This window comes from Equus caballus, chromosome 2, assembly GCF_041296265.1.
Source record: "Equus caballus isolate H_3958 breed thoroughbred chromosome 2, TB-T2T, whole genome shotgun sequence".
Classification (NCBI taxonomy): Eukaryota; Metazoa; Chordata; class Mammalia; order Perissodactyla; family Equidae; genus Equus; species Equus caballus.
In genome coordinates this window covers 28,543,822-28,602,182 of record NC_091685.1, presented here as the reverse complement: position 1 = coordinate 28,602,182, position 58,361 = coordinate 28,543,822, and the positions used below count along the sequence as shown (strand labels likewise).

The window sequence follows — 58,361 nt, the reverse complement described above, 5'->3', positions numbered from 1 at the left end:
CGGAGGCTGACCTTTCCCAAGGCTTCAGCTCTCACCAAGTTCCAGGACCTTCCCTTGCTCCCCAGGTGGTTAAGCTTCCTGCTGCTAGTCCCAGTGCTTCACTAGCCTCTCTCAGCTCCTTTACCTCTGCCCACCACTTTGTAATAGTCCCTTCATCAATCCCTTTTCAAGCACCCCTTTGAGCATGCCCTCTGTTTCCATCCAGGGCCGTGACTGCTACAATTGGTACCAGAATAGCCCTGGGAAACAAATCCTTGGATGGGACCTGGGTTGGGTTTCTCACACATCTTGATTAGTGCGTGGATAGCCTCCTTGATGGGGGTAATGGACAGTGGTAATCTGTGGCATGCAGTGGCATCACAGTTACTTTGTGACAGGTGGTGGCAAGAGATGGACTGGTAAGATGCTGGGAGATCAAGTAGCTATGACACTTAGTCACTATGGTGACAGTAGTGATTATAGACTGCAGTGGCCTTCTGACTCTACAAGTGATTGCCCTAGGAAATACACACAAAGAAAAAAATGGATTAAAAGCCTTAAGCTGGGCTATACTGGGATATAATTCTCAGTATGGGCCTGGAGGCAATGAGAGGTGATGAGGGTATGTCCTGAGGAAAATCAGCTTTCCTGTGAGGCAGCTGCCCCAAGAGAGATCACTTGAATGGTTGAGAGATCAACTTGAATGGTTTTTATGTGAGGAAAGGCTAGTTTCCTCAGACAAAGCAGGGGGGTTGCTGCCTTCACCAACAAGGAGGATTCAAGGGGTGTTGGGGTTCAAAGTTCTACCCAAATGTCCCCATTCCATGTCTGGGGGTCCCATTCCTTCTTACCCAGTGCTGCTCCCTTAGCACAAGATACTTGGTGGAGTTGCACATTTCATTGGCTTTGCAACCCTGGAAACCTGACAGTCAGCGCCTGGGCTTGGTTCTCTGGTAGCCCTTTGGCTACCAAAGAGCAGATTCCTTCAGAGCCACCCTAGAGGCTTTCTAAACTTCCACCCTTGCACTGAGTCATGAGTTCAAGGCTTTCAGTCTTTTCTGACCCAGAGCGGATCCAACAGAACCACAGACCCATCCTGTGTCTGTACATGAACTGGCAGAATCCCCCTGCTGATTTCCTGACTCATGGAGTGAGCTCTTATCAGAGAAGGGCCCTGAACTGCAACTTCACCACCGTCAGAATAGCAAACCAAATGCAATACTACATCCCTAAGGAAATTTCAGAAATTAGTGCTACCATCAAAAATCTGAAACATGTAGAGGTTGTCATTCCTATCAAGACTCGGTTTAACTCACCTATTTGGCTGCTACAGAAACCAGTTGGGTCTTGGGAAATGACTATAGATTACTGTAAAGTTAATTAGGTGTGATGTCAATTGCAGCTGTGGTTCTAGACATGAAATTTTTACTGGAACAAATCCATGCATCTCTTGGTCTGGTGTAAATCTTTGACCCCAAATGCTTTCTTTTCTATTCCACTCGGTACAGATAATCAGAAATAGTTTGCCTTTGTGTAGCTGGGACAGTAGATATCTTTACTACCTTGAGGCTTTGCCTACTTTCCTGATTTCTGTCATAATAGAGTGCAAAGGGATACTGATTATCTTGTTAGAGTTCATAACATTATGCTGGCCCATTATATTGATGACATTCTGGTAAGTGGGCCTAATGAGCAGGAAATTGCAAGCACTTTAGATTCTTGGTAGAACCTACGTATGCCACAGGAAGGATGATAAATCCCACACAAATTCAGAGGCATGTCATGTCAGTGAGCTTTCTAGGGTATCCAGTGGTCTGGGGCATGTCAGGATCTCTCTTCTAAAATGAGAGACAAGCTGCTGCCCGCTACAAAGAAAGAGGCAAAATGTTTGATGGGACTCTGGATTTTTGAGGTGACATATGCCACATTTGCCAGTGCTGTTCTACCCATTTCCTGGAAAACGCATAAGACTGCAAGTTTTGAGTGAGGCCTGCAGCAACATAAGACTCTGCAGTGGGTCCAGACTGCAGAGCAAGCTGCCCTGTCACATGAGCTTTATGATTTGGAAGTGACTAGGGCAGAAAAAGATGCTGTATGGACAAGCTCCAATAGGAGAGTCACAGTGCAGTTACAGACCCTTAGGGTTTTGGATTAATTCATACTCTCTTCTGCCAATAACTATTCTCCATTTAAAAACAGCTCCTGGCTCACAACTGAACATGGAAGAGGCTGAATGCCTGACTGTGGGACACCAAGTGACCCATGCAACCAGAACTGGATATTATCTGACCCATCAAATCATAAAATTGGACATGCATGGTAGCATTCTATTATTAAAGAGTGTATATGAGATCAGGTCTGAGCAGTCCAGAAGGCACAAGGAAATTGCATGAGCAGGTGGCTCAAATTCCCATGGTATCTACTCTTTTTTTTTTTTTTTAAAGATTTTTTATTTTTTTCTTTTTCTCCCCAAAGCCCCCCAGTACATAGTTGTATATTCTTTGTTGTGGGTCCTTCTAGTTGTGGCATGTGGGACGCTGCCTCAGCGTGGTTTGATGAGCAGTGCCATGTCCGCGCCCAGGATTCGAACCAACGAAACACTGGGCCGCCTGCAGCGGAGCGCGCGAACTTAACCACTCAGCCACGGGGCCAGCCCCCCATGGTATCTACTCTTATTGCTTCACTGCTTCTCCCTCAACTTACACTTGGGGAAGTTGCTATGACCAGTTATCATGGAGGAAAATGCACAGACATGATTTCCAAATGAGTTTGCGTGGTCTGTTAGCACCAGCTACAAATGGACAACTGCTGTATTAGAGCCACACTTAGGGTGTCTCTAAAAGATGGTGCTGGAGGGATATGCTTTCAGTGAGCAGAACTCCTGGTTATATTGATTGTCCATTTTGCATGGAAGGAGAGATGACCGCAGGTACAGATCTACACTCATTCACGAGCAGTGGCTAACAAGTTCATTGGCTGGTCAGGGACTTGAAAATAATAAGATTGGGAGATTGGAGGTAAGGAGGTCTAAGATATAGATATATGGATGGACTGCTTGAAATGGGCACAGGCAGTGAAGCTCTTCTTAACCCACACAAATGCCCTGAGAGGGCATCCATTGCGAAAGAGGCTTTCAATAATCAGATGGACAAGACGACCCACACTGTAGATGACAACTTCTTTCCCCAGCTACCCTGGTTCTTGCTCATGGCCCATATACAAAGTGGCCATGGTGGCAGGGATAGGGGCTAGTCATAGTGTGGTAGGCAGAATAATGATCTCCCAAAGATATCCATGCCCTAATCCTTGGGACCTGTGAATATGTTATATTTTGTATGACAAATGGTGAATTAAGGTAGCAGATAGAATTAAGGTTGCAAATCAGCTGGCCTTAAAAATAGAGAGATTACCCTGAATTACCTGGGTAGGCCCAATGTAATCACAAGGGTCTTTAAATGCGGAAGCAGGGGGCAGAATCTTTGTCAGAGTGGTGTGATATGAGAAAGAGTTGATCGGCCATGACTGGTGTTGAAAATAGGAGGAGGGCGCAAGCCAAGGAATGCAGGCAGCCCCTAGAAGCTGGAAAAGGCAAGAAAAACAGATTCTCCTTTAGAGACTCCAAAAAGGAATGCAGCCTTGCTGACACCTTGATTTTAACCCAACGAGACTCATTCCAGGCTTCTGACGCCAGAACCGTAAGAGAATAAATTTGAGTGGTTTTAAGCCACTAAGTTTGTGGTAATTTATTACAGCAGCCATGGAAAACTAATACACATAGTCTCAATACATTTCCCTCACCAATCTGATCCAGCATCTGGCACTGCTGAGGGCCCAAGCTGCCAGCAGAAAAGACCAAGCTGAGTTTCCTATATGTTACTATTCCTTGGGGCAATGGTTCTCAAAGGGCAGACGAGGAACCCCTGGGGGTCTCCAAGATTCTTTCAGGGGTTCTATGAGGTCCAATCTATTTTCACACTAAGACATTCTTTGCCTTTTTCACTGTCATTCTTTCATGAGTGTATAGTGGAAGTGCAATTTTCCAGAGGCTACATGCCACGTGTACAACGGACTGAATGCTGAGCAGACTAGAGAACCAAGCTTTCTTCTACTAAGCCAGACTCTAAAGAGATTTGCAAAAATGGCAAATAATGCCATTCTTCTCACAATTTTTGTTTTGAAAAAGTGATTTTTCATTAAAAATATTATATTAACATGTTATGGATTTATTAGTTTTAAATATCTTAAAGCTTTAATTTCTAATCCAGCAAAACAGAGATATAACCCACATTAACAAAAACTCTTTGTAATTTTTAAGAGTGTAATTGTTCAATAATTTTTAAGAGTGTAAAGGACTCCTGAGACCAAAAATTTGAGAATGACTGCTCTAGGCAGAACCAGCTAGCTACTTATTTATTGGCAGGTTAACTACATTGACCCCTTCTTTCATGAAGGAAACAGTAGTTCATTACTTCATGGTAATAAATATGTATTCCTGATATGGACTTGCCTTCCCTGCCAGCACCATCATTTCTGAACTTTTTAGAATGTCTTATTTATCACTATGCTATCCTGCACACTGCCTATCTTCATTTTACGGTAAAGAGCATACAGCAATGGTCTCACCCATGGAATGCACTGGACTTACAATGTGCCCTGTCACTCAGAAGCAGTTGTCTGAATAGAATAGCTCCCAGCTGGGAGGCACCACCCTGCAGGGTTAGGTTATTGACGGCTACTGGATGCAGTACGTGCTTTCAATCAGTGGCCAATATATGGCTCCACCTCTGTCAGCCAGAACACAGAGGCCCAAGGACCAAGAGGTAGAGATGGGAGTGGCTCCTCTATTACTCAAAAAAACCTACTGGAGGCTTTTTTGCTTTCCATCCCCTCAACTTTGTGTTCAGTGGGTCTGGAGTCTTTACTGCCCAAAGGAGGAATACTTCTTCCAGGGAAAACACAGATGTGGTTCCTTTAAATTGGAAGTTGAGCCTTCCCTCTGGTCATTTTGAGCTCTGGGTGTTGCTTAACCAAAAGGCAGAAAGGGAGTCAGCTGTACCAGACAGGCGACCAAAGTGTTGGCAGGTGGTAAGAGGAATATGGAAGGGAGGGGGAGGAGGATGCCGTGATTGCTAATTTAGGCCTTGTGACCCGCCACAGAAGGCGGGGCTGTAGCAGGTTTTTGTTGTTATTCCTCCCTCGCTGTCTTACTGAAAGAGCCCTGGAGCTAACATTTTAAGATGGGATCCAGGTGAGTATGACTGAAGGATGACAAGGATGTGGTGGAGACGACAAGGATGTTGCGGTTGATGAGACTGTGTTTCCCCTGTTGGGGATGAGCGTTTTTTTTCCCTTCCATTTTTAAAAAATTGAGGTGAAATTCACATAACATGAAATGAACCATTTTAAAGTGAAAGATCAGTGGCATTTAGTACTTTCACGAGGTTGTGCAACCATCACTATGATCTATTTCCAAAACTTTGTCATCACCCCGAACAGAAATTCTGTAACTATTAAGCAAGAGGGACATGAGTTTTTCATCTGAAGGACAAAAGTAGATGGTGGGGGGCAAAAGGAATGGCTCTGCTCCGATATCCTGTCTCCCCTCACTCCATTTCCTGGAAGGCTGACTTGTGTGGACTGAACTCAGTGAAGTCACTCAGGGACCTTCCCTTTTGACTTTCAGATGGGTTTGGCCAAGGGGAGGCACCAGCAGGATCAAAGTCAGAATACTTATCCCTGGCTCCCTGCCTGGCAGGAGCTGTGTTCTGCTCCCCGTGGCTGCGGCTCCAGCAGGCAGCCCCCCTCCCACAGTAACCGCTCCCTCCTCTTGCTCTTCACGTCTCGGGGCTGTAATGGCTTCCTGGAGTGTGAGCCCCCAGGGTCCCATCCCTCCTAGGCTCCCTTAACCCTGCCCACACCTGTGTAAAGAATCCTGAAGGCTCTTCAGTATCCCTTTGAGTACCATCTGTTTCTTGTTGGGACACCGATTGATACAGGAATGGATGGTGTGGTCCCTCCCTACCGTCCTTTTGGCACTCACCACTTCAGATTTTCTGAGTCAAGCCAGCTCTGTTCACAGGTACCGGTCTGGGCAAAGGAGATGCTTTCCTGGACAATCCAGGTTCCAAGGGTGCCTGGGGTGTGTGCCAAGGCCCCACTGCCCTCTGGTGGGCAGCTCCTGGAAATGCACCTCAGGGATCCAACATCAGCTGGGCACGCACACTGTACCAGCCCATTACCCACCTGAGCACATTTCATCCAGAGTTTATTGTCCCCACTTAACAGGTGAGAACCTTTCCACGGCCCTTAGTATAAAACAAAATCTTAACTGTGGACTGCAAGGTCCCACCTTTTCTTCCCCTCCTGTCATTCCCTAACCTAGCCATGCCAGCCTTTCCTCACACGTGCAGCTCCCAATTGGAATATTCGGGAACTCCGAAACCTTCCTCACCTGGTTAACCTCAGCTCATTCTCTAGTCCTCTCCTAGGGTATCACTCAGGAAGATCCTCTTCACCACCCATCCCCCCCCCCCCCCACCTTTCATTCACTGTCATTCACAAACACCCTGGGTTTTTCCTGGTCTCTATGAATGTTTGATTAATGCCGCTCTGCCCCCCGCTGAAGGCGCCTGAGGGCAGGGAGCATCTTGCTTCACTCACCACTGTATCTCCGGTGCCTGACACACAGTAATCACCACACCAGCAGCTGACATGGATTAGGCATTTCTCTGTGCCAGCCATTGAGCTAAGTCCTTCAGGCCCCCAGGCCACCCTCCTCCCCAAAGTCCCTGGTCCCCAGGAAGCAGCCCTCAACTCTATCAAAAACTCATACCGATTTATTAGAATATGAAAAAGATTCGGTTTCTGTACAGGCGGCAGAGCGGGAGCAGCTGTGGTGGCTTTGAACATGGTTGTCAACATCATCCTCGCATGGTGACTCCTGCCCAAAACAGCACTTGCATGGAGAGGAGGGGAGACAGATGAGCACCCACTGCCCAGTCCACTGGGAAGAGGGACACTCTGACTATTGCACAATCCTGGGGAAGGGAGTGCCCACCAATAGGCCTGGGCCTGGCCATGGTGGCAGCGGGGTGGGAGTGTGTGCCTGTGAGGAAAGGCCTTTGGGGGCCCAGGACCCTGGCCATCCACCAGCCCCAGCTGGGCAGAGGATGCTCAGGGGAGGCCTTCTACCCCGAGGACTGGGCCCCACAGCAAGCTGGGTGCAGTGTACAGAAGAGGGAGATTCCAGGGGCCAACAGGGGGATGAGGGAAGGGACAGGCGAGCAGGAACTGAGGGTCAGGCCCAAGAGCAAAGAAGGCGCCAAGAGGCCCAGCGTCTGAGAGTTAGAGAGAATTATGACTGGGTTGGGGGTCACTTCTGAAATCAGAGCCTTGGGGCCACAGTTAAGAGCCCAAAAGGCAGAGGACCGATTTAGGGGAGAGTGTTGGGCAGACAGGCACAAATGAAGAGGGGTAACTCTCTGGAGTAGGAGGGCAGGGCCGGAGCTCTGTCAGCCAGGGGTTTTTAAAATGTTTTAAAAACAGGAATGCCCTCTGTGCAAATAGAATCATACATGGAAGTGTGAACAAACAGAACAGATAAAAAGGCAGCACTTTCTGTAGCCCCTGACAGTCCTCCCCTGACAGCACCCCTGAAGGGCCTGCTGGTCCCTTGGAGCACAGTCTGGAAAGCTGAGTCACGTTACTGTCCAAAGCGCCCCAGCTCCAGACAGAGAAGCTCAGAGATGCCCTCAGCCTGCAGCTCTGAGTAAGGACAGGTCAGGGTGGCTGGCCAGGGTGACAGAGCTGGCAGGAGGAGAGGACTACCATGGGTCACCAATCCCTCCCCCAGTCAGATGCCTGGTCCCCTAGTCTTTCCCCTGTTAATGGAGGGCCTGGCCTAGGCCAAGGGAGGCCTTGGCTCCTTCCCTTCCCAGGTGGGACCAAGGCTGAGCCAGAGGCTCTTTGGTTAGAAACTAAGATTGGTTTGAATGAGGAGAGTGATGGAGTGGGAGGGGGACCTCTGAGGTCTGGGAAACTCAGAGGCCCTAGTCGGGGTATGGGAGAGAGCCTGGATCGGGAAGGGGCAGGGGCTGCCTCACGGCCCAGCAGTTCTGCCTAGAGGACTGGGAAGGCAGTTCTGGTGGGAGGGAGGGCGCTTCCCAGGAGGCAGGGGGAAGCCGTGCTGCGATGGGGGCTGTGGGCCCAGCTGCCATGCGGTGGGGAGAGGGGCAGGGCCAATCCAGGTCAGGAAGGACGAGGGAGCCCTCCGTTCCCCCAGCAGCCCCTACTCTGGTGGGAGAGTCTGTGGTAGGATGGGCACTGCCCGCTGGCCGCAGGGCTACTGCCCCTTGGGGATGAAAGGCTCTCCTTCCCCAGGCTCAGGGTGAGGGCCTGGGTCACTGAGGCACCGCTGTATCCTCTGGGAGCTGGGGCTGTCACTTGGCCCAGGTGTGAAGACATCATCGGTGCCTGGGGACGAAGGCTCCTTGGTCCGCATCACAATGCCCCCATCGTCATCATCCTCGTCCTCCTCAGCCAACCTTGGATCCCGGCTCAGCCCCAAGACCTTGCCCTTCAGCTCCTCATTCACCAGGTCCACGGACTCAGGCGACTGCGGGGAGGCTGGGTCGATGGTGATAACAGGCAAGTCGGCCTTTGGCTCATAGGCCAGCGGGTCTGGGGACCAAGAGCAAGGCACAAGCTGGCTTCTGCCCCTGAGCCCTGCCCAGCATGCATCTACCTCAGCCCATGCCAGCGACTCCCATGGAAGCTTCCTGTGAGCACAGCAATCCTGAATCAGTCTACGTGGACCTTTATGAGCCCTCATCAGAGAGCTTCTCTTCCCCTTAGCCTGGGGCTCAAAGGGAGGACTGTGTTCCTCTCCTCAGACCTGGGGCTCTCATAGGTGCCCCTCCTCAGACCAAGAATTAGGCCTGAGGTCCTTCCTGAGTTGCTGTCTGCTCCCGGGGCAGACCTAGGAGAGGCCTGCCCTTGTTTCCCCTAAATCTTGGAGATCCCAATGGTACAGACCCCTCCTGCCTCCCTGCCAGGCACCCAGCTCCCTTCAGGCCTCACCGTGAGCCCCAGGTGGAGCACCTCTGTCCCTGAGGACAGCAGGGCCATTCCTCTGCCCCCTTTGGTGAACTCCCAACTCCACCTGATGCAGGAGGAGCTCACGGCTTGGGAGGAGGTGAGGGAGAAACCTGTACTCCCTGCTGACTCTGAGGCCTGTTCCTGTGGGAGCCTCATCAGGAGACGGTGGCACTGAGGGCCAAGTCTCGAGGCCCCTCTCCAGGCACCCTGCGCCCTGCCTTACCTGAGCCGATGCGGGCCCGTGACATGGTGGGCGAGTCCAGCTTGTGGGCAGGCACCGTCAGGTAGTTGTTGATCTGACAGAGAAAGCAGACAGGGGTGAGTGCAGGCAGCCTCTCCGGATGGCACCGGAAGCTGGTGGCTATGCGCTTCTTTGGCCTGTTCAGAGCGCTCTCTCCCTCTCTGTCAGTTCCACATCAGGCTCTTCATCTGCCTGTGCCTGCGCTGGTGCCGTGCTGGCACTTCAGGGGATCCTGGGGGCTCGTCCTGGGTTCTCATCAAGCCATGTCATCTCCTGGGCTGCCTCCCCATGGTGACACTGCCCCAGCTTCCAGCTCCAGTCCACACCTGTCCCTGAGGTCCAGACCCATAAAGAAAGCTCAGGAGCAGACAGCTGGGCCCTGGATGACCCGCAGGCATCACAGTGCAACATGTCGGAACTGAGCTCATCTCCTTATCTTCCCTCAAAACTTTGCTCCCTCCTCGGCATCCCCTATCACAGCCAGCAGTCCCAACTACCCAGAAGGCTAGATAAGACCCCTGACTCCTTTTCCTCTTCCCTCAGCCCCACCTCAAACGGGTGACCAAGTCTCACTAGGTCCCCCTCCGAGATGCCCTGAATCTACCCACTCCTCTTCATCTCCCCCATCACTGCTCTAATCTGGGCCACCCCCACCCCTTCCCATGTCACTCCTTTGCTTAGAACCCTTCATGGTTCTCTATGTCCCTGGAATAAAGCCCAAACTCTTACACCATTAAGAGAGTTCCTTGAAAGCTGAACCCTGCCAGTGGCTATTTCTAGAATGGGCCACATTCTGTGACTGAGAACTTAGGCACAAGATCTTCCTTCTGCCTGGACCACTGCTCTGCCCACACCCTCTTCTCCCTGGCTCTTGTTCCTAAGCGTAGCCTGACTTCCTTCCCGTTCAAGGTGTCCAGGGCCCCTTGCACTTCCTGCCCTGGATGGGCCACTGCATTAGAAGCTCTGCAAGAGAGGCACTGGGCTGAGTCACCGCCGGATTCACAGGCTACGCTGCTGCTTGGCACTTAGGAAACGCTCAACAAATGTTTCCTGACCAAACGGATGAATGCGTATGTGCCTTGTTTTGTGACCCTGGGCAGGTCCCTTTCCCCAGGGACCTTAGTGAGAAATCACTAGAAAATGGGAGGTTGGAGAGGGCACACGGATAGACTCTTCTAGCTCAGAAGCCTGAGGATACAATGAGGGGCCCTGACCTCTTCACTGCTCTGAGGTGGGAGGGGGTGAGGAGGTAGCAGCTTTCTGGAACCTGCCCTGGAGCTTCGCCTTTGAAACAAGAGGAGGAAGCCAAAAAACCAGGTCAGAGTGGCTCTATCTTCAAAAGGGCTTGGTGGTGGGGGTGCACGAAGAGGAAGGACCCACATTCCCAGAGAAAGGCAGGAGCGAGCTCCCGTCCCAGACGCACCTTCTGCTCTAGTTGCCGGGCCTTCTGTCTCCGGAGCAGCATCTGGTTCCAGGCCTCCTCGTAGGGGTCTGCCACCAGCGTGTGTCTGTTGTAGGACCGCAGCTGTGAGGGGAACAGCTGTCAGGTGGGGCAGGCCCCAGAACCTGGGCCTAGAGAGGTCGAGGTGGCCCTGGGCACATGGGCAGCAGGGCTGGAGCAGAGAGGAGGAAGAGGGGCTCCTCTGCTGGAGAAGGAGCTGGGTGGGAGGGAAGACCCACCCGCTGCCTGGTCTTCTGCAAGTTGTTCCTCAGGATTTTGCGGATCTCCTCCTCCTTGTCCTTGGACAGTGCTGGCAGGATGCGCTCAGCAGGCAGGGACTTGGGGTGGATATTCCTGGGATAACAGGGCACAGGTTAGGTCCCCGAGAAAATTCCTGTGATTCTGGAGCCTGCAGGGCTGGGCCAGAAGGAGGTCACCCCGGGATGGCCCAGGTGGGTGAGCAAAGCCTCAGGTCCTCAGTGTGGCCCTGCAGCTCTCTCACTCGCCCTGACAGGACAACAGAGGGGCCTGGCTCAGTGTCCCCCAAAGGTGGCCTGCTCCCGGATGGTGTCGAGGGGTCAGTGTGTGGGTGCAGAAGCTGCAGGGTTGGCCATTAGCACTCACTGCATGGAGACGGTGGAGACGGCGGAGGGGATCTTGCCCATGCCCCCACTTTCCACCAGCTCAATAGCCTGCTTCATCTCCATCTTGTGGTAGAAGGCGATGAGCTGGGGCTCCTTGGAGCGCTCGCCAGCTATCAGACACTTCTTCACGTACTTCTTATTAAACCGGTTCAGCCTGATGGGAGGAGGGAGGAGATGGTTATAACCAGCTCCTTGGGGTGGGGAGACACCCAGGCCCTGGGAGACCCTTACGACCCTCCCTGCCCACCTGCCCACCAGGCCTGCCACCTACTTGTCCTTCCAGTGGTGGTGGCCGTAGTGGCCACAGATGTCCTCGATGCCTGTCAGAAGGTGGTCCAGGAACTGAAACGGGCCCAGGGCCAGGTCAAGCCTTACTACTGGGCTCCTTCCCTACCAAGACTTCTGAATAGGCTCCCCCACCTTCCACCCTACGGCAGCTCTGCCAGCCCAGCCCTGTAGTTCCAGGGACAGCCAGGAGGTGGCGCCTACACCTCACTCATCCTGAACTCCAGTGGCACCACATCAAGCCCTCTGCCACTGGAGCCCCGCTGAGCCTCCCTCTCTGAACCCACCTGTGCCCAATGCCTGGGATGGGTTCCTACTAGAGACAGATGGCATGATGCCCCTCCTCAGGCTCCAGGCTGCTCATACCACAGCTCCCTATGCTGTGACCTGGTGACCTCAGGAGGCTGAAAAACCACTTCGGCATTTGGATAAGGGAAGAAGGGCTGGCTGAGGGCATGGACACAAGGCCTAGCTGCTCCCCAGCTCCCTGGGCCTTCTCCCACAACCGAGGGCCCAGGCCCAGCTTCCAGTACCTGCGTGTGGATCTCCTCATTGATGGAGCGCTTCGTTTCTTGCTTTTTCTTCACAGCCAACAGGTCTACCAGGGGGCGAATGGTCATACCCTGGGGGGCAGTTGGGTGTCAGGCACTCCAGTTCTGCTACACTGGCAGGGAGGCCACAGAGCCTTCCTCCCTCCCCCCAGGGCCCCTGAGGCAGGGATGCCTTCTCCTCTGAGGTCCCCCATCTTCTAATCTCCGCGCCAGCACTTATGTAAAGGCCGATCCTTAAGGCCTGCTTCTTCCTGAAGACACAGCTAGAGGTGTAACAGCCCACCCAGTCGAATGACTCTCATTGTGAGCATCTAGCCCAGGGCCAGGGGTCAGAGGGCCTGGATTCAAGTGTGGGCTCCACTACAGATGTGTTCTGCAACCCCAGGGAAGTCAGGATGGCTAACAGAGAGAACCACCTCTGCTCTGTCTCCCTCACAGGACTGAGACCACGGAGACCTAGTAACAGCAGCAGCAGTTAATTTAGCCGCATACTTGCCATGTGCCATGTGCCAGAGCCAGTTGTGTTTTACAAGTATTAGCTTTTCAATACCCAGAACGGCCCTAAGAGGTAGGTCCTTTCATTGTCCCCATTTTACAGATGAGGAAACTGAGACTCAGAGAGGTAACTTTCTAAGGTCTCACAGAATTAGTAGAGCTATAATCAAACCCAGGCAGGGAGGTCCCTACCTCAACGCTGCCTTCACTGAAAATGGGCTTGACAAACCATTACATATAACACTGCAAAGTCAAGGTGATAAAATATTTTTGAAGATAGAAGTAGGGCAAGAGGACAAAAGAGGCACTCCCCTCTCCTAAAGGACAGAAAATAAGTACCCTCCCAAGAGGTGTCCTCTACATATTTTTCTCCTGAGAAGGCAATGATGTTTCCCACCTAGGGCTCTGCCAGGATTAGAGCCCAGGAAAGACGGAGGGGATGGCAGAGAAACGGAGGCTCAGACAGAGTGTTTCTCACATGCCCAAGGTCGCAGGTCAGGTAAGGTGGAGTAATTTACACCATCCCAGGCTGGGCTTCCTTGGAGACTCAGGAGGTTGGGGGTGGGCTCTCAGCTAAGCCTGGGTCATTTAAATGCACAGAAATCGCTGACCACTAGACTGGAAGGATTCTTCAGGATCATCTAGTCCAGTCCCCTCACTTCACAGATGGGGAACTGAGAGCCAGGGACAGGAGGAGCGTCTTTCCCAGGGTCACACAGGCAGCAGCAGAGCTTGGACTGACTCCACACCTCCCGCTGCCCAGCTCAGTGACCTTTCCGGTGCCCCTCGTTGTGCTATTGTTCCCATTTTACCGATGCAGAAACTGAGATCGTAAGCTATTAAATCACTTCCCTGAAGTCCTACAATGAGCATCGTGGGCCTGCTGACTGTACTCGCTTCTCTTAATGCTTTCTGGGTTCCTAACTAAGCTAGGCAGCATCCTGTTCACTTTACATTCTGCTTGGTCACTTTGCAATGACTCATTATCACAATTCACCCTTTACAACTGAGGAAACTAAAGCCCAGAAAGGGGGCGTGGCTTGCCCAAGGCTGCACAGCAAGTTATTGGTGGAGTTGGGACTAGAACTCCCTCTTAGGTCACGCACTTCCTCTATCCACTGGCAGTCAGGGTCCCCACACAGGGCTGCTCTGCCCTGTCCAGCACCTGCACAAAGACGGTGAAGAAGATGACGGTGATGATGGCAGTGAGGAACAGCTCACACATTGGGAAGTGCTTCTTGTCCAGGAGGTAGCCCAGGGAGAAGGCGATGGCACCTCGTAGGCCCCCATACGCGATGATGAACTGGTCCTTGGGGGTCAGCTTCACGATGCGGAACTTGTTGATGAACCAGGTCAAGCCCAGCACACCTGCCAGGGAAAGGCAAAAAGAGGGGTCAGGCTGTCCCCAGCCTCTCCTGGCTTCCATACCAGTGACTTCTGTCCGCAGGAGCCTCCACTAGTGAGCTTGCCCAGTTCATTCATTTCCCGGGTCCCTCAGCCCAGCGTGCTCTGAATCCCTGAATCCAAGGGCTGAGTGGATCCTTAAGGGGGGTCTCCCAACCTGGATGTACTTTAGAGACATCACAGAGGCCTCCAGTGGCCAAAGGTCGGGAGCAGAAAGGGAAAAGAGATAAAATAAGACTGGCCACAGGTTGATACCCATTAAATATGATGGGTACATAGGATCTACTTTTCTATGTGTTTGAAATTTCCCATAATAAAGTCATTAAAAAATGCAGAAGTCTGGGTCCAGCCTCAATCCATGGAACAGAATCTCTGGAGGACAAGGCCCAGGATTAAAGGGTTTTAACACTGTGCACCAAGTAACTGTGATGCCCAGACAGGTTCAGCGATCATAGATCTAATCTCAGAGAGGAGGTGAGTGAGATCATGAGTGGGGAAGTGATGCAGTCACTGAGGTGAGGCGTGTCTGGAAAGTGTAAGCAGAACCCAAGGGTCCGAGGCCTGGTCCCCGTGTGCAGGCCCAGGCTGGCAGCATAGATTTGGAGGAGCCACACACAGCTTTGCAAGTGCTCGAGTCATCTGTGCCACGAGACAGCTCAGAGAACACTCACAGACCTGGGCTCTGTGGGCCTTGGTCTCCTCCTTAGAAATTGACAGGCTCAGAATCACAGGGTCCCTGAGGCCCCTCCACTCTGACGCACCACGACTGTCTCCCTACAGATCACAGACTCACCGCCAGCATGGGCTTCTTTCCCCTCATGGGCCCATCATGGCCTCAGTGTGGCAGAGAGAAGAGGTGGGGAAGCCCCTGCCATCCAGCTGTGCTGGCAGCAGCCAGGAGCCAACCTGGGCCCCTCCATACAACACACTACCCATCCACTCAACACCCACCCCCTAACCCCCCACCCACCCCCACTCAGGCCTGGGGCCTCACCCAGTACTCGGGCGATGAGGCAGAAGATTAGGGTGCTGATGACAAAGGTCCAGTTCCAGTGGTGGGAGCCAGCCACAGTGGAGACGCCGAGGAAGATGAAGATGAGGGTCTCGCTGACACTGCTCCACATCTTCAGGAAATATTTGATGGTCGTGTGGGATTTGTGGGAGATGTTGGCCTCCACGTAGGGGCGCATCACCACTCCCGAGGCAATGAGTCTGGGGTTGGGGAGGAGTGGGTTTCAGGGTTCAGATTCGAGCTGTGCCTTCCCGGAGCCCCGCCACTGCCAGGGAGGCTGACAGGTGCCTGTTTACTGAGCTCCTCTTACAGGTCAGATGCCCACTGCGGGCTTTACACACTTGTTCTCACTCAATCCTCACATCAACCCTACAGGCCTGGGCATATTCCTGCATTTTTCAGATGAGGGATCTGAGACTTGGAGAAATAAAGTTGTCTGCCCACTGTCACACTGGCAGCGAGTGGCAGAGCTAAGACGCAAACTACGGTCTGCCCAACTCCAAAGCCTGTGCCCTCTCCCCGAGGCCACACTGCCTCTCTGCTTACAGGGCATCAATTACACACATCCGTGGCCTTGGGTTTATTCCCCAAGTGTGATGCCCCCTAATGCACAGGAGACCCCACAGAGAGCTCTGTTCCATGCAGCAGCCCAAGCTCTCCCAGCCCAGCGCCCACACCTGGACTCCAGTCCTGCTGGCCTGGCTTCCTCGCTGTCACCCTGAATCCCCTAATCCAGGCCTGCCTCTGCACTTACAACGTCTCCCCTACTGGGAACACCTCTGCGCCTCACTGCCTCTCCACACGCCCGCAACTTCAGGACTCAGCTGAGGCCCCAGGACCTCCAAGACTCCTCACTTCAATGGAGGCCTCGAGCCTCCTTGCTGGGGCTGCTGAGGGGCGCAGTGAATGCAAGTGCCTGCATCCAGCTACAACCCAGGGAGTCCCTTTGAGACAAACGAAGGGAAGAAGTGGCAGGACCGAGATTTTCCAGAACTTTAAACTCAGTGCTTCCACGGGCAGTCCCAGGCCCTGGAGCATGGTGCTCGAGTCTCATCCCTGGAGCTGGAGGCTGGGCCCTGGGGAGCTCCCTTGTGACCCTACCAGCCTGGGGAATCCAAGTTGGTGGCCTCCCCCACGCTGCGCCCAGACTCACGCCATGATGCCTGACAGGTGGAAGAGCTCGGCTGACAGGTAGGCCATGTAGCTGTAGAGGAAGACGAAGAGCGGCTCGATGACGCGGATGTGGGAGGTGAATCGGGAGGTGAAGGCTGCGATGACCCCGTAGACCACGCCCACAAACACCCCGCCCAAGGACACCACGAAGAAGCTCAGGAAGCCAAGGACAATGTCCACGATGCCCACATGGTCGTAGTTGGCAAACTCCTCAAAGAGATGATACAGGACCTGGAGAGGGTGTGCAGGCTGGTCGGCGGGAGGGCAGGGCCCTGCCCCACAACTCCCTGGGGTCCACCCAGGGTGATCCTGTCCCCTCCATTGACCATGGCCACAAGAAGAGGCCATGTGGTAGCAGAGGAACCCTGGTGCCAAGCAGGTACTCAAAACCACTGGTCTGGGGGCCAGAGGGTCTTGCTCTGGGGCTCCAGGATGCCATGCTGGTGAAGAGCACAGACTCTGAAGCCAAACTGCCTGGGCTGGAATTCCAGCTCTGCCGCTCCCTAGCTGTATACTGGGGAGAATTACTCCATCTCCTTGTGCTTCAATTTTCCTATCCATAAAATGGGGATAATGGTACCCACATTATAGGACTGTTGTGAGGATTAAATTAGTTAATAAAGGAAAGTGCTTAGAGCCATGCCTGTCACAGCTTCAGCTCCTCCTGGCATAACTACGTTTGCCTCTCGCTGTTTGACCTTGGGCAGATCACGTCCCTGTCTGGACTTCAGTCTCTCCTTCAGCAAAAAGCAGGGAAAGTTCAGAGAGTGAACTAGAACAGGACTTCTTAACCTCTGAAGCTTTCCGACAATACACACGGCCAGGCCGTACCCGAGCTGGACTCTCTGGAGGCGAGGACCAGAAATCTCGCCAGGTGGCTGTGATGAACAACCAAGTTCAGTACTATGGAACTAGAGGCTCTCTAAGGCCTCCCCACCTCCTGGACTGGGAAATAAATGGTCGTCGTAATAAGTGGCACTTCACACACCGTCAAGCCCTTTGACAATGGTTATCCTGCTTGACACACAACAGCCTCATGAGATAGGCTGGCCAAGGATGCCTAAACTGAGGCTCAGAGTGGTGAAGCAACTCGCCAGAGGGCCCCCAGCTTGGGAGCAGCAGAACTGGGCCCAGAACTTGTTCCCTGACAGCAGTGGGTGGGGCTTCCCAGGCAGGTTCAGCTTCGAGGTTCTGTCCCTGCTTAGGGTTGGCTCCCTGGCTGCCTGGCCTACTCCTAGACAGCTCTGCCAGGAAACCAGCTGGGAGTTTCCGTCCTGGGGGGTGCTGAGGGAGAGGAGAAGGGGACCTGAGGATCCCTGAGAAGGAATTCTCCAAAGCCCCCAGTAACTGGGCAGCACCTGGAGGCAGGGGGTGGGGTGGGGGTGCTTGCTGCAGGGCAAAGGCCTGAGACCACACAGCTCAGGGGCAGCCGTTACTTTTACTGTCTGGGAAAACAGGGCACTCAAATCCATATCCAGAGCTCTAGAAAAGGCCCAACTTGGGCCAGGCAGGAAGGGGAGATGTTGAGCACTGGCCAGTCCTTGGTGCTGCCTGGACCAGAGTGGTCTGGGAGACAGGGCAGGGCTCCAGCAGTGGACAGCAGGGGCAGTCTCAGCCCTGGGCTACCTGAATTCACTCCTGGCCTGAGATTCATAAGTCCTCAGGGTGCACCACCTGGGCCAATGGAGTGGGCACAGACAACAAGGTCCTCCTTCCTAGCCTGGTACTATTGTCACTGGGACGAGAGAGGCAGTGTAGCATGCATAGTGGTAAGTGTCCGGGCTCTGGATTCAGACTGTGTAGATTTAAACTCCAGCTACATCACTTATCAGCTAATATGACCTTGGACGAATTCCTTAACCTCTCAGTGCCTCAGTTTCCTCACCTGGAAAATCTGGGGATAATTACAGTGCCAACTTCATGGAGATTAGATGAGGCAATAAACATTCAGACAGGAAGTGTTCAATGAACACCAGTGAATACTGCCACCATCTTGGGGAGGCATGGCTGTGGGCCCAGGGCGGCTGGACTGAGGTATCCACTTGACACAACCGTGCCCCACTGCTCCCCAGTAGTGCCAACCTGTACCCCAACACCCAGATCCACTGGGAGGGCTTCAACTTTGGCACCTACTAGTTTCAGACATTAGTGAGTGTGACTCCTGTAAGAACCGTGGGAGGATGACAGGCTAAGTACTGCAATCCCTGTTACACATGGGGAAACTGAGGCTTGCACGGTAACCCTGGGCAAGAGTTGGTGCTAGAGAAACCAGGACTGTGGCCTGCCTAAGGCCAGGCTACCGCTCTACCAGCCCCACGAGGAGCTGACAAGGGTGTGGGGGAGAGGAACACGAAGAGGAAGCCAAGGCTGCGGGCAGCCGACCACCACTGTCTGTCTCTTCTTTGAGGTGCGGCTTCCTGAGGGGTTGGGGGTGGGGAAAGAGGAGTGCATGTGTAAGTGTGCGCTGGGTGTGCACACGCGTCCTTATGTTTGCCTGTGTATGCAGCTGCTCTCTGAGGGGGCCAGCTAGGAGGAGTATGGAGGTGTTTTCACAACATGATGTGAGTGTGCACATACACGTCTGTTTCCTGAGGAAACTGGCTGGGAGGAAGGACGTGTGCAAGTATATGCAGCACTGCCACGTGCAGACCCTGCGTTGAGGGCATCCGTCCTCACTAGACCCTGGCAGGAAAGCACTAACTATTCTGCCCCTTCGCAGCTGTCAAAGCTGAGGCCCAGAGAGGTAAAGTCACTTACCAGGCCAACTCACTTTACTTATCACTCTCTCGAGGTTTGGGAGGCAAGGTCCCTTTCCACAATTGCTACCCCAAAACTGTGCACAAACCAAACTCTAACTTAAGACACGGCCAACATGAAAGCTGAAATGCCACTCACAGACTAAATGGTCTGTAAAGGGTAAACTGAGGCACAAAGAGGATAAGTAATTTAACCAAGATCACATCACAATCCAAGTCAGGGACAGAGCATATGACCTGGTAGGGCCAAGAGCTCAGGCCCTGGGGTCAGACAGACCTGGCTTCTATCCTGGTTCTATCAGAATCTAGCAAGTTATTTAACTCCTTTGGGCCTGATTCCTCCTCTGTAAAGTGAGAACAAGCCCGTGCTAAGGTTGCCACGAGGATTAAATGAGATACCCATGTCGAGTGCTCAGCATGACAGCTGGCACAGAGTAAGCAGGAATGGACATCTGCCCTTTCATTACTATTATTAGTGGGTGGATGTGGGATTCACTCTGGACCAGGATTCGGATCTGTGGCCTGTGTGCATGTGGGTGTGGTCCCTGCCCCCTCACCACAGTGACGGCGTCATTGAGCAGGGACTCCCCGAAGACGAGGATATGTAGCAGCTCGTTGATGTGAATTTCCTCAAAGACAGCCAGCACGGCCACGGGGTCCACGGCCGAGATGATGCTGCCGAAGAGTAGGTTGTCCAGGAGTTTAATGTTGCTGATCTGCTCGTCACCCACCAGGCACACGGCATACATGAGGCCGCCCAGGAAGAAGGCGTTCCACAGCGTGCCCACCACGGCGAAGATCAGGATGGTGCCCAGGTTCTCTGTGAACTGCCGCAGTGGCAGGAAGTAGCCTGCATCCAGGATGATGGGCGGCAGCAGGAAGAGGAAGAAGACTTCCGACTGCAGGAAGGGGGGCGTCTCCCCCACGCCCTTGATCAGGCCCCCCACCAGCAGCCCCACCACGATCAGCAGGCAGCTCTCTGGGACGATGCTCGAGATGGTGGGGATCACATGGAAACCTGCGGAGGGCAAGAGAATAGGAGGCTGCGGGCTTGCGTGGAGCCAGGAGAACAGAAGGTTGGGGACAGGGCCGAGGACGAGAAGAGGAGCTGGTGAGAGGGGCACAGGCTTGGCTTTAGATGGCTGCTCTCTTAACTGTCTGAGCCTCAGCTTCCTCACTTGTAAAATGGAAGCGATAATACCAGCTTGACAGGGTTGCTGTATAAACTAAGTGATGATGATGTTTTTAAAGTGCTTTTTTCAAAGGATATACAGATGCTCTGTCACTGTCATAAAATAGTAGAAAGAAGCAGCTCTGGAGGCCTCTAGAAGGCCAGAAACTATACACTGATTACTGAGGCTCCAAGTATCTAAGAGCATTACCTACACCTGAACCCAGGTCACCTTTCCAGGTACAAGCTCAGGGAGGCAGATGGGAGCTCAAGACCAGGCATAACGATCTAATAGTTCTGTCTGAGGGAAGACAGCAAGTTCCCCGTCTTGGAAGTGTTCAAGTGGAAGGCAGGCAACTAGCTGGTGGAGAAGTGACACAGGAGATAGAAAGAAGCACAGAAGAATCAAAGACCATCAGTGTAGGAAGGAACTTGGGGCTCATACCACCCCCCACCCGGGGTCTGAAAGCCTGCAGAACACATGCAGCAACCTCCAATCCCGGACCCACAGGTTTTCTTGCTGAGCCCAGAGAGCTGCTCCAGAAGACAACAGCAATCGATCTGTTTTGCATGTGAGACAAAACCTATTTGCCACCCTGTTTCTAGCCCAATCCCACTCACTTTGAAGATGGGGCAACTGAGGCTCAGAAAGGGGAAGGAACGTGCCCAAGGTCATATAGCAAATCCACAGCAGAACCAGGACAGAACCCAGGTCTGACCGTCCCCCCGGCCCACCCCAGCTCCTATCAAACTCCACAGTTAAGTCAACCCCTCCTGTCCAACCTCCCCGTTAAGGCATGAACAGATCCCTCTGCCTAAGACCCAGCAACCATCTCCCCAAGCCCAGTCCTGGCCGGCAGCAACAGCAGTAGGCCACTCTCTGCAGTGGCCTACCTTGGTGCTCCAAACTCAGAGCTGGGAGGCAGCAAAAATTACCTTCAGAGAGGGCCTCTTTCAATGCCAAGTTTGCTCCCCAAGCTCCCTTTGGTTTTTTTGGTTTGTTTTGGGGTAGCAAGGTGGGTAGAGAAGACCTGGGCATCTAGCTGCATCTTGGTACCATGACCCCCGGGGTCAGTTGGGTTAAGAGGGTATGACATTTTGCTCAAGGTGAAAGCTCTCATTCTCCTCCCTCCCTAGCCTGTAAGTTCTGTGCAGGCAGATTCCATATCGGCTTATATTTATATCCCCAGGACTGGGGACATAGTAGGTGCTCAACAAGTATCTACTGACTTGAAAACGCACAGAGCTGGGCATTATGTCCCATGATCCCCAATAACCTATCTGGCCAGGCCTCTGCTCTCATTACCCCTGAGAGCCTGGGGAAGGATAAGGAACATCTGTCTCCATCCTCCAGGCCCTCCTGCTCTCAGGTACCGATCTGAGTGTGCCAGCGTAGCTACAAGTCAAGACTCTCACTCAAAACAGAGCCGTGGCACAGTGCCAACCATCCAGGAGACCCTCAAAACAAATTGGATAAAAATCTTGTTTTATCCTAGGCCAGGAGAGGCCCCCGAAGCCACCACGTACATTCTCCTGACTTCAAAACAGACCTGACCAGAAGTCACCACTTTCGCTGAAAAGCCTTCACCGGGAACCACCAACGTTCAACTGGCTGCTATCCTGGGAAGGGCTAGGTCACGCTGAGTCCAAGTCTCTCTGGCTGTATAAGTTAAAGTCCAAAGTTTTAACACTGCCTCTGTCATCTGATCTTGCTCATGTCCCATACTCCCCACTTACATACTCCCATTCCTACATTTCAGCCTTGCCAAATTCTTTGCAATTCCCCTAACTGAGCCACATCCTCTTCCACCTGCAGACCTTACCTAGTCTAGTTTGTCTCTCCGGAACACCCCTCCTGTACCTCTACCCCCACTGTGTGTGGCTGACACCACATCCTCTTCCTGCTTCCTCGTCCGGGGAGTTTCCTGACCACCCTCGTGTACCCAGGTTAGAGCAGCAGTCCTTCTCTGCTGTCCCCCCCACTTTATAACATCTAATCCACAGTCACCGCCCAGATTCCTCTCTCTCCCTGGCAACGAGCAAGGTCAGACAACCCAGGCAGGAGCAGCGTAGACAGGACAATGGCACCACACCTCAGAGATCTGCACTGTCCTGGAGCATAGACAGGATGGCACAGGGGTTTAGGGGAGCGGAGCTCCTGCAGGCAGGGGCCAGGAAGCAGCTTCTCCAGCTCCAGTCAGCTGACCTCCTCAACACTCTACCCTCGACCTGCCCTGGAGTTGAGCACCAACAGCTGCCTTAGGGGAAGGCAGAGTTTAAAGAGACAGCCCAGGGCAGGTAGATGACAGCTTCCACCTCCACTGAGCATGTTACAATTTAAAAATGCCTTCCCACCCATCTACACCATCAGTCCAGTCCAAAAAGCTTTCCTGGTCTCAGGAAGTGCCAGACAGTACACTTGAGACCCAGAAACAAGTAAACCACAGCCCCTTGGTGGGGGCGAGGCAGCAGGTGTGTGAAACAAGCCAAGAGCAGTAACATGAAGAATGTTCATTACTCCTGAAGGTGCACCACAAGCCAGACACTGTGCTGGGAGCCTGGCACATATCATCTCTTTAGTCATCACAACAGCCCTGTGGGATAGGTGCTACCCCATTTTGCAGAAGAGAAAGCTGGGCTCAGCAAGATTCAGTGGCTTCCCCAGAGTCCAAGGGAGTTCTACTCTAGCTTAGAGCGTCTCAAACCCGCAGCAGAGGGAGCTAACGAATCCTTTACTCCAGCATGAGTATTTTCTCTGAGACAGGCCAGCCACGAAGGTGGCGCAGGGTCAGAACCTGTGAGGAGCTCGTGGGGATGGCCATGCTTTTCCCAACCTTGCAACCTTCAGGCCATCGAGGCTCCATCACTAGGTGAAGAGACAGCTGGCATTCCTATTTGACAGATGAAAACCTGGCGCACAGAGGAAGTAGGACATGTCCAGGCCACCCAGGATGAGGTCCCGGGCCTCGAGACTCAAATGTAATGCAGTTTCTCCCAAATAAGCCAGCTCCCAGAGCACTGGGGCTGGAACATGTGCCAAGCAGGGCTCCTCAGGTCTCCCGTGCTGGCCCTGTCTCTCGGCAAGCCCTGACTGGCATGGGAAGGGGAGGGCTGGGCCCAGGCTGGGAAGAAGGTCTGGGATCCACATTTGGCTCCTTGCCCATGGGTAGGCGGCACGTTACTGGAAAGCAGCTTCCTGGGGGGAGGGGGTGGAGTCCGTCATCAGATGCAGCGGCTCATGGAAGGAGAGGCCTGCAAACCTGTTCTTGGCTTGTCCCTCTCCCAAGACCCTGACCCCACCAGTCGTCCCCACCCTGCATCCCTAAAGAGTCCCCTCAAAGTGCAAGAAGTGGGGCCAGCCAGGTGGCGCAACGGTTAAGTTCACACGTTCCGCTTCAGCGGCCTGGGGTTCCCAGGTTTGGATCCTGGGTGCGGTCATGGCACCACTTGTCAAGTCATGCTGTGGCAGGCGTTCCACATATAAAGTAGAGGAAGATGGGCACGGATGTGAGCTCAGGGCCAGTCTTCCTCAGCAAAAAGAGGAGGATTGGCGGCAGATGTTAGCTCAGGACTAATCTTCCTCAAAAAAAAAAAAATAATAAAATAATTAAAAAATAATAAAAATAAAGTAAAATTAAATTTTAAAAAAAGCACAAGAAACTTGCTGACACCAGATGCAGTGAAACGGGCACAGTCAGTGCCCCTGGTCCCCTGATAAAGACCCAGCATTGAGGTGAGATCCCAAGATGCCAGGAAATTAGGCAAAACTTTCAGGGCCTGAACTTGCAGTGGTAACGTCACCAGGATGGAATCAGGGGTGGGGCAGAGGCAGTTAGAACCAGATCCAGAGCCGTGAGAGCTGGAACAGACCTTGGAGATCATCACACGGTTAGAGAAACTGAGACACAAAGAGAACCAGTGACCTGTCAATGGTCACATGACCAGTTCCACCATGAGAACCCATGAAGCTCCAAGTCCAGTGATCTCGCAAGCCACAAGGGCGAGGGCGTCCAGTCTTCCCAGAGCAAGGACACAAGAAGGTGTGGAATTCAACATCTCTGAGCCACAGATACAGTTCCGGGTGGCTCCCCTTTTAGGTGAAGAGGCTGGGGAAGGGGAGAGCTGTTTCTCATTCCGTCCAGTATAGGTGGCAGGTGGGCAACTGAAGGTACTGAGGGACCATACACATGCTCGCCCATACTCTCTCTCTTACACACACACTCATCCACACTCTCTCTCACACACATATCCACAGTCCCACCCTTACACCCACACACACCCACACTCTTGCTCTTACACACACTCATCCACCCTTGCTCTCTCTGATACACACACACTCTCTTATACACACATGCACACATATATTCACCCACACTCTCACACTCTCTTGACACACATACACATACACAGGCACACTAAACAGACACAACCAAACTTTGAATTAGTCAGTGGTTCCCAGCTCCTCTGCAGCTTCTCTGCTCCTCACCATGAGAACATTTTATTTACATCTCCTCAGACTGTCCCCATCTGCTGAGACTGGTGCAGTGGAGCAGGCAGGCAAGGCTGTTTCACATCACCCTTGGTTGCCAGCGTGACCAGACACCCCTGATCCCACTTCCGGCATCTCTCCCCTGGCCTGGGTAGTCAGAGGCGGGTGCCAGGAAGAGAGGCCCCCATGGCCCTCCAGTGCCAGGTCATCAGCGACCCAGGGCCACACGAGGGGCTCCACCGCCCTAGTTCCAGGCCTGAGGACTGCTCTGGGGCTGCAACTCGGCCAGGTCCCAAGGGATTCCTGGTTGCACAATGATTCCATTTCTTTAACTCCCTCTTCAACTGTCCCAGCAACCAGTCTCAACTACAGCAACGAAAGGTAATGCCTCCCAACGAAAGCCTGGCCCTCCACAGTTTACAGCAGTGTGCTCTGACACTTCTGACTCATTTGCACCTCACTCCGGCTCTGGGAGGTCACAATTACCAGCCCCTCATTTTATAGATGGGGAAACTGAGAAAGGTTAAGCAACTTGCTCAGAGTCAAAGAGCTGGTAACTGATTCAAACCCAGGCAGTCTGGCTCCAGAGTCTGTGCTCTTAGCCACTTACCACATTATCCCTGGTTTTATTCTTATTTTGTTTCTATGGGGAGCATCAGCACCCAGGACTGAAGAGGCCCAAAGTGGTTCCCAGACGGCAAGAGGTGGTGCTTCTTTCCTTGAGCTCTTCTCAAGGGAAGTCTCACCACTGCTCCCCTTCACTCTAGTGGCCTAGTGAAGACCTTGGAAAATCCTTCCTATCTTTTAAGCCTGGCCCCTCCAGGAAGCCCTCCTGAGCTAACTCAGCCAGACGGGGTCAGTCTTCTCCACTAAACTTCTAGGGCAGGAGGTGGGAATTCTCAGACTGCTCAGCCCCTGTCTGCCTGATCTGTACTCAGCTCCGGTCTCCAGTGGGGCTGGAGGGTCCTTTGGGGTAGGAGGAGCTCTGGTTCTTCTTGAGTCTGATTCTTCCCAGTGTTGATTCTTCCCACCATCAACGTCAGCCGTGAGGACCAGGGAGAAAGATAAACCAGACTACAAGAGACTCAGCTGCTGCCTCAGCAGGTTCACAGACAGACCAGCAGAGACAAAATCGCATGGCACCAGCCACCCTGCCCTGGGTTCCAATCAGGGTGCAGCCACTGACTAGCTGGGTAAATTACGTTCTATCTCCTATCCTCAGTTTCCCCATCTGTGTAAAAGCCTATTGCAGAGGGTTTCTGGAGTACGAGAGGAGATGATAAGGATAAAGAATGCCACACAATGCTGGCACTCAATGTCAGCAAAAAGCAGTGACTGCCATTATCATCATAATTTCCTTTAAAACCGAAGTATAACATGAATCACTCTACATTTATCATGACCTGTTGGTGTGTATTTGTCCATCACTGGGCTTTAAGCTCCCTAGGGGTGGGAACTTTTTAGAATCATCTGGGTCTCTAGCTTCCAGCATAGAGTAGACATTAGCTATTTGTAAGAACTGAGATGAAGCTGACTTTTAGATGTGAAGTGTGGGAAAAAGGAAGGAGGTGGGGATGGCTTGGAAATTTCAGAGTATCTGAAATGCTCCCAGAGCAGGGATCCTTTGGATTGGTTTTGAAGGATCAAGAGAAGTTTGCCAGAGAGAGAAGCAGAGGAAAAGCCATTCTAGGGTCTGTATCCTTGAAAGAACCCAGCACAAGTACCCTGCACAAAGCAAAGCGATGTACAGGGGATGAATGAATGAAAACAGGAAAGAAAAAGACAAACAGGAAGGCAGACTCACTTCACCAAGCCTTCGCCAATATCCAAATATGAGCGTTGCGGTGAGGAATAAATGAGATGGTGAACGTAAAACACTTAGCACAAGACCTATTATACGTGTCTTTGAGTCTTGGTCCCTCCTCTGGAACTGGGGAGATGATGCCAGGCTGGCTGCATCACTGAGATATTTTACTTAGAGCTCCTGGACCACAGGAGTCACCCGATGAATGACAATTTTTAAAAACCGCAAACCAACAGCGCCCACTCACTAAGACTGTATTTGAACACGAGTCACTTTAAGATACACTCTCCAGCACAGAGAAGGAGAAAAATACTGAGTGGACTCTTAAAGTGTCTGAAGCAAAGTGCTGTGCTGGGGGCTTTTACATATCTCCTCTCCTTTCACCTCATATCCTGACCCCCATTTGACAGAAGAAGAAACCGAGGCTCAGAGATGTGAAGTGACTTACCCAAGGCTACCTAGTTGGAAGGTGGCAAAGTCAAAATTAGAACCCAGGGCTCCTAATTGCCAGTTCTTTGTGTCATGCTGCGTCAATGAAAACTAAGTCTGTCAGGATCAACAGGAAGAGAATTCAAGTCTGCAATATGCCTCCCCTGCAGAAACAGCCATAAATAAATCTGTTCCAAGTACCTGGGTAGGAACCATTTCCCATGCCGGGGGAGCCAGTCTCTGTGCCCTCCCCCATCATTCTTCCAAATGGCACCTCTATTTCTTGCTTATTTCACTCCATGTCTCAGGGAGACAGGGTCCCACATTCCAGGAACATCAAGTCTGGGTAGGAAATCAGCTAAAAAGCTGGCAGAGAACCCAGCACCACACGCTGGGCCACCTGAGGCGTGGAAAAAAGAAGGCTGGGCCAGGAAGCCAAAACCCCAGTCTGAGGCCCAGCTCTGCCCTTGAGTAACCACGAGGCTTAGGGCAAATCATTACATCACACACAGGCCTCAGTTTCCTTGTGTGTAGACAAGCGAGAATCACGGGACTGGAGAGAAGCACCTTGTATCCTGAGGAGGGGCAGACAAACCCCAGAGATGACTGATGAAGGAGAGGTAAGGACAGAAATGCCACAGAGGCCAGGGAGCCTTGAGAGCAATAAGCAGAGTGATGCAGTGACCTCCCGGGCCCTCTCAGAGACCATAGCAGGACAGGCTGCTCCAGAGCAGGTACTCTCTGCTGTGATGAGGATTCCAGGGTCAGGGAGCTGGCTGAGCTCAGGATTAACCCTTAGCACTTAACTTCCATCCCCATCAACCTCTGAGCTCCAGTCGCCAGAAGTCCTCAAACCCCATGTCTGCACACACAGAGGGGAACTCTTCTTTACCTCGAACTTCTACTCACCTTTCAAAATCCAGCACAGGCGTCACCTCCTCTGAGAAGCCTTCCCCAAACCCCCCAGGCTGAGTCAGGTGCTCCTCCAAACTGAGGAGCCAGGAGCTCTGTAGCTGGTGTTCTAGTTCACTTGACATCCCAGCACATGGCCCCGGGCCCCACAAAGGTGACGCTCAGGAAAAGCAGGTTAAGGGAATGATGGTAGCTTCCTAAAGGACGTGGGATTGAAGTTGGGTCTTGAAGGCAGTGGACTAGTAGGGAAAGAATGTGAACAAATGAATAGAGAATCTTAAAAGCCTTCCCAGGACCCCGAAGCCTTCAGCCAGCCTGGAAATGAGACTGTACAGTGGGGGAGATGCTGGCACACAGCTGGAGCAGGCAGGACATGCAAGGAACTGAGTCAAGGGGCCCAAGCTGAGGCTGCAGGCCTCAGAGGGTCCCCTAACCTTCAGGCCTGGTCCTGAATGCCCCTGACCTGGCCTTGAGCCAGGTTCTACTCCTGCCCTGCCTTTCACTCCCACGAGCCCTCTCCCGGGTTTCAAGACTCATTTCAGTAGCCCCTACCCCACCCTGAGCTGGGGCAGCACCTCTCGGTACCCAGCCCAGCTTCCCCAATCATCTAAGCTCTCCATAAACATTTGTTGAATAAATTTCACTCCGGCAGCTTCTCCCCACCCCCCACAGGAAAGGCGCAGGATTGAGAGTCCCCATGCGTGAGGTGGAGGATGACTCACACAGGGGAAGGGGGTAGGGACAGGGACCAGGAACTGGCAGTAAACAGCCCGTGTGTTGATACGATACAGAGCTCCATCAGGCAACAATAGGGCCTGGCAAGGTGGAGGTCTCCAGGCAGCCCGTAGGGGTGGCAGCTCAGGGGGTGCATAGGACCTGAGGCTCCAAAGCCCCTCCTGGCTGGTCTGGGTCCCTGGCAGGTCACCACATGATATTATACATTAGTTTCTTTTGATTTTTTCAAAATGGAAATATACTGCTTTGGTGATTTTAAATGGAACCCATGGTCATTTATTTTTTTCCAACAGTATACAAGCACATTAAGTAGAAGGAGAATAATCTGCCAGTGATTGTCCCTTGTTCCCTATACCCACTATACAAGCCCCCCAACCCCCAAATCTACACTGTTAACAATTTGATTGCAAACTTCCAAACTTCTATGCATCTATAGTTTTAAAATTTTGTATTAACGGTATATTCTACAGACTGTGCTATAACTGCCTCTATGGGGCAGAGACTGTGCTAAGCACTTCACTGCAGCATCTCATTTAATTCTCTCAACAACCCTAATGCAGTAGGTACTATTATTATCTCCATTTTAAGATACATAAAGAGAAGGTCACTTACATGCCCCAAGGTTACAGGGCTACAGAGCAGCATTTCAGACCCAGGCTGACCCCACTCCCCAACCCGGCCCCCTATGGCGAAACCTCACTGTATATATGGCCTTGTCTGTGCCATAATGTATTGGACAGTCCCTCTACAATGGCATTACACCTAAGGCTGGTTTCTCATACTCAGATCCTCCACTAAGAGCCCCAGGCAGGCCTTGCCTCTGTGGCTGGCAGTGAAACCAGAGGGCCTTGGTTTCCACTTTCTCCTAACCCCATGGTACCAATGGCAGAAAAATCTACATCACATCCCTTGCAAAGAAGGCCCTTCTAGGCTCCCTGAATTTCAACCTTGGAGTGTGGAGGAGATGAAAGCACAAAAGGCTTGAGCTGAAAAGAACCTGGGATTAGTCTGCTCTCAAGCCCCTGTCCCCTTCCTTTCCTGGTGTGCAGCTCCCCAGCTCAGGCTCTCCCCTCCCCATGCCAATCCCCATCCTTGGCCCTGTCTGTGACTCCTGCCAGACGGCTCTCAGGACTCACAGATGCTATCAGGAGCTCCAAGCACCAGTCTGCCCCACACCTGGCATGGGGGAAGAAACAAGAGGCAGGATAAAAGAGGTTCCATTTCCAGAACTTTAGAGCCATGGGAAAGCTGGATTTTTCTTTTCTTTTCCTTTTGGTGGGGGGTAGGGTATAGTTTGCAAAATGCAAATTCCGGAGAAAACTGAAATTGAGTATACCAAATACCAGTTGTTCTTAGTGTCCCTTCCAGTTGAAAGTCACTTAGCCTAGAAGTGTAACAATGAATTAAATCCACCATATATAGCTGGAACTTGCTCACAGTATCATCGAACTTAGATACAGAGAGGCGGCAGGAGGAGAGCAACACAAAGAGAAATTCTACCATTTCCAGGACAACAGCCCTGCAGAAAGCGAGTCACCGCGTCCCATTTTCAGCTGCTACAGGGGAGGGAGGGGGGCTGCAAAGGGAGGACAAGACTCAGGCAGTGCTGGCAGGTTAGGGAGTGAACAGCTTCTACCCTCTCCCAGCTCAATCAGCTATGGAGTCTATTATGTGCTTCAAAGCGTCTGGGGGTGGTGATGAAGCAGGGGTGTCAGGTACCCTCAACCTGAGCATTTTGGTGACCTCTCAGAAGGACCAGAAAGATATTAATGAAAGAAAATGACCCTCAGAGGACAGAGCTTGGAGTGGGCCCGAGAGGATGGGGATGCTTCCTGGAGGAGTGGGCATGGGGTGACCCTTAGGCTGGTGTGTCTGGGTGCAGATGGGGTGGACCTGCAGAGTGACAAGGGCACAGGAGCTGAACTCCTATTTCCCCAGCCCCAGACCTGCTCTTCCTACAATGCCCCCATCTCCCCAGCATCACTCAGGTGCTCAGGCCCCAAACGCTGACCCCTTTCTTTCCCTCACACCCACATCCAATCCAGAGGCAAACCCTGTTGGCTCTGCTCACTCCCCTCTAGCTCTACTGGCCTCCTGGCTTTTCCTTGAGTGTAAATATGATTCCACCCCAGGGCCTTTGCCCCACATAGGTGGACAGCAGATTCCCTCCCTTCTTTCAGGTCTCTGCTCAAATGCCACCCCCTCAGGGAGGTCTCCCCCTACCCTCTCCATCTGCTTACCCTGCTTCATCTTTCTTTATAGCACTTCCCACTTCCTGACAGTCTGTGTGTGCTCACTGATGGTGAACTCCATCAGGGCAGATGGTCACAGTCACTGTAGTATACCTAGCACCTGAACTTGTGCCTGGCACACAGTAGGCTCACAATCAGTATGTGCTCAACGGCTGATCATCTCCTGCCTCAAGGACCTAACAAGGTTGTTGTGAGGATCACATGAGACCACAGACATGAGAGCACTGAGCAAACCGCAAGGCCCTGTCACGGTAGGGTACTGGAGAGCCAGTCCCCCAAGGTACCGCTCACATATCAGCTCCTCTGGCAGCTTTCCCTGAATACACCCCAAGGCAGAAACTAATTTATGGTCCTGCAGAACCTGGGACACACAGCCCTCCATCAAGAACCCTGTCCTATTCATTGTTCACTCTACAGTACTGAGCACAGAGCCTGGCACATGGCAAGGATCAAGACCTGTTTGCTGAGGCTGCATGACTATTCAAGGGCAGAATTCCTGTCTGATTTAACCTAATCTCCAGTGTTTGGCACTAAGCTCATGTGCACTAAATGCTAGCTGAACTGGGCTGACCCTGAAGGAAGGGTGGGGTTAGGGAGGCACAGCAGGGCCTTCTGGCAAAGCACCAGCATATGGAAAGGCAGGTGTGGGGAGCGAGCATGGTATAGATAGAGGGTTTCTACTGGGTACAAATGACAGTGAAAGCTGGAGAGGAAATAATTATTCAGACGGTCAAAAGAAGACTCTCCTCTGGTCCTCACTAAAACTGGGGGCAGTAGACAACAGATGATGAAAAAGAAGTTCAGGGTAGTCCAAACACTCACCCAAGATCACATGGGGTAGCAGAGTCAGGTCACAAACCTGAGACTGCTGACTCCCAGTCCAGTGCTCACCCAGGGCCAGATCATGAAAGGCCTTAAATATCCTGGAGAAGAAATTCTGGGTCAACCTGGTGAGCCAGGCAGAGCCACCAGAGGGCTCTGACCTGGGGCTGGTATGAAAGTCCTGCTTGCAAGCACCTCAGGGAGGAAGACAAAGGAGATGGTGCTGGTCCCCCAGGCTCAGCACTCTGGGCAGGCAGAGCTGTCCAACCATATAGTCATTAAGTCTAGGCTCCAGGAGCAGCTGGCACTGCCTCCTGCAGATTCCAGCAGGACAGGTAAGCTCTCCTCCATCCTACCTCCAAATGCCTCCCGAGACCAGAAAGCTACATTCAGAGAGAGAAAGGACCTGTGCCAAGCCCAGGCTGGGGATCAGGAGACCTGGGTTCCAGTCCAGGCTCTGCCACCAACTCACTAGGTGCTTTGAACAAGCCCTTGCCTTTCTCTGGCCTCAGTTTGCCCATCCTCAGAGGCCTGTTGACAGCCTTTCCACCTGCGACATCTGACCAATGAGCTCTGCTAATGGACAAAGCTGGTGCTCTGTAATACTCACCATCTCTGCCCATGCCAACAAGCATGGCGTCTGAACCCAGAACAGTCTTCATGCGGAGCAAGATCGCACGAGGCAGCACAGGGCAGCATAAAGAGCCCTGGTCAGCCAACAAGGGAGCTGGGTTCTGTCCCAGTTCTAAACCTGAACTTCTCTGTGATCTCTGGCAAATCAGGGTCCTGCCCTGAACCTCATTTCCTTCCCTCCAGCATGGGGATAAGCAATGCCATGGCACAGGATGCTGTGAGAAAAAGGAGAAAATGGAGATAGAAACATACAAAGGAAGATAAAAACAAACACCCAGCGAGCTGCAGTGAACACTGTGAGAACTCCACTTCCAAGGAAGACACAAGGGGCAGAGGACACATCTTGGATGGAGGGGTGGGATGGCAAGAGGCCTCTCTGCTCCTGGGCTCTTTTCCTCCAGGGCTCTGCCTGCTCTTCAGCCAGAGCCCTGGTTGCCACCTGACTTGAGTTCCACAAGAGCACAGCAGGAATGTTGTGACACCAGAGGGGCTGGGCCCTCCACTGGAGCAGAGGTCACTCACTGCCTGGCTCACTCTGGAGCCTTGGCCCAGCCCTGCAGCCAGGCCCCACTGAGAGGAGGACCCACTGGTCAGGAAGCAGTACGCAATAGAAGCAGCTTCTCCAGGGGCTTGGCAGCCAGCACTTTGATCACTGAGGCAGAGGGACTGGGCCTGGGCTAGGAGGGCTGAGCCAAGGGAGGTAGTCCACACGCAGGGTGGAAGGTTCTGAGTGAGACGGCTGGGAGGGGAAACACTGGAAAACAGAGGTATCGCCTTAGGGTTATGTCCAAAGTTTCAACCCAAACTCAGCCACCAGTCAGGAGAGGCAGAGAGCCCTGTGCTTAAGAGAGAGCATGGTCTTGAGAACCCAGCAGCCTGGTTTCCTGGCTCTGCCACCTACTAGTCATGTCTCCTTGGCAGGTACTCAACCTCTGAGTCTCAGTTTCTTCATCTGAAAAGCAGAGTTCATAATCATTTCTATCTCAAAGGGCTGTGCTGAGGATCCAGTGAGATTATGGATCTGGAGCAAAGGGCTGCCAAAGAAAGCACTCAGCAAAAGGGCATGGTTCCATCTCTGTACCCCCATCCCTGGGCCCAGAGAGGGCCTGTTGGCACCAGAGCACAGCTGCCAGGAGACCAGACCACACTCTGAGGCTGCCTCTCAGAAGCAGAGCCTGGTGTCCTGTCCCTGTCATCATTGGTTCCAGGCTGAGCCTGACTAGCGGGAGTCTCCAGAGGTGCTGAGGGGATGCAGAGGGGAGGCTGTGGGATGGCTGGGGGGAGGCTAAGGGGAGGGTGGGGGATCGCTGGGGGGAGGCTAACGGGAAGCTGGGGGGAGGGTGGGAGAAGGCAGGGGGAAGGCTGAGGGAGGCAGAGGAGAGGCTGAGAGGAGGCTGGGGGAGAGAGAAGCCCTCTGAAGCCCCACTGAACCTGCTCCTTTTCCCCTATAAAATCTGTAAAACTTCCTTCCAGGTACCTGAGTACAGGTTTCAAGAGCTGTGGATGTGGGTGGGCCATGCAGATGCAGGGTCCTTGAAACCTCAGCAGCACAGTCCCTAGGCAGGCTGGTGGCGTGGAGGGGCCAGAGCTCCCCCTTAAACAGGTGCCCCAGGCATCCACCTCCAGGGAAGCCCTGAGAGTCTCCCACACGTTTCCCCTGCAGACAGCCCCCCTGGCTGGGCATCGTGAAGGAGGGCACTCAGAGGGCCTCTCCCTGCCCACCGGGGACAGTTTGTTGCCTCAGGCCTCTAGCAGCCAGGAGATGTACTGAATGGATGGGAGAGTTGAGCATGCTCAGAGGAGGCTGCCCTTTAGAGGACACTGCAGAGAAAAGATGAGGACACGGCCGGCTGCAGGCTTTGGTCCTGGTGCCAGAAAGACCCAGGGCTCCAGGAACAGCAAAGGGAGGTCAGGCCTCTATTGGGGGAGAAAAGGGGTGACAAAGAGCCACAGGAGGTTAGAGGAGGCAGGACTTTCCCAGACCATTCCAATCCAACCCCTCCATCTTACAGATGCAAAGAATAAGCCCAGAAAGGGACAAGGACCTGGCTGAGGTCACACAGCAAGGTGGTGGCAGAGCCAAGACTCACACTTCAAAGGTGGCCCTTGCTTTGAACACAGTGCCACCCTCCCATCCTACTCCCGCCTTTTCTTTAAACTACCTTTCATCAAGAGCTTTACTCTGATGCTTTGTACACCTTAACTGCATGATCCTCCTAAAAGTTTTCTGATGTAGGTATCAGCATCCTCATTCCGCAGCTGAGGAAACGGAGGCAGGGAGAGGTTAAGGGACTAACCCATGCCCCAAAGCCTGGTCTTTCTGACTCCAGAGCCATAGCCCAACCATGCTACCTCCAGCTCTGAGCCCTGGTTTTGAGTCCTGTGGTGCTGGGAGCAGGGGCCCCAGTTCACTTCCAGCTCTGTCACTCCCTTGCTGGGTGACCTTGGAGGTGGGCCACCCACCCACTCTAAACCTCTGGTCCCCTCTAGGACCCCCAGCAGTACCTATATGCCCTGGTTCTGTGTGTGCTCAGCCAGCAGGAGAACCAGGAGCTGTCTGGTAACCTAGTGAAGAGGAATGGAACTCTTGTGAAGGCACCTCCCAGGCCGGAGTCTAGCCTGCGGGGCGCCTGCTTCATGCCTGTGTGCACTGCCTTGGGGGCACACAGTGCAGCCCTCTAGCTGCACACCAGCATGGGAAGGGAGAGTTAACACCAAGCCCTGTGCTTTCTCATTTAGCCTCAGCAGCGCCATGAGGAAGGCACTATTTCCATTTTCCAGAGAAGAAACTGAGGCTCAGAGTTTAAAGAACTTGCCTAAATGTCACACGGCCAGTAAGCAACAAAACTGGTATTTGATCCCAGGACTGCCTGACCCAGAGGCCAAGCTCTGCCCTCAAATCAGATAGGAAATGACCTGTAAGTGCTTCCTGGTGTCGCTCTCATCCTCAGGGCACAGGTTCCAGAGGCTGGCTCAGATGTGGCTGTGTAATGACAGCCTGGCCAGAGGCCAGGAGCCCATCAGTGATGAGCAAAGCACAGAGGGGCAAGAGCCCAGACAGGCTGAGAGGCTGCTGGCCTGCCTACTTGCCTGCTGCCAGCCCAGCCCATAGAAGTCACAGCCCCGTGCCCAGGAAGGAGTAAAGAAAGCCTCCATCAGCACCTGCTTCTGCCTGGGCAGGGCCCATCCTATGATTCTGCACATGGCACAAAGGCGGGGACCCCTGTGGTAGCAGAAACTGGGAAAGCAGCCCCCACAGGGCAGGACACAGAGGGCCGGGAGCTCCAGGTGGGGCCCTGGTTCTAATCAGCTCAGGCCAGCTTCCTCATGGGTTGGGGATGTTAATGGTGAGAGCACTCGTGGAGGGCTCCTTAGTCCTCACAACTACCCAGTGAGGGAGGCACTATCATACCCACATATAGAAGAGGAACCTGAGCTTCAGAGAGGCTAGGTATTGCCCAAGCCTCCTAACTGGTAAGTGTCAGGGCCAAACAGGATTCAAACCCAGGAAGCTGACTCCAGACCTGACAGGGGCTCATCCTCCAGGGCATTTCTCAACCGAGTTCCTCATCTGAGCCACAGAGAAAATGATCTGGATAACTATTTTCTCAATTCCCCAAAGGATGGACCTACCAGAACTGTCTCAGAATGTTCACACTGGGGCCTCAGTATGGCAATAACTATTGTTGTTGTCAATGGAATGGGAAGAACACTGGTCCTGAAAGCCAGTCCCCACACTGCCCTAACTCTAGGCCTCAGGTTTGCCCAGCCATATGAGGGGAGAGGACCAGGTAACCTCAAATGGCTCTTTTACTCTGGCTTCCTGGAATTCAAGGTCGCTCAGTTCCACTACTTTCTGGTGCATGTGACCTTGGGTAAGCCAGTTAACCTCTTCAGACCACAGGGTGCTCATTTATAAAATGGGGACACCTCCACTTGCCTCACAGGGTCACATGAGGCACATCTGAGATGAAGACAGAGGACCCAGCATAGTGCTATGCATAGCAAGGCTCGAGCATGAAGTGGTGGTGCCTCCTATCTTCTGTGCAGGACTTCTGTGGCCATCACCATCACTGCCACTAGGACACGTGTCACTCCACAACCTTGCCCTGAAAGCAGATACCAGGGCTCAGAGCCCCTCCCAAAACCTCACCCTGAACCAACAAGGCACTCCCAGGAGGGCCGTGCCCGGCTGCCTGATATCACTGCCAAGGGTCCTTTCATAATGAACTGCGGCCCCGAGAGAGGTGGAAGCCAGAGCACGAGGAGCCATTTCCACCACCGTGTGCCTGGCACTGCGTGCGGTGCCTAAACACCGAGGAACATGGGGCTCACCTGGGCCGGTACTGTGCAAATCTTATCACGCCAAATTCTTCCTGGGGAAGGGCAGGGTAGTGAGGCCGGTCAGGGGTTTGTTTCTGGTTTCTTGACCTCAGCCTAGGCTGTAATCTCACAGGCCTGGGGGACCCCTCTCTATCCTCTTGCAGAAGCTGTGAGGGCAAAGGCACAAGAGATCCGAACACTGAGCTAGAAGACATCTGAGAGACTACTCAGCTCCAGGCCTTCGTCAGGAGCAGGGGTGCTAGCTTGGCTTCTTACGGGGAGGGAGTGAGCTCTGTGGGGCTGGGGGTTTGACAGAGGCCCAGGTTTGGGTACGGTTAGCGCAGGGAAGGCATTATGGCCTAGCTAGACTGGGGCAGTGTCTCCCTCCTCATCCAAGCCCCTGCTTCCCTGCCCTCTTGGACCAGGGGATGGTGGGCACAGATCACAGCCTGGAAGTTCTACTTGCCTCAGTGGCCTCAGCCAGGGACCCGTGGGGAGACTCGGCCTGGGAAATTTTCTAGAGTGCCCTTCCTCCCCAGCAGGGAGTCTCAGCAGATAGGAAGTAGGCGGGTCAGAGCGAGGCTCTGGCCTAAGGGAGAGTGGGAATCCTTGGGGTGAGGTGGGAAGCTGCAGCTCGGACGCCTCCCTCGGTTTGGTGCTGGCTCCATCACTTGCTAGCTCTGGTCTTCCCCAGGCGACAGCCTCCGCATGTAAGACAACAGGCTAGGTTAGCCTCTCACAGGCCTCCTCCTCTAGCTCTGACACCCCATGACTTTACGTAATAACCAGCACATATGCATCACTTTCCATTTCGCTTTGTACTTCCCTACACTTTATCGCACTTAAATCTCATGGCAGCCCTCTGAGGGAGGTATCAGTTCTCCTATATTAAAGATGAGAAAACCAAAGCTCAAGGCATTTAGGCCCAAGAATTCACCAGATAGGGCACTAGAGAGCCAGGACTTCCACCCAGGGTTGCAGAGAGAGGGCAGCCTTGCCAGGCCAGGGGGCAAGGCCCCGAGTGACTGGTTCAGGAGCTCATTCCAGCCTGTTGCTCTCAAAGCTGCTCCTTCAATGCAGACACAGTGACTCTTCAAAGATCAGATTTAATGAAAACAGTTCAGTTGCAAAAGAGTATGGACAGCATGATTATTATTATGAAACCATTTTTATTAAAAAGAACTTCACATAACTGTAGGGAAAAGTCCAGGCAGACACACTGAACTGTGAAGAGTGACAAGCTCTGAGGAGCAGGGGAGTGAAAGAAATTTGACCTGTATGTTTTCTTTATATACTTATGCAGTGTTTGAATTTTTTTCCTTTTTATGAACAAAAAAAATCTGGGAGGAAAATTTTCTGAGCACTTGCTCTAAGTCAAAACTCAGTATTAAACATTTTGCTGTAATAGATTATCTCATTTAATTTTCACAAAAACCCTCTGGAGTACAAGAATGTTCATAGCAGTTTTATTCATAATTGTCAGAAGAGGAAACCAGCCCAAATGCCCGTCAACAGGAGAATGAACCAACTGTGGAGTACTCATACAAGTCAATGCCGCAGAGCAATAAAGGGGACAAACCTCGGGTACATGAGATGACAAAGAGGAAACTCATGGATACGCTGAGCAAAAGAAGCCAGATACAAAGGAGCACGTTTTCTGATTCCAGTTGTGTGAGGTTAAGAACAGGTACAACCAATTGATAATGATGGAAGTCAGAATAGTGGTTACCTCTGAGGAGTGTGGGCGTACACACTGGGAAGGGCAGGCTTTAGCTGCGTACACAGATGTCCGCTATCTTGACCTGGGTGGTTGTTAACATGGACACAAACATTTGTAAATAACCACTGAGCTCTATACTTTAAGATTGGTGCACTCTATTGTATGTATGTACCGTATGTATGTTATTCCTCAATTAAAGAAAGAGAGGGAAAAAAGGGTTAAAAAAAAAAAAAAAAAAACCACATGCGGGGGCTGGCCCCGTGGCCGAGTGGTTAAGTTCGCGCGCTCCGCTGCAGGCGGCCCAGTGTTTCGTTGGTTCGAATCCTGGGCGCGGACATGGCACTGCTCGTCAGACCACGCTGAGGCAGCGTCCCATATGCCACAACTAGAAGAACCCACAACGAAGAATATACAACTATGTACTGGGGGGCTTTGGGGAGAAAAAGGAAAAAATAAAATCTTTAAAAAAAAAAAAAAAAAAACACATGCAAGGGAGAATTACCTCTAGAAAAATGACACTCACAGGTCAGGTACTCAGCCTAAGGTCATACAGTTGGCAGGCAGTGGAGCTGGGATTCAAAGCCAGGTCTGTTGGACTCTGACGACCTTAAGCCACCAGGCTATACTGATCCCTGACTGTCCCAAAGGATGCCTTGAATCTCAACATCCAGGCCCCTGCACCCAGCCTCACCCCTGGGTTCAGACACAGGGACCTGCGTGCTTCTCACTGCTAATCACTGGTCTCTGTGGTTCAGTCATCTGCTCACGCTAAGTGGAGCCTGCCACCCCCCAAAAACCTCAGCACGCTGAGAGCTGCTGTTTAACTGGTGAGACCAAAAGAGAGCAGAGGCCAGGCCCACAATTAAAGTTTTGGGCCTGCTGGGAGCTGGGATGGGAGGAGGAGTGCTCTGTGCCAGGAGAGGGTGCCCTGTGTACACCCACTTGCCATAAGAGGCCCTGGCCCACAATGATGGAATTTCAGACGTGGAAGGATAGTTGAGCGGCAGAGCTGGTCCAGTCCTCTGGCTGCCGGGCCACACTAGCTCACACTTTCCCACCAGGATCCCAGCTCCTGTTAACTCAGAAGAGCCAGACCCTGCTAGTCAACCTCACCCCCTTCCCCACCAGGGACCAGGAGCAGAGGAGCTTTGAGGGACTTGGCTCCCCCAGAGTCACCCACACACTGCTTTAAATTCCCAGCCTCCCTAGGCTCCCCTCACCCCGCTCCAAAGGGAGCCACCTCCTGCTGCTTGGCATGGATCCCCTTCCCTGCTGCATCCTCTCCACTCTCCTCCCAACTCCTACACAATCCTTGTCCCAAATCATTTCCTGCAGTTTCCCATCTGATCAGTTTCTTAGGAAGGATAATTACCCATGGAGGGAGGAGGCAGAAAATTCCAAGAACCAAGAACACTGGGAAAAACTTCATCTAGTCCAGTCTCCTTCTGCCAGGAGAGCCTTCGTCCTCAACACAGGCCAGTCATAGTCACACCTCCCCCCACAACCTCTGCAGTTCCTGCCACTACAGGAAAGAGTCCACGCTCCTCTACAATGAATCAGAGGCCTTCCTGATCTGTCCCAACTTAGGTTCGGCCTTGTTGCCACCACATTCTAGGAAGCAGTGCCAGAACCAAGACCCGTCTGCCACCAGGGCCCACGCTGCATTGTGCTGCCTCCCTGTGTCACTTCAGCCTGCTTTGTATTTTAGCTGTTTACATGTCTATCTCCCACACAAAACTGTCAGCACCGCAAGGGTGGGAACCACCTCCCACATGGCCGTGCCTGACACATAGTAGGTGCTCAGAGGCAAGCTGAAGACAAGGTGGGATGCCCAGGGCAGTCTCCTCACTCTGCAGAAGGAACAGGGGACTGTCCCAGAAGGAATGGTACAGGAAAAAAGGCTCACTTACACCATCACAGAAGAGCTGTGGACTACCGGCTGGGTGACCAGAACTAACCCCAGCTCTACCACTGCCAACTGTGGCCTGTGGGCAAGTCATTTCCGCTCTGGCCTTCTGCTTTCTCCTCTGTGAGACGAGGGGGTTGGGAAAGGCTCCATCACTGTTCACCATTTAGGAGCCCTCACTGCCAGGTGCTCTCCTCAGCATTGTCACTGAACCTCCACGACTCTGCAGTCAGGCTCCACACTGCTGCCAGAGCAAGAGCTGGGATTTAAACCCAGGCCTTCTCATCCCAACACCTTATCTTTTCCACTACATCTTCTGGATCCTCACTCTATCTCTAGGTTCCCTTCCAACCATAAAGTCTGATTCTCTGATTCTAGGCCTGCCCTTTCTGGGTCTGACAACTCCTCAGGCCACGTGGGACCATAGGGTTCAGCCAGGACAGGCATGTCAGGGCCCTAGTGCTCGGCGGTGCCACGCCTCCCACATGACAGGTCTGGTGACCGCCTGCCTGCGGGCACAGGGCTGGGCAGGGGAGAGGGCAGGAGTCCAGCAGAGCCTGGTGCCCCAGTCAGCCCCTCCCCTCCCCACATGCCCTCGTTCCCTCCTGCTCTGCTCCTACTCCCTACTCACCCCTCCCTGGGAACAGCTCTCCCAGGCTAGAGCTTCCATCCCCTTCTGGCCTGGCCAGAGATGCCTGGTAGAAAGCTTCATTCTTGTTGCTCTCACAGACCTGGGCCGAGTAGCTGCAGGCCAGGGACTGGCTTTGCTCAGCTCACTGTGGCCAGCCCTGAGCTAGAGCCAACTCTCCATCTCTGACTCCCAGGCTGCTTTGAACATCCCTCTCCAGGTCAGACCATGTCACCCAGCTCAAAAGCCTCTGATGGCACCACAGAGCACCTAGAATCCAGTGCAATGCCGAACCCAAGGCCCACAGGCCCAACATGATCTGGTCCCTGCCTTCCTCTGCATTCTCACATCACGCCTTCCTCTCTTACTCCACTCCAGGTTCCTCAAACACCCCATCCTTAGAGCCCCTGGTTTTTCAAAGGCGGGCTCCTTCTTATCATTCACTCAGCTCAGAAGCTATCTCCTTAGAGAGGCCTTCGCTGACCGTCCAATGTAGCACATCTCTCTCATATTTATTTTCTTCAGGACACTTATCACTACCTGATATTGTTGTGGTCACTGTCCAACACCGTACACTGGTATGTGAGCCCCCTGATATCAGGAGCCTCCTTGTCTTGCTCCTGGCTGTGTCCTCAGCACCCAGAATAGTGTCTGACATGGGGGGCGGGGGGTGGTGCTGCACATTAGACTGGGTGGCCAAGGAGGCCTCTCTGAAGAGAGGACATTTGATCCAGGGCCTGAATGAGGAAGCTGGCCTGCAGCAGTCTACAGGTAGTCTTCCAGGCTGGGGAGAGCAACTGGGGCTGCCTGTGGAGGAACACGCCTGACAAGGCTCTGCACGTTTGAGGAACTAGGAAGGCTGGTGAGTGGAGGAGGGGAAGGAGCAGCAGGGAGTAAAGTCGAGAGAGGTGTAGGCCACAGCTCTCCCGGATTTTATCCTTTGTTCATCAGAAGGCAACTGAAAGGTTTTTAGCAGGGGAATGCCATATTCTGGTTTACATTTCTAAACAACCCCTCTGAGTGCCCTGTGGAGAGCTAATTACAGGCAGAGGGTAGTGGAGGTGGGAGACCATTCAGGAGGCCACTGGAGTCACCCAGGTTAGAGATGGTCGCGGCTTGGATGCGGAGAGCACAAGTGGAAATAGAGTGAAGGGGCAGCATTCGATCCATGGAGCCATGCTCTCCACCAGCCTGAGAAGCACGGGTCAACTCCACACCCCTCTGGCTGGAGTTCTAGATGCTCGGGAATCCAGCCTGGTGCACCTACTCAACTTGATTTCTCAATGACCCCAGCCCAGACTTTCCCCACATACAGCTGTCTGGGCCTCCTTTCAGGTGCCCACTCACACCTGCTGCTCAGAGCCTCAGCTGGTGCTGCAACCCTTGCCTGATCTGCCACCTCCTCTCCTCTTAGGAGGGTCTCGTGAAGGTACCTACACAAAGTCCTCTGCTCCCTGTTCATCCCAGCCACATCTCTCCCCTCCCTGAAGTCCTCTGGGCTTTGAGGCAATGGCACAGCAATCATCAAGCACTAAATTATTCCGTTTCACTTTCCCAAGGTAGCTGGAAGCTGGACAAAGGTGGATACCACCTTCGGGGTTGTTGTAACGCTCAGACAATGACGCACTATGCAGAGCCTGCAGCAAAAGGCCAGACAAGTGGTAGGTCTCAATCAATGGTGGCTCCCTTCTCACTGCCGGAATGTAGCAACACCCATCATTGGTGTTCACTGCCCCAAGGGGGGCTCAGCTTTTCTGCCCAGCCAGGCACGTGGGTGTAGCACATTTGGGAGTGAGGTGGAGGGGATAAAGACGGCCCCACTGGCTTTCAAAAGCAAAGGTCAAATCTATGGCTCTGCATTATTCACATCTCTGTGCCTTTCTCGAGCTCCTCCCTTTACATGAGCTGAGCAAACTCCTGCTTAACCTTCAAGGCTCAGCTCAAAGCTCTGGGAAGGCGTCCCTGATCCACCTCCCACCCTGCTCCTCCCGTGCACCCACAGCTCTGCGGGCCCCCACTGTGGCACTTCACAGCATATTGCAAGTGCCTATTTACATGTTGGCCTCTCCCATGAGGCTGGGATTATACTTATTCATCTTTCCAGCTTCAGCACAGCATTTATCAGGCACAAATCAGTGTTTGCTGAGTGTGCGTCTCCTTCTCTCCCCACTAAAGACCAAATTCGGCTCACAGTCTCATTTGCAAGCCCACCCTAGTCCTGATGACATTCAGCCCTATCCCAATGCCCTCCAGCCCACATGCCTAAAATCATCCTCCACTACCAGACTCCTCTCCTCTTCTCTTCCTCCAATGCTATAGGAATAGTGGCAACTTCCATTTCTGAGCACTTACGACGTGCTTGGGGCTTCACAGATACCATCTCCTTTTGACTGGGGAAACTGAGGCTCAGACAGGGTGATGCAGTTATGAAGTGGCAGAACCTTCTGCCCTTGACATTGGCACAGTTCACCTGGCACCTCATCACAGTTGGGCCTGTTTTTAAAACCATCATCTGTTCTGCAAAACTTAGTGCTTTTATAGCTACACATCAAGTTGTCATACAAAATCGTGCTTTGCTCATTAAATGCTTCAAGTGATAAGTCTTGCTACTTCAGCTAGGTGGTGAAGTGACTGCTATGTAGGAGAAATAGCATCGGACTTGGAATGGGAAGCCCTGGGTCTGGTTTTAGCTGTACCACAGTCAGGCTATACGACCCCAGACAAATCACCTAAACTCTCTGGGCCTCAGTTTCCTTCTTTGTGGAAAGGAGAATAAGAGCATCTCCCCAAAAGATTTCCTGAAGCATGCTGGAAAGTGCTCTACCCACCTTAGAGGGTGTGCTCATTAAAAGGATAAGTATTATTTATCCATAGCATCCTCACCCCTGCGCTTAGCACAGCACTGGACACACACCAGGGCTTCAGTAAGTCTTGCTGAGTGATTATTCATTCAGCTGCTGGGAGATTCTTCAGGAGTCAGAGAAAACAAGCTCCTATTTCTTTTTTTCCTGATCCTAGAGGGACTCCTAAGTGCCACCATTTACTGTGTGTTCAGAATGTGCCAAACTCTGTGCCACTCATCTTACAAGGGTACTCTCCCTGAATCCTCCCGACAACCCTGCCACGTGCTACCCCATGTTGCATCTGATCAAATTGAGATTCAAAGTGGGGAAATGACTTGCCCAAAGTCACAGTGCTACAAAGTGACAGAGCTGCAATTTAAACCTAGGTCTGTTGAGCTGCAAAGCCTGTGTGTCTAACCACCACGTTTCCAAAGGGAACTGTCCTGGGACACTATTCTGCAATCCAAAGGTCCTGCCCCAAGCAGATGCTTCTAGCTGTGCCCAGTGAGACCTATTTCACTCAAGCATCTTATTTAAATCTTATCCTTCAAGGCCAGGTTCAATGGTCACCTCCACAAAGCCGCCTCTGATTCTCCCAAGTGGGAAGGTCTTTCTGCCTCCTCTAGACCCTCAGAGAATTCCATCTGCACCTCGAATCACACCCACTTTCTAGTGCCTGACAGTTCTGCATCTATATTGCATTTCTCAGACCAGTCCCTGAGCTCCTTAAGAGAGGCAGTTCTCCTGTGTCTTTTTCATTCCACTGGCCAGGCAGATCCGGAAGGGTGGGGTAGGGTGCCTGCTCCTCTCCCCGACTGAGCTGCAACCTGAGTCTTGGGCTGTGCTCAGCTAGGTGAGCTGCCCTCCCCTCATGCTGGTATCCTGCCTACCTGGTACAGCATCCAGATTCCCGTGCACCCTGGCCCAGAACACAGGAGATAAGATCTCATTCCCCGGTTTGATGGCAAAGATGCTATAAAAAGCACAGCACCCAGGCTCAACATTCTCTTGTGATGGAGTACAAAGGCCTGAGGAATTTGATGGGTCAGAGCAGAAGCCTCTGACCTGGCTCAGAAGTCCCGAGCCTTGCACTTGGTTCTCCTGCAAGGACCTGCATGGCCAAGGCCAAATGGCTTCCCTGCCAGGAACAGCTCTCTGATACACTCTCCAGCCCTTAGGCTTAAAGGGCCCACCAGAGAGTAACCAATGCTTAGATACCTGTATCCAGGCCAAAGACCACAGCCCCTTCTCTTGGTCCAGCTCTGACTGCCTAGAAATCCCTGGGTTAGCTAACAGAGCAAGGAAAGTTCTCCGTCTGGAGTTAATTCATATGTGGCTCTGGGCACATCCTCTCTGTGCCTCCAGTGGAAAATGAGAGGACCAGATCAAAACATCTCTGTTTCCCCTTTGGGCCTCAGGGCCACAGGCAATAAGGTTCTTTCTACTTCTAATATTCTAGAGGTAGAATAATATTCTCTACTTTCACTCACAAAAACAGGGTGAGAGCAAGAGATGGAGGTCCTCAGCCCAGGGAACAGCAGAGGCCAATCCGGGCTGCCTAGCAGTAGGCCCTCAAAGCCGGTCCCCTTTAGAGGCAATCTCTTGCTTCTGCTACCTCAAAGTTAGCTGCTTCCCCTAATAGAGCCTCAGAGGTGTGTTTGGGCCCTAGCCACTTTACGAAAAAGTTTGGGAGGCCTGACTTACCTCCTGGAGTATGAGTTGGGATCACCTTGGAAACTCAGCAGACCCAGGGTGCAGAAGGCACCTAGCACCTTCCCTGCCTGCACAGGGCAGAAGGAGCCTGCTGCATCTGCTTTGATCCCCAATCCAAAACAGCTTTTCTCTACTTTACAGTCATTTTCCCTTCTCTTGTTACAGTAAGGACACAGCTTACTCATTCTGACTGGTTCACTCCCCTTGCCTAGAAGGAGTTCTGCAGTCCCCCAGGCAAACCCCATTCATCCCAGAGTTAAGTACCACTTCATCCAAGGAAAGTCCTTTACACTTCTTCAAACTCCCACAGCACGAAGGGCAGAGCTCTCAACATTTGGGGGACCACAGATTCCTCTGAGAATCTGTGGCTACTATCGGCCTTCTCCCTCTGATAAAAACACACATATAGAAATGTCTGCAGACTATTTTGGGTGGGCAGCAGGTCCCCGAACTCCATCACAGACTCAGGAAGAATCTTAGGAACCTAGATCCTAGAAGAATAGCAGGTTATCTAGTTCATTCTCTCACCTAAGCCAGAATTCCTTCCAACAGTAACCCCTCCTAAAGGATGTTCCTTTTCTCCATCTGGCCCACCGCTCAAGATCACCTCTTTCACGAAGCCCTCCCCATCTCTCCTCCTCCTCTCTGATCCCCTCAGAATCCCAACCTGAGCCACACAATTTCCCACCTGTGCTTTCTCCCTTGTGTGTTGTCTTACTTCTCCAGCAAGTGAGCTGGCTCTCCGTGGACCTATTTATTCAACTCCATAACTGTGAGCTGGAGTTGGAGACAACTACAATCCGGTACTTGAGAATTCTGTGCTTTGAAGCCACAACTCATGACAGCATTGGCCCATCCCCCAAAAGATGGAGCTGTGGAGATACCCTTCTGAGGGCCTCACCAAAGCGGGGGCTCCCCTGGGATGACTGCTGTTCCCACAGAAAGTCCCAGAGAGTCTTTCAACAACTGAAATCCACAGATAGGGAAACTAACACCCAGGAAGGCAAAACGACTTATGATAGGTCAATACGCAAGAAACAGGCAGAGCAAGGAAGAGGACTGAGGTCTCTCATTCTCAGCCTAGAGCTCTTTCCTTTCGTACAAATGGCTTTATGAAAACTAAATCTGCCCACACACTCATGTATGCATAAAGAATTTCTGAAAAGATGCACAAGAAAGTTAACAGTGGTAACCTCTGGGTAGGAAGACAATGGGGGTGGACAGAGAAGTGAAGAGGGAAACTTTCACTTTTTAATACCCTTTAGTACCGTTAGGTTTTATTTCTGTTTGTTTTGTTTTCTACCATGAATATGTTTTATTTATTCATATTATAAAAATAAATCTGCCACAGAGGGGAGGTTCTGGCCCCAGCCCACCCCCAACATACACATAAAAACAAAGAGAAGCCATAAGTCAACCTGTCCAGGTACCACTATAAATTAACGAGATTGCCTTCTTGCAGTTTATGGCCACTGGTCTCATTAATTCATAGTCACAGTGCAGTTGATGGCTTGAGGAATCTTCTCAGGAAAAGCTTAATTCAATTAGGGCTCTTGGCAGCTCCCTGAGGAAGCTCTGGTATCTCACTTTTACTTATAAAAATTGAGGGCAGACCAAACAGAACCAGATTTTCCCACAGAGACCCCAACCAGCCCAGAGAGAATGCCCTTGCAGACCCTCCATTAGAGCCAAGCCGAAGGAGGGAGGCAGCTGCAGCAGCACCCCTTACAAACAGGCTGACGCCTAAAGCATCACTCTGTGTCGCTTTCTGAGCTCAGTTAAACTCCCTGGCCTGGCATTCGGTCTGGAGACCAGCCTCTCCAACCCTTGCTCTCCCTCATCTCTGAGCAGTCAAACTGGTTTCTTGTCTGCCCCAAAGGCTTCACACGGACCCTATCTCAGCATGCACTCACTCATTCTCCAAATACTTAGGAGCCCTTACTTGGTGCCAGACACAGATAAGAAAGCAAACAAAGGCCCTGTCTTCAATGGGTTTACATTCTTGTGCAAACTGTGTACAGTCAGGTGTGGCATAATGACGTTCAGGTTAACAGCGGACCCCACATACGATGGTGAATGGGTGGTGGTCCGTAAGATTAGTACCATATAGCCTAGGTGTGTAGGAGGCTATACCATCTAGGTTTGTAAGTACATTCTATGATGTTCACACAGTGACGAAATCGCCTAACGACGCATTTCTCAGAACATACCCCCGTGGTTTGTGATGCATGACTGTACTAAGAATAGCTCTCTCTGTCCTGCCTGCTTATCTAATTCCTCTCCATCATTCAAGACTGGCTCAAGTTCCACCTCCTCTGAGCAGCCTTCCCTAACCACCTCTGCCCCCAGGGATTGCTTGTTCCCTCTGAACTTTGCCTCTGCCAGGAGTCTGCCCAGTCCTCAGCACAGATCAACCATTTTCTCCTAAGCAGACTAGAAGCTCCTAATGAGCAGGCCCTGGGTTTCACTCTCCTTGGTTCCCCATTGGGCCACAAGCTAAATGCTTGATGGCTGATTTCAGCTGACCTGCCTCTTCGACTCCAACTTGAACCGACGAATTAATTAGCTGCTCTCAGTCCTGGCTGGCCAGCACAAAGACACAGCCTTTGTCAGCTTTGCCTGGCACACGGCAAGTTCTATGTAAGTGCTAGCTATTTATTATTTTGGTGAGCTTGTGGGCTCTGCCTGACACACAATCGTGATGTCACCTCTTCACCTTCAGTGGCCTGGCCTCAAACAGGCTGAGCATTGTGGGAGGGCCAGTCCGGGCTTAAGGGGAAGTGTCCCCCAAGGGACCGGAAAGGGGGCTTGGGAAGAAATAGGACTTCTCATCCTGAACCTCACTTAGAGTACTTAAGGACAAAGCTTTTCAGAAAAGAGCTTCCTGGGGTAATCTAGGGAACTCCAGATTCTCAGCAAGTCAGCATAAGAACTCAGGGGTCAGGTCTGGCCTAACAGACCCCAAAACTGGTCCTGCATGTTGGATGAGCTTTAAGGGGGAAGGAAACGAAGTCAGCATGATACCAGGGAAGGGGGGCAGCCCACTGATCCTGGCCCAACCCAAAACTTCGTTCAGTTAAAATTAGATTAGCCCATAAGATTAAAAATACCCACATATAATCACGGGCTGCCTTAAAGCATCAGTTGATGTTTATCGGCATCTAAAGAGAGGGTTTGGCCCAATGCGGTGTGCAGACAACCTTGGGTTGAGACATGTCTGACTCAGACATTTGCCGGGGAGTGAGTGCTACAAAATGAGGCCCACACAGGCAATGGATGACTCAGGAATAACCCAGGTCCTGGGTTTGCTGAGTGAGCCCTCTCTCCCCACCACGGAAGGAAAGGGGGCAGATGAGGGGGAGACCCAAGGAGGGAGGGGAGGAGACAAGCCTGCCCGCTGTGTACAGGCTGGCATTCCCACAGGGAGCCTGGGGCCCCTCGGCTCCAGTCCCCTGCCCTCCGGTGTTTCCGAATGCCTCCACCTCTGAGAAGGGCTATTTGGTTCACAGCGGCACTTGGAGGGGGTCACAGCCTTTTCCCTAAACCCAAGAAATAATCCAGAGAGAGCAGCCAAGACTTGAAATACTAAAACCTTTAAACCCTTCCCTGTTCAAAATGATTACAGGAAAAATAAAACTTCTGAACTGAAAGGGAGGCAGGGCATGATGATGAAAAGAATGTAGGCTCCGAAGTCAGACAGATCCGGGCTTAAACTTCAACGTTTGCTAGCTGTGCAAGTACCTAACACAGGTTCTGAAACAGGAGCTCAGTAAGTGGCAGCTAATATTTACCAAAACTTACAAATTAGGAAACAGAGGCTCAGAGAGGTTGTGCCTTGCCTAAAGTCACACAGCTAAGCAAAGAGCTAAGACCAGCTCTCAAGTCTCCTGACTTCCCCACTCCCACCCATCCAGCATGTCTTCTGTTGTAATTCACTTCTCTGCCCCTCCTTTCTCCTCCTCAAACACCTCAAGGGAAAAGAAAAGGCCTCCATTTCTAAGGTTTGCTGCTCCAGAAAGAAGGGATCTGAGAATGACAGGTCCCAAGGCTGTTCAGCCCTCACACTTCTCATAACAAAACAAATGTCCTCAAGGGGTTGACAACAACTCAGAGCTGAACTGGCCTGGGCTCCAGGCCACCCCAGAAGGCCCTGCTCCTTCAGCCCTTCCCTCCTACAGGAGAAACTGGTATCCGTCCTGACAACCATCCAAGTTACCAGTGTGGATGTGCCTGGTCATTTACTTTCATCAAAGCCCCCAGGGATCTCTGGTCCCCTTTATCTTCACAATGACCCAGCACGTCAGCCAGGCAGCAAAGAGGAAAGGGCCTTTGGTTAGAAGTCCAGGGATTGTGTTCTTTGCCATTTACTTGCCATGTGACCTCAGATTCCTCGGATATAAAATGGGTACATTAATACCATCTGCTATTCTAACTCCAGGACCATTGAGATGATCAGAATTAAATACTGTATACACAAGTGCTTTGGAAACATTTAAATGACACTACTAATGAGAATTACTACTAAACTCTGCCTGCCTTACAGGGCCAAAGAAAATTGTGCCACCTGCTCCCAGCATAGAGGCTGCCTCTCTGGGGATCCTACTGGGCCCTGAGGGTAACCAAAATCAGCTCAGCAGCCTTCCTGCCCAGCAGCAGGGGATTACACTCACAAGGTTAGCCATCCCCTGTTGGCTAAAGGAAACTACCCTTTACCTGGCACTCCCCTGCCCAAGCAGGGAAGAAGCTCCAGTCAGACTATGGAGAGGGCACCAGCAAAGACACGGCAGGCAGGGTCACTACCCCTGGACAAGGACTGCAGGATTCAGTTGCACCCATGCAACGCACAGGAACAGAGGATGGGCCCAAAGCTGGGCACAGAACCCCAACAGCTCTCTCAGGGCACAGAGAAGGCTCCCACTGTTGACATCTGCCCAGCCCCCAGAGGGAGTCCTAAAATTCCCAAGTGCAGGTGCAGTGAGCTGGGGACCTACTCAGTCAGGGCAGCATGCATCTGCTGAGGGGACTGTGGGGGGCAGGAGATGCAGCTGCACCCCTAAAGGGGGCTATGCCAAGACTCAAACAGAAATAAATAGCAATTCACATCACTGAAGATAACCTTTATGAGCTGTTTCCTCATCTGTGAAACAGAGATAGCCTTTATCTCATATGATTTTAGTAGGGATTAAATGAGATTACTTTTATAAAGTTCCTGACACTTCTCTGTAGATACTCAATAATGGTAATTCTTATTAAAACACACACACCCCCAACAGAAGAGATGTCACAGGGCAGGCTAGGCCTTATGCCAAGGTTGTGGATAAACAATAAGGGAAACGGGTTCGGGGGACAAGTGAAAGCGACTGCTGTGGGCTGGAGTGGGCTGGGACGACCGCCCAAAGAATCTGAACAGGCCCTGAAAGCTGCCAGACCGAGCCGGGGACCGTGCTGGGCAGGCCCACATTCCGTCCCTACATCAGTCCTAGAAGTTAGAGATGGTGTCTTCACCTTCCCGATGATGCAAGTCAGGTGCAGAGAAATGAGGTGCCTAGCCCACGGTCACACAGGTACCAAGGGGCAAAGCCCAGGCTTTGTCACCATGTCTTTCCTTTCCACCAAAGCTGGAGGGGTGTGGCTAAACGAGAGGAAAGGCGTGCCTCATGGGTGCTCAGCTGAATGGAGTCCAGGGAATATGACCAGCCGAGGGCCTCTGAGTGTCCTGGCCCTTCTGGAGACATATGTCCTACCTGAAGCCTTCTGCCCAGTTCCCAGGTGACCTCCCCTCCCACCGTCCTACAGTCAGTCAGTTGTTGTCCCAAAGAGAAAAAGGTCACCTCTTTCTTTTTAAAGACTCCCATCTGGGCTTCCTGAGACGTTTCAAGGTGACCTTTAAGTCATTCCTCTCTCCTTCTGAGAAGTGGGAGAGGGAAGCTCTAGTCTTATTTTTACCGGAAACCAGTTGCTGGGTCTGATATCCACGCATGTGTAGTGGGCATAATGACCCCCATCTCCCCAACTCACAGACTTGTTCTAAGGAGGAAATGGCAGGATACGCCTTGCAAGGACCAAAACTAAAAAAAGGTATACGACATAAGGGACAAGGGAAGGCGTTTTTGTCTCTGGTCAGGAGACACGATGAATACCTGCTTTATGGGCTCCCGGGCCTGTGCCAGGAGTTCCAGGGCAGGGATTTGTTTGCGTTGCAAACAAACGCAGGGGGTGCCAATGGCACGCTGGGTTTCAGTGAGGCTCTCCCTTGGAACCAGCACTGAACTGGGAGTCGGGTGAGCTGAAGACAAAGCAGAATTCACGCAGGGTCCAGATCACAAGGTGGGGTAGGAGTGCGGAATGGATCTAACCTAAGGTTTGGGGTCACTCTCACAGTTCTCCCAATAGTCCAAACCTCCTCCATGCCATTAGCCCCTCCCCGTCAAGGAAAAGGCAAGACTCCCTAACTGTCAGTGAGAGCAAAAAGGCCCAGAGAAGGGAAGTGACTTACCTAATGTCATCTACTGAGTCAGCTAGAAGAGAACCCAGAAGCATCTTCCCTAGAACTTCAACTCTAACCCTACCCCTCCCACACCCATCTCCGACAACGTCTACCTGAGGCTCTCAGGATGATTAGGAATGATTAGGAAAAGAATGAGAACTGCACACAGCACTTTCTATTTTTAAAGGAGGGTTACCTTGCAAGGGAAGCAGCTGCCAGAGATGACAGAATGAGGCCTCCAACATAGCTCCAACCCACACTGGGGCACTCAGAGAATAAACAAGACCCCAAACTGAACTCCTAAGTTCTTCAGTATCTGACAGTGCAGAGGGGGCATGGCCTCAGCCCCCCATTCCTGTGCCCTAAGTCAGCTGGTGCCATCTCCCCTCCCCCCAGACCAGCTCTGGAGGCAGCTTAAGTGAGAGGAAGAACAAAGTCAGTAGGACACACCCAAAACTCTGAAACCTTAAGGAAGGACACCCCGTGGCAGCCTCGGTTGACAGATTTGGAATTCTTCAGCCTGAGAGGAACGCTGTAGGAGGCTGCGGTAGGGATGCGTTTGCCTTAGGTGGTTAAAATACCAACGGGGCAGCTGCCACTCACTGAATGCTTCCTAGGTACAAAGTCAGCTTTATGCGCATTAATTTATGTCGCTGCCACATCAGCAGCACTATAGCTAGATGCTATTATTTCCTCCATTTTATACACAAGGAAACTGAGGCTCAGAGAGGATAAGTGGCAGAGTAGTGGAACCCTCATCTAACATCAATTCTACACTGCAAAGGCAAAGGAAAAAATGGGCTTTCACTATTGCCGCCTGAACTAGGAACTTTGAGATCTTTAAGGCACCCTTCTCTCTACTCTCTTTCCCAAGGTGGCCAGATGCTAGGGGTCCTCTGTTTTCCAAGGCAGAAAAATGCCCTTCCAAGCCAGAGACACAGACTTATGGAGCTACAAAGGCCCTCGGAGATCATATCCAGCCTCCCCAATTTATGATGGGAAACCTGAGGCCCGAGGCTGAATGACTTGTCAGGGTTACCCAAGCCAGGGAATGGCAGAAATGTCAGACCTGGAAGGGGCCACACAGATCAACTGACAGGTGGAGAGGCACGACTGGCCCAAGGTCACAGAGGGAGGTGGGATGACAAGCCAAGTTTCCTAACTTCTAGACTGGTCCATTTGCCATGGCACCATCTCTGTTCTCCAGCTGCCCAGGATCCCTGGCACAGGTTCTGGTGGAGACAAAGCAGGCCAAGGCCGACCCCATTAGAACTAGAGATATCAGGCCTACAGGGAGAAACTCCTGACTGTCCACAGTAGAATCTTTTTGGTGATGCCGTCATCCCACCAGGAGGCACTGAGACCTGCAGTGTGTGTACCAGCCCCAAGGCCCTAACACAATGCCAGATGTGGCTGGGAGGTGAGGGGGTTGGAGAGAGGAGAACAAATTATAGACAGTGCTTGTGAGGTCTCTTCTTGCTCTCACACAGGCAAATGACACATCACGGTCACTTCAGTTTCCCACAACAAATTAAGATAGAGGTTTCATGACTCAATTGATATGGTTAAATTTAGAGATTCTCGCCAGTTTCACAGGTGGACGAGACCTTCAGAAAATGGCCCCAGTTTGTTCAAGGTCATGTATTTGTCAGAATCAGTACACATGGCTCCCCTTGCCCAGTCCTTGATTTTTTCCAGGAAGTTGGCTGCCATTAGGGTATAGGTGCTGGTGGCCCAGCTCCACGCACAGCCCTGTTACTGTTACAGCACTAAAGCCCTGCACCAGGAAGCCAGCTTCTGGATCTGTCAAAACAGAGTGGCCTCCTGCAGCATGTCCCAGAGCCTGCCTCACGACAGCCCGGCTGCTGCATGTCCTTGGGAAAGCTGCGAGGCTTCCTGTCAAGAGTCACAAACTCCCCAAACCCAAGCCAGCAGAGTCCCAGGCCCTCATGCCTTCCACATCAAGCCAGGGTAACAAAAAAAAAGCAAAGGCAGCTTTCAAAGCCCCCCTCCCCGGATGTACTTCCAGGGACTTCTGGGCTATGCAGACTCTGGTGAGCTCCATCCATCACCCAGCAGAAAAGTACTCAGGCCTAGCAGGGAGACCAAGCCTTTGGAAGGGAACTTTTCTGTTTCCTTCTCCTAAAATGAACATTTCAAAGTCTCTTCAGACCAGAACATCCTGAGCCCCTCCACCTGTCTCTCTCCCACTTGGCTGAACGGTAGGCTAATGTGACTGGTCAGCCCAGACAGCACCTTGAGACACAGCCGGGTGCCAATCCGGAGGTGAGCTGGGGCCAGACCAAGCTTCAACCTCCTCCACTCCCTCTCCACCCTCAAACAGACTTCAGAAATTTCCAGGGCTCCTTGTCCCATAAACTGTATAAGGGCTGGTATTCCTGAGCCGGAAACTGACTCAGGGGCTCCTGACCAGCCTGGGCAGGCAAAGCTTACAGATAACATTCTCAGGATAAAGAAGGTGAGAATACGGGGATCCTTCATGTTCCACCACTCTTCTAAGTCTCCATCACACAGGTCCCCCACTATACTCAAACACCCTAGACAGGCCAAGTAGAAATACACTCCATCCTGGAATGCCCTCCCATGAAGCATGTAATTGCACTGGTGCAGTTGACAGAGCCAACTGTGCCGATTGCTGGAAGACACTCTTCTCTCCCTCACACACAGCTGGGTGCCTGACTCCCCTCGGGGTCTGACCCCACCAAAGGAGATGTGCCAGGCCTGGAAGCCTTGCTGAAGGTATCTAGCATCAGAAGCAACCCATGCTCTAATCCTGCTTTCTCCCATGCACAATGCTGGCTCCAATCTTTGGGGGCCTCAGACCACAGAGGCCACAGAGCTCAAGTTTGAAAAGAACCAACATGGCAGAATGGAGGCTGCCTACGTTACTGTCCAGATCCTTATTCCTGAGCAGCCTCAAGTGGTAAGGACAGGACAAGAAGCTCACCGGTTTGGCGGCAGCAGAAGCATTGGAGCAAACTAGACTCACCTATCTTCATGAGGCAAGCCAGAAGGATCCAGAGGGAGATCTCAAAGGGTGTGCGCACGTGTGAGTAGTCAATCCCCAGAACCGGAAAGGCCTTTCGAGTCTTCATGCTATGTTCAGTGACGGAATGGTTAACAGGGCGGCTCTCAGGGGGGGACTCCGGTGGGGCGGTGGTGACATCCCCAATGGAGCGTTCCCGTGGTGGCTCTGAGCCTCGGATGGTGCTGGCAGTAGGGCTGGACTGGAGGTCATGGCTCCTGAGAACAGGGAGCAACCCCACCAAGGCTACCAACACAAGCAACGAAGGGAAGATTCGAGGCGGCGAGAGGCCACAGATGCCAGACCACAGCATTGCGCTGCTCCCTCTGCCCAGTAGGCCTTGACCCTTAGCAAAGTGAGAGTAAGACCTGGGACATAGGTAGCAAGGGGTCAGCAGGTGAGAAGAAAGACTGGAGTGGTCTCTAGGAAAAGTTCATGTTTTAGAGAGGTATTTTGTGGAAGCAGTCCTCTGGGGGGTGGAGGGAGGCTGGTTTCCAGATCTTGAACTCCAAAATGGGGAAGAGGAACAAGGACCCAGGAAGGACCACAGGTGGAGACCAAAAAGTCTGGAACTCCAGGCCTGGGAAAGGGGGAGAGGGAAGGGACTGCGCCCTAGGGACAGAGGAAGGGACAGGATAGACTGGACCCCAAGCAAGGAAAACGAAGAGGGAAGGTTGGGACCCTCGGCTGAGGAAAGTGACTGAAGAGCTGACTCGGCTAAGGGAAGGGGCAGGCAGCCTGGGCTACAGGAAGGGGACCGAAGGGAGTGGGATCCAGACCAGGAAAAGAAGAGAGGGGGGTGGGAGTCCAGGCTGCGAGGAAAGAGAGGAGCTGGAAAGCGGCCGGGAGCTTCCTCTCCCAGTGAAGGGCCGGGATGCAGGCGCGCCGGGCTGAGATTCCGGGCAAATGGAGGGAGGTGGAAGGCGGAGGCAGGCGGCCTGGCGGGAGGGCACCTCGGCGCGGGCTGGGGGCGGCTCGCGGTGGGCCAGCAGCAAGACGCCCCTCCTTGCGGCCCCGGCGCAGCGCTGCGCTCCGCCCCGGCCCTGCTTCAGCTCCTCGGCGTCCGGCTCCAGCTCCACAAGCAAGGCCCTCACCAGCCCCGGCGGCGGCTGACTGATGCCTCGTTGAGCCCGGCGCTGATACTTATAGGCACCAGCGAGCAGCCAGCGCAGCGAGCTAGAGGGACCTATCAGCGCCCGCGCAGCGCAGCGACCCCTTTCGCCTAGGGGAGGAAGTATCGCGTAGGAAGAGGAAGAAGAGTCAGACACGGGGAAAAAAAGTCCTGAATCTACAGAGATTCTAACTAACACAGGCAAAATGTTTTACTATTTACAAAGCGCTTTCGCATCTACATCCACAATCTCATGAAGGCTTCCCGATAATCTTGTGAAAGATGTATTTTCTCATGCGTTTAGTTAACTTGCGACCTTGAGCAAGTTACTTGACCTCTCTGTTCCATAGCTTTCTCATCTGTAAAGTGGAGATAGTATGAGCACCTACATCAGAGGGATACTCTGATGACTAAATGAGATAATCTATGTAAAGTGTGTAGAATGGAGACCGCATGTAGAACCATTATTATGGTTCCAATTTTGCAGATGAGGAAACGGGTGAAGAGAGTTCCTTGGCTACTATTTAAGTAGTTGTATTAGTTTGCTAGGGCTTCTATAAAAAAGTACCACAGCCACCGGCCTGGTGGCACAGTGGTTAAGTGCACGCGTTCCACTTCTTGGCGGCCTGGGGTTTGCAGGTTTGGATCCCAGGTGTGGACATGGCACTACTTGGCAAAAGCCATGCTGTGGTAGGCGTCCCACATATAAAGTGGAGGAAGATGGGCACGGATGGTAGCTCAGGGCCAGTCTTCCTCAGCAAAAAGAGGAGGATTGGCAGCAGATGTTAGCTCAGGGCTAATCTTCCTCAAAAAAAAAAAAAGTACCACTAACTGGGTGGCTTAAAGAACAGAAGTTTATTTTCTCATTTTCTGGAGGACTGTGAAGGAGAATCTGTTCCATGTCTCTCTCCTAGCTTCTGGTGGCTTGCGAGCAATCTTCAGTGTTCCTTGATTGTGGCAGCACAACTCCAAACTTCGCATGGTGATCTCCCTATGTCTCCGTCTCTGGGTCCCTTTTTATGAGGTCACCAGTCAAACTAGATTAGGGATCCACCGTAATGACCTCATCTGAACTTGATCATCTTCAATAACCCTATTTCCAAATAAGGCCGTACTCATCGGTACTGGGGTTAGAACTTCAACATCTTTTGAGAGGACACGATTCATCCTGTAGCAGTAGTGGAACTCGGATTTGAACACAGTGTTGGTTGGAATTGGTAAGATTCAAGAGGTCATGTCTATATGCTGGAATCATTGGAAAGCTTTTAAAAACTACCATGGCCCAAGACCCACCTTCAGAGATTGGATTCAGTTGCTCTAGGGTAGTGCATGATAGGTATTTTTTCTAAAGTTCCCCAGGTGATTCTAACGTATAACTGGCGTTGACAACTCTTGACATTACATCCCTGTTGTGCAGAATAGTAAATCAAGGCCAAGAAAGTCAAAGGGACTAGCTTGAGATCACAAAATATTTCAAAGGAGTTCAGTTTAGTTTAGCAAATGTTTACTGGGCCTCCTGACAGGTTTTGTGTTGGGCTCTAGCAGCACAGAGCTAAGACATGAGGAAGAAGGAGGTGAGAGTGATTGGGAGGGGACACAACCAGGGCTTTTAGGGTGCTGATAATGTTCTACTGCTTTACCAGGTGGTGGTTACAAAGGTTGCACAGATATGGTTGTTTTGTGATAACTCATCGCATAATCATAATTTGTGCACTTTTCTTGCGAAATGCTATCCTTTCACAAAAAGGTATATTAAAATGATAATAGAGTGATGTGATAACGAGTGAAGGTGCCAACACTAAACTGAATTCTCTGTACCTCATATTCTCCTGGCACAGGTCCAGCCACTTGGGAGATGACAGAAGAGCCTAGAAGAGCCTTCAGAAGGCCAAGGACCTTGTGTCACCTGGGAGCAGATGAAAGGAGAGCATCAGCTATAATGGAAATAACCAGAGAATAACAGGATTTAGGGCAAGGATCAGAATACGACAATAATGGCTCACAATGATTCCATCCTGTATAGTTCACAACCAAGTGCCCCAGGTTTATCAATGACCCAAGTCCTGTGTGTAGTGAGGACTCACTAAATAGTAGTTATTATTCTCATTTCCATTTGACAGATGAAAAAACTAAGACTCAGAGACGTGAAGCAATTTGGCTGAGGTCACACACCTATTAGGTAGCAGATCCAGGACTTAAGTCAGCTTTCTAACCTCTAAATCCAGCACTCGCCCAAAATACCACAGGTTCAGTATAGAAA

The 58,361-nt window shown here is 52.1% G+C and overlaps 1 protein-coding gene across 1 annotated transcript; it reads right to left on the bottom strand.

Annotated features, from left to right (window-relative positions):
- Window positions 1–6,793: 6,793 nt before the first annotated feature.
- SLC9A1 (solute carrier family 9 member A1) lies at window positions 6,794–56,173 on the bottom strand. Its single transcript, XM_001500633.6, has 12 exons — window positions 54,955–56,173; window positions 19,635–20,095; window positions 16,302–16,552; window positions 15,131–15,348; window positions 13,898–14,100; window positions 12,220–12,309; window positions 11,673–11,743; window positions 11,382–11,555; window positions 10,997–11,111; window positions 10,740–10,841; window positions 9,299–9,371; window positions 6,794–8,658 (listed from the first exon to the last, which is right to left on the bottom strand). The coding sequence occupies exons 1-12, from the start codon at window positions 55,301–55,303 to the stop codon at window positions 8,321–8,323; spliced, it is 2,445 nt and encodes an 814-aa protein (XP_001500683.2). The 5' UTR covers window positions 55,304–56,173; the 3' UTR covers window positions 6,794–8,320.
- Between the last annotated feature and the right edge of the window lie 2,188 nt (window positions 56,174–58,361).

What these genes read in the sequence shown, in the direction of transcription:
- SLC9A1 (XM_001500633.6), bottom strand. Translation starts at nt 55,303, where the DNA reads ATGCTGTGGTCTGGCATCTGTGGCCTCTCGCCGCCTCGAATCTTCCCT. An exon ending in GGCTTGCCTCATGAAGATAG is followed by an intron (nt 20,096 to 54,954) that starts GTGAGTCTAGTT and finishes TGCCCTCCGCAG; the next exon opens with GTTTCCATGTGATCCCCACC. An exon ending in ATGAGGAGATCCACACGCAG is followed by an intron (nt 11,744 to 12,219) that starts GTACTGGAAGCT and finishes GGCCCGTTTCAG; the next exon opens with TTCCTGGACCACCTTCTGAC.